The sequence below is a fragment of the Gorilla gorilla genome, chromosome 18, assembly GCF_029281585.2.
Source record: "Gorilla gorilla gorilla isolate KB3781 chromosome 18, NHGRI_mGorGor1-v2.1_pri, whole genome shotgun sequence".
Lineage (NCBI taxonomy): Eukaryota > Metazoa > Chordata > Mammalia > Primates > Hominidae > Gorilla > Gorilla gorilla.
Genome location: NC_073242.2, coordinates 65347074 through 65419162, shown reverse-complemented (window position 1 = coordinate 65419162; position 72089 = coordinate 65347074). Strand labels below are relative to the sequence as shown.

General features: G+C 37.2%; 1 protein-coding gene and 1 pseudogene across 1 annotated transcript; one reads left to right on the top strand and one right to left on the bottom strand.

Annotated features, from left to right (window-relative positions):
• Positions 1 to 12607: 12607 nt before the first annotated feature.
• LOC129527346 (polyadenylate-binding protein 1-A-like) lies at positions 12608 to 18593 on the top strand (annotated as a pseudogene).
• Positions 18594 to 21477: 2884 nt separating this feature from the next.
• Positions 21478 to 68793, bottom strand: LOC129527819 (sodium/hydrogen exchanger 9B1-like). The gene is given in 11 exon segments (XM_055366797.2): positions 21478 to 21712; positions 25875 to 25994; positions 25996 to 26012; positions 26902 to 27010; positions 30807 to 30956; positions 31788 to 31820; positions 31822 to 31898; positions 51652 to 51824; positions 64739 to 64866; positions 65975 to 66116; positions 68621 to 68793. Coding segments are annotated over 11 exon segments (1314 nt in total). The 5' UTR covers positions 68770 to 68793; the 3' UTR covers positions 21478 to 21496.
• Between the last annotated feature and the right edge of the window lie 3296 nt (positions 68794 to 72089).

Genomic DNA, 72089 nt, shown 5'->3' with positions numbered 1-72089 from the left:
TTATCTCATAAAAGGTAATTTTAATACCCCAAAAGTAAGATGGTTATACTCTCAGAATAAAGAGTTTTTCCCTGCCACATTTTCAGTTGTTAAAATATGCTAAGAGCTATGCCCATATCTTTTCCCACCTGTGCAAATTTTTCAGAAGCCTACAGTTTGTAGTAAGCTGTTGCTTTAATAACTCTTTTAAATAAGCATTATTAGGAGTTTCCATTACTTCTTGTAAATTTACACAATTTTATCTTGTCCATCTTTAAAAAATAGATATCTAATAACCAAATGTATTTGAATTGATACAGTATAAGTAACTTGTAGAACTTGAGGATAAGTGGTAAAGGAAAAAAAAAGTAACTTGACTCTTGAGATACGTCTTGGGTTTCTAAAGCCTTCAAAATACAGCCCTGTTGTTACTGTGTCACATTATGATTGTTCTGAGGGCTACTTCTGCTTACCTAGGAAACTACTCATGCCTTACTCAGCAAATGAGCACCAACATTACATAAACATCAGGTATCCAAAAGTGTTAGCAGGCTTGAGGTATGAATGATTCATTCATATGGGTAATTAAGCAAGTTGAATTATGGAAAGCATCTCACAATTCACACAATTCAGCTTTGAGTTCAATGCCAAATATGATGATTCATTAAGTTGCCTTTGTATTTTGTAACCTAATTTGTTAATAAGTTACAGGAAGCCAATTAAGACAGCTGCTGATCTATATAGTACTACCTTCCTCATTGTGATTCCATAGTCTTCCAATAGAAATGTGCTATCAGAATCTGTATAAAGAGTTTGTAAATTGCACTATTTAACAAGGTTCTTAAGAATTTAGGTGGATGTTTTATTTGATAACTACGAAAGAAACTTAACTGATTGTATAACACTTAACCCATTTAGAATTCAGTTGTGGCAGCATAACCAATCTGGAGAGACCAGGGGAGATGTTACTAGTGCTTGTACTTTATTCAGAAGTGATTGCCTCATTGGCTTGGTGCAGTGACTACACACCTGTAATCTCAGCACTTTGGGAGGCTGAGGTGGGTGGAGTACTTGATCTCAGGAGTTCCATACCAGCCTGGGCAACATGGTGAGATCTCATCTCTACAAAAAAATACAAAAATTAACTGGGCACCAGTGGCACACCCATAATCCCAGTTACTCGGGAGGCTGAGGCACAAGAATCTCTTGAGTTGAGGAGGCCAAGGTTGCAGTGAGCCAAGATTGTGCCACTGCACTCCAGCCTGGGCAACAGGAGTGAAACCCTATCTTAAAAAAAAAAAGTATTTTTTTCTTCATCTAATCAAATTTATTGGGGCAGAAATCAGTACAAAGTTCATAGGACAGGAGGAAACCAATATAAACATCTCAGCATTGTAGGAAATTTAACCCATGGAAAGCAGGGCTGAATTAAAGACCACTTTGAAGGCCAGGAAAAGCAGATAATTTAGATATAGTCAAAGTATGAAATTATTGATAGATCCAGAACAAGGGAATGATGTATGTGTTTACATATTAGATCTACTTTATTAACAATTTTCCCTCTGTTAAACTAATATCGACTAATAGTAGTCTAGGTAAGTCAAGTTCAAATTGAGTGGTAATTGAAAAGTCTTCCTTTTTAAAAATTTTTAATGGTAGAGGCAGCAGCTACCCAGAGTCTACTTATTCTTACTTCACATAGAATTCTAACAAGTTAGGTTATCTATTTTCTGCTTCCTAACAAATCACAAGTATCGAAAGGGTCTTGCAGAAGGGGTGAACTATAAAATGTGACAGCTGACAGCAAGGCATGGGAACAAAAATAAACTTAAGGTGAACATTAAAAGCATAGCAGCTTGAGACAATTTATAGGATTCTGCATACAACCGTCTCTGAGGACATCACTGTGATCAAATTATATAAGTGATGTGGAGTAATGAATTGGAATCAAGATAAGTAGTATGTGTTATTTAAAAAGGCAGTATATGTGTTGCATTCGGTGGCAACAATTTCCCCTTAGCTATTTAGTTAAAAGCTTAGTGCTTAGCATGTTGGAAAATGTATGTGTAAAATATATTGACTTATTCCTTGATGATTGGAGGCTTTATCACAGGAAGTTTTCCCATCCAATTGAAACATTTTTCAAGCTCAATGACTATAATTTACTACATAATTTATTTTGTTAAAGTTTGAGGAAAACTAAATAAAGAAGTAGCAATTTAAGTCATAATAAATTTTGTTAGATGACTTCTTCCACTTTAGGGGGAATTAAAAATCTTGTTTAAAAACCACATGTGCAGCAGTTCTGTGACCGCCTCAACACCTAGTTGGCCATATAGTCCCTTTGCACCACAGAGGTTGGAGTATAGAATATGCCCAAAGCTGTTTTGTTTTAACTATGCTGCATCATCTGAGGTTGTGTTAACATAGTTTGTCCTAATAGTCTTTTACTGGAAAGTTGCTATATTTGATTATGTTCAGCAAGTAAACTAATTTTATCTACTTTCATATATTTTGAGACAAAGTCTGGCCCTGTCATCCAGGCTGGAGTGCGGGGGCGTAATTGTACCTCACCACAGCCTCAGCCTCTTGTGCTGAAGTGATCCTCCCACCTCAGCCTCCCCAAGTAGCTGAGACTACAGTCATGCTTCATCATGCCCGGCTAATTTTTTACTTTCCTAAGAGTCAGAGTCTCACTATGTTACCCAGGCTGGTCTCGAAGTCCTGGACTCAAGTGATCCTCCCTGCCTCAGCACTCCCAAAGTGTTGGGATTGCAGGTGTGAGCAACCATGCCTGGTGTTTTATCTTTTGCAGAAATCCAATTTAGTTAAGTCATGTTGTAGCAAGCATCATTTTCATATAAAAAGTGTACAGTTCATATTATTAGCAAATGTATTCTGTAATTTTATATTAGTTATGGTCTTGAAGGACATTGAAAATCTGTTCAGAAAGACTGTGTTTTTCAACCAGAGATGACATCACTCTAACTTTCCTTTGGTTTAAATGCTTGATTCTTTGCTTACAAAATTTCTGTTTTGAACAATTATGGTGAGAAAGTATATTTGTGATACTGTTTTCTTAGAACACTGTTTTCAGATGGATCAGCCATAATGTTAACACATTTCTGATCTCTACTATAAGGCTGTAATTTTCCAAAATAAGATAGAAAAGGAGAAAAAGGTAGTACATTTCATAATTACTGAGATGAACCCTGTACTAGTGAGAAAATAAAAATGCCAACAATTTATTAAATTTTCAGATTTCCTGTAATTTTCCATCACTATCTCTCATACATTTCTCTGCATGATCACACTAAAGATATAAATTAATCACATCCATTCAACAAATCAAGAAACTCAAAACTCACAAGTACAATCTTCAACTCTGTAGAATTCTACCAAGAAGTAAAATAAGATGAAGGTAGAAAGATTCTCTTTGAGGGCCAGGTGCGGTGGCTCACACCTGTAATTAATTCCAGCACTTTGAGAGGCCAAGGTGGGCAGATTGCCTAAGGTCAGGAGTTCAAGACCAGCCTGGCCAACATTGTGAAAACTCGCTCTACAAAAATACAAAAATTAAGTGGGCATGATGGCAGATGTCTGTAATCCCAGCTACTCGGGAGGCTGAGGTGGAAGAATCACTTGAATCCAGGAGGCAGAGGTTGCAGTGTGCCAAGGTCATGCCATTGCATTCCAGCCTGGGCCAGAGAGCAAGACTCCATCTCAAAAAAAAAAAAAAGAAAAGAAAAAAGAAAGATTCACTTTGAAATGCTGCATGCAACTATATGGCCACACATTGGAAAATCTAGAGAAAATGGGTAATTTTCTGGAAAAATATAAATGACCAAAACTAATCCAAGAAGAAATTGAAAATGTTAGTAGACAAGTTACAAAGAAGAGAATGTAAAGTGATTTTTTAAATCCATAATTTAAAAAGTACTAGGGTTGCAAGAAGGATAATTCCAATGTTATTTAAAGTATCCCAAATTTTTTAAAAAAGAAAAACCAATTCATTTCACATAGGCAGTGCAGCATTAATATGAAAACCTGATAAACATAAGACAAAACCATAGGCCAGGTGCCATGGCTTACACCTGTAATCCCAGCACTTTGGGAAGCCAAGGCAGGTGGATCACTTAAGGTCAGGAGTTCAAGACCAGCCTGAACAATATGGTGAAACCCCGTCTCCACTAAAAATACAAAAATTAGCCCAGCATGGTGGTGCATGTCTGTAATCCCAGCATGAACCCAGGAGGCAGAGGTTGCAGTGAGCCAAGATCACGCCACTGCACTCCAGCCTGGGTGACAGAGCAAGTCTCCATCTCAAAACAAAAAAAACAAACAAAAAAACAAAACTATAGACCAATCTGACTTATACATGTGAATGAATATTCTAAATAAAAACCCAGCACTGTTATCAATAATTGCAACAACAAAAAAGAGTAATGCAGTATGCAAAGAGCATTGTATTTCAGGAATTCATGGGTATTTCAATATCAGTTAAGTATATTAACACAATTACATAATTGACATCAAAGAAGAGGAAAATGTGATTATATCAATAGATGCTGAGAGGGCTATTGTTAAGATTAAACATCCACTCCTAATGAAGATTCTTGAGTAAAATAGAAATTGAAAGAAAGTGTCTAAACATAGCCCTTATTTATGAAATGCCTACAAAACAAGTATTTTAAATCCTAAAGGAACATTTCAATTAAAACAAGGAACCAGTAGGAATAGCTGCTGTCATTATTTGTTATTAAAGATTATCTTGGAGGATCCATGAATGTAACAAGATTTTTAAATGAAATAATCAGTATAAATATATAGAAAACTTTTTGTGGATATGATTATATGCCTAGCAAATCATAGAGATTAGGAAAAACAGAACTTTCAAATATTTTAAAGAGGAATATTGGTAAGGTATTTGGAAATAAGATCGTAATACAAAATACATTAGCAATAAGCACCTTGAAATGCTAATGGTAAAAATATTCACAATAACAAAAATAATAAAGGTAAAATAAATTTACCAAGAAAGAAGATCTATAAGAAAAAAACTATAAAAATGTTAACAAAAGCTATTAAATAAGAAACACATGGGGCTAGGTGCAGTGGCTCATACCTGTAATCCCAGCACTTTGGGAGGCTGAGGCAGAAGGACTGCTTGAGCCCAGGAGTTCAAGACCAGCTTCGGCAAATTGTGAAATGCTATATCTAAACAAAACAAAACAAAACAAAAAAACTAGTTGGGCTTGGCACATGCTTATAGAACCAGGTACTTGGGAGGCTGAGGTGGGAGGTTGGGGCTTCAGTGAGCTGAGATACCACAACTGCACTCCTGCCTGGGTGACAAAGTGAGACCCTGTCTCAAAACAACAAACAAAACTCTTGTAAAAAACATAAATCTCCTAAAATTATATATAAATTCAATTAAATTCACATTAGAATCACAAAAGCATTCTAAAATTGGATTAAATTATCTTAAAGTTCATGTAGAAGAATAGTCAGAAAATTGTACCCAAAAAAGACTATTGAGAGGAACTTTTCTCACCAGATATCAGCACCTACTATAGAACTATTGGAATTGATCAATTAAGAAAAACAATTGTATTAATTAAGAATAAGCAAGAGTAGTAAAAAATTGAGAATCTACATGTAGATGAAAAATTAATATATGAAAATAAACAATTCAAAGAAAACAAAATTGGACCCTCAATTTACACTGAAGGCTTTGACATGATACATAAAATGGTTTTTAAAATGATTTAAATACGTACATAAATGGAGAGAGGAAGGGTGGGAGAGGAGCGGGAGAGAGAGAAAATAGAAGACTAAAGACAGGAACACCTATGTGGAAAAAGATAACACTTAATGACAAAATATGTTTTATGTGAATATCAGTTATACATAATAAATGTTGGGGACATTGCATTGTGGGTTACAGTAAAGCATTAAAAAGCAGAGTAAGTGAACAGAAAAAGGAAAGAAAACTACCAAATTCCATGTATGATACCCCGTTTTGAAATTACATAAATTAAACATGTGTACACATAAGAAAATTTTAAACATTAAAATTTTGTTAACAAAATGGATTTGATAACACGAAGGCCATTGATGACCTTACCCACAGCAGCTTTGTTTAAATGGGGATTAAGGATGGAGCAAAATTTTTATTAGAACACTTTGAATAATGAATTAGCAAACTACAGTAAACTGAAATCTTACCTACCAAATAATCTCAGTAAAGGAAACAAATCTAAAAGAAATGAATAAAACAATTGTGAGCAAAAAAGGATAGAGTCACTGCATATAATGTAAATGAGACAAGGATGGCCTCTGTGTATTGGCGCCTAGGTTATTTCTTCACAGCAAGCTGAAACCCATTAGCTCAAAAACCAACTGGCACCAAACTCAAATTTTTAAACATCCAATTGTATTAAACATAGCCCAGACATGCAGATTTGTAGGCATTTAGAGCCTGCCTGATTTACATGCCCTGGGAAACTACATCCAAAATCTGCTTGCCACAGATAAACTCTAGGCTGTAAAGACCCCAAGCTGCTTCTGCTGTTTGGAACTCTGTGAACTACAGACTCCATGCCATGCTGCTGAGTGATATCACTGAGACATGAAAGCCTCCTCTCTGATACTTTCCTCCCTCAGGAGTTCCTTTGCCCTCCTCCCCTTCTGAGTGGTGGCCCCCTTGTCTCAATCCTCTGGTCCATCTCTTGCTGTGAAGGCCTTCCCCAGGATACAAACCTGACAAGAGATCATCCAGATAAAGCCCATGTGTGCTTCTGTCACATCATTTTCTATATTTTTCTAATTTTTTTCTAAACTTTTCTATTTTTTTCTTAATTTTTATAAAATTGTGGATACCTAATAATGCAGTCTCAAAATAAATAAAGCCAAAATTAGAATTGGAAAGAGCAATAAAAAAAGCTACACAGTGAGAGATTTTAACATTTCATTTTTAGTAATTGAATAAATAAACGTAAAATTAGTAAGGCTAATCAACAGTTAAAGAATTTCTATTCTTTTCAAGCACACTTGGAGTATTTACAAAAATTGACCAGATATTAGGCCTAAAGGTAGTATCAAATGTTTACATTGGTATCACAAATGTGTAATAGCACTATTAGAAATCAATAACAAAAACTTATCCAAAAGTAATCCATGAATTTTAGAAACTACAAACAGCTTCCAAATGATTCATGGAAGCAAGAAGAAATTATAATAAAAATTAGAACATGCTTAAAATTGAATTAAAATGAAAAGATTACCAATCATTATATATGTAAAATAACTGAAGCAGTACTTAGAGTGAAATTTACCAGAAGTAATTCACATTCATGGGAAGGACAACAGCATGCATTTAGAGACTTGTCCAAGATGTATATTAGTTCTTTGACTCTCTGTCCTAATGTAGTCCAGAGACGTGAGCTGTCTGGACATTCTGTAGCATGTTACATTTGTCCATTTTATTTACCAGTTAAAATAGACTGGGTAAGAAATAGCATGTTGGATGGCCTAGTGAGACACATGCATCCCTGAGAGAGAAAATCATCTGAAGATTTAAGGACCTGTGACATCAGTTGCAGAAGATTTTAGGGGGCCCATTGGTCCCCCTATACTAAGGAATACTGTTCTGACACATTTGCTGAGTGACACAGAAGGCTTCCACCTTTGACAAAAGCTTAGGGCAGAAAAGGCCTCTGCAGCAGGTCCAGGATACAGGGCAAGCAGCCCTACTGTTTGAGCCATACAATCTAGTAGGCTCTATGGTATTAGAAGTATATGCAGTTGGAAAAAGCACCATGTAGAGTTTATAGCAAACCCTAATAGACAATTCACACATAGTCTTGTGGGGTTCACTAGCATGGTCATGCTATCTGCAAGTAATTGTATATTGTATAAATATATAGCATAATTGTGTACTTTAATAGCTCCTAGCATGCTACTGCACCTAGGTAGAGATGGATTATCTGACAACAAATATTAAGTGACCATGTGAGTTCCCACCATGAGTTTGGTTTTGTTAGATCTACCAGATCATAAGGACAGGCTGGCCCAGCAACAAATCATAATAAAATAGAAGTAGCACATTGAATTAGTCCATTTTCACATTGCTATAAAGAACTACCCAAGACTGGGTAATTAATAAACAAAAGAGGTTTATTGACTCACAGTTCCATATGGCTGGAGAGGTCTCAGGAAATTTACACTTATGACTAAAGGCAAAGGTGAAGCAGGCACCTTCTTCAGAAGGCAGCAGGAGAGACAGAGAGCAAGAGGGGATGTGCCAAACACTTTTAAACTATCCACTCTCATGAGAACTCACTCAATATCATGAGAACAGCATGAGGGAAACTGTCCCCATGATCCAGTCACCTCCCACCAGGTCCCTCTCTCTACATGTGGGGATTATAATTTGAGATGAGATTTTGTAGGGACACAGAGCCAAACCATATCACATCAAGGATTGGGCATGAGAAAGACTAGAGGACACAAGTAAGCAGTATGATCAGGTGATCCAGGTCCCCACATTATCCAAATTGTGACAATAGATTCTCTCCCTCAGCTGGCAACTCTGCCTATGTGGGAGTTCCAATATTGCTAAAGGAGGAAAAAAGCTAAGCTTGTTCATTGGAAGATCAACTCAGGATGTGGATGTAAGTAAAAAATGATAGCAACCTACTTCAGCTATGGAAAGATAGCAGTAGATTAAATCCTCCCAAGGACGGTTCAACATATACAAATCAATAAATGTGATATGCACATTAACAGAATGAAGGACAAAAACTATATGAATATCTCCATGGATGCAGAGAAAGCATTTGACAAAATTCAACATCTTTCTGTAATAAAAACTTTCAACAAATTAGGTATCAATGTCCACATAACACAATAAAGGCATATATGATAGGCCCACAGCTGACATCATATTCAATGGTAAAAAGTTGAAAGCTTTTTCTCTAAGATCAGAAACAAGATGGATGCCCATTTTCACCACTTCTATTCAAGTTCTAGCAATTAGTCAAGAAGAAGAAATAAAGGCATTAAAGTCAGAAAGGAAGAAGTGAAATTGTCTCTGCAGACAACATGATCTTAAATGTAGAACACCCTAAAGAGTCCACCAAAAAAAAACTGTTGGAACTAGTAAATTAATTCAGCAAAGTTGCAGGATGCAAAATCAACATAAAAAAACGAGTAGCATCTGTATACACTAACAATGAACTATCTGAAAAAGAAATCAAGAAAGCAATTTCATTTATAATGGCTACACAAATACTTAGGAATTAATTTAACGAAGGAGGTGAAAGACCTGTACACTGAAAACTATAAAACGTTGGTGAAAGAAATTGAAGAAGACACAAATAAATGGAAATATATCCCATCTTCATGGATTAGAAGAATTCATGCTGTTAAAATGTTCTTAGTACCCAAAGTGATCTACAGATTCAATGTAATCTCTATCAAAATTCCAATGATATTTTTTATGTAAACAGAAAAAAGTCCCCAAATTCATGTGAAACCACAAAAAACTCCAAATAGCAAATTGTGAGCAAAAAGAACAAAGTAGGAGGCATCACATTATCCAGTTTCAAAATATACTATGATTCTATAGTAATCAAAAATATAACATGATACTGGCATACAAACAGACTGGTAGACCAATGGAATAGAATAGAGAGCCTCAAAATACATCCATGTTTAAGGCCAATTGATTTTCAGTAAATATGCCAAGAATACACAATGGAGAAAGGACAATCTTTTCAATAAATGGTGTTGGGAGAACTCCACATGCAGAGAAATGAAATTAGACCCTTATCTCATACCATATACAAAAAAAAACACAAATGGACTAAAGACTTAAATATAAAACCTGAAACCATAAATCTACTAGAAGAAAACATTCAGGAAAAGCTCCATGAGACTGGTCTGGGCAATGATTTTCTGGATATGACCCCCAAAGCACAGACAACAAAAGCAAAAATAGACAAGCGGGATTATATCAAACTAAAAAGCTGTGCAAGCAAAGGGAGCAATCAATAGAGTAAAGAGATAGCCTACAAAAAGGGAGAAAATATTTGCAAGCCATACATCTGATAAAGGATTAATATCCAGAATATATAAAGTATTCATACAACTCAATAGCATGAAAACATATAACCTGATTAATGAAAGGGAGGCAAAGTACCTGAATAAACATTTTTCCAAAGAAGACATACAAACGGCCAACAGGAATATGAAAAAATAACCAACATCACCAGTCATCAGAGAAACGCAAATCAAAACCACAATGAGACATCCCTTTTAGAATGGCTACTATGAAAAAGACAAAAGATAACATGTGTTGGCAAGGATGTGGAGAAAAGGAAGCCTTTGTATACTGTTGGCAGGAATGTAAATTAGTACAGCCATTATGAAAAATAATATAGAGGTTTCTCAGAAAGTTAAAAATAAAACTACCATATGATACAGCAATCCTAGTACTATTTATATACCCAAAGAAAATGATTCAATATGTCAAAGAAAAATCTGTACCTCATGTTCATTGCAACATTATTCACAATAGACAAGATATGAAATCAACCTAAGTATCCTTTAACAGATGAATGATTAAAGAAAATGTGGTGTATATATACATAATGAAATATTGTTCAGCCTTAAAGAAGGAAATCCTGTCTTTTGTAATAACATGGATGAAACTGGAGGACATTATTTTAAGTGAAATAAGCCAGGCACAGAGAGATAAATGCCATGTAATCTCGCTTACATGTGGAATCTAAAAAAGTCAAACACCTAGAAGCAGAAAATAGAATAATGGTTATTAGGGGAGGGGAAGGAGGGTAGAACTGGGGAGATGTTGGTCAAAGGATACAAAAATTAAGATAAGCAGGAAGAACAAGTTCAAGAGACCTATTGTACAACATGGTGACTACAGTTAATAACAATGTATTGCATACTTGAAGATTGCTAGGACAGTAGATTTTAAGAGTTTTCACCACAAAAGAAATGATAAGTATGTGAGGTAACACATGTATTAATTAGCTTGAGTTAGCCATTTCACAGTGTATCCATATTTCAAAACATCAGGTTGTACGCTACAAATATATACAATTTTTGTTTGTATATTTAAAATTTTTTAATATTTAAAAATTCAACTGAAAAATAAATTCTTGGCCAGGCACAGTGGCTCACACCTGTAATCTCAGCACTTTGGGAGGCCAAGGTGGTGGATCATGAGGTCAGGAGATCGAGACCATTCTGGCTAACATGGTGAAAACCCATCTCTACTAAAAAAGTACAAAAAAATTTAGCTGGGCATGGTGGCGGGCGCCTGTAGTCCCAGCTACTTGGGAGGCTGAGGCAGGAGAATGGCGTGAACCCAGGAGGCAGAGCTTATAGTGAGCTGAGATCACACCACTGTACTCCAGCCTGGTGACAGTGCAAGACTCTGTCTCAAAAAATAAAAAAATTAAAAAAAATTCAGTAGGCAGAACTTTGCACTACTCACCTTGTCATTCACTTTGCATGGAAAGAGAAGAGACTCAAAGTAAGAATGTACTGACTCATGGTCAAATGGCTTGGCTACAGGTCAGGGGGATGGAAGGAGAAAATTTGGAAGACTGGAGAAAAAGACATCTGAGAAAAGGACATATGGGTGGACTTATGGGGATGTACAAAAAGTATGAAGATCTTTGTTTCACATGTTAACACCTACAAGAGGTATCTATCAACAACCAAGGAGAAAAGTGACTCAGCCAGATGATGTTAGCCAACCTCTTCCATTGGCCAGCTCAGTACTGGCACAATTGGTGAATAAATATAGTGACAAGGATGGAGGCTATGCAGAGGCCCAAAGAGCAGAAGTCTCCACTGACTAAGTCTTATCTAGCTACTGCTGCTTCTGAATGTCAAAGTTGTCATCAAGACAGAGCAACACCGAGGCCTCAAGATAGCATCATCCCTCAAGGACACCAAGTAGCCACATGGTGGCAAGCTGAATGCACTGGATTCTTTCCATCACAGGAAGGGTAATGATTCATCTTGGCTGGAACTGATACTTATTCTGAGTATGGATTTATCTTTCCTACTTACATGGCCTCAACCAGCACCACTATCCAAGGGTTGACAGAATGTTTAATCCTCCAATATGGAATCCTACACATCCTTGCATTGTACTTTATAGCACTGTATAAAGGGAATGTACTTTGTAGCACTGCAGTTGCAGTGGTGGACACATGAAAATGCATTTCAGTGATCCTAATACAAATCACGAAATCACAACAACTAGAAGCTGTCAAACTGATGGAGTGATGGAACAGCCTCCAGTAGCCCTTTGAAGCTGCAGGGATGGGATACAAGCATATATCCTAGATCAGTAACCATTATATGGTCCCATGTCACTAATAGAAAGAGGACCATGGATTGAAGAAAGAGTAGCACTATTTACCGTCACCCCCAGGGATTCACTTGGGAAATTTCTGCTTCTTATCTCTGCAATTCAATGCTGTTACACAACGGAAGTAGACAGGAATGTGTTTGGCAGCCAAGGGATGTTTAAGTAGTCCCTTACTAAATTTTGATTGCTCAATTTAAAAGGACAAGTCTAGTAGCCATGGCTACTACACCCCCTTCTCCTATCACCAGGTAAGTGACCTAGACCAGTGGAGGTGCTAGCTGAGGGTAAGAATGTAAACCTGATAGTACCTGTATAGTAGGAAAGGCAGATGATCAGTTTAGGGTGAAAGACCAGTTGAAGAGCCAAGGAGCTATTTTTCCCTCCATGAATGTTACTTCCACATTTCCCCAGCAAAAGAAACCAACCAAAATCCTGGAGGAGCTATTCCTAGATGGAGAGAAGTTATATGAAGTCATGGATCCAAATGACGCGAGGGATGGACAGAGTAGTGTCTTCTGTGGTGTGTAGTCCAGGCCTCCCTGCAGAATGGAGACCCTCATTCCCCAGCTTCCTTAGAGTGCTGTCTGTTGAGGGCACATGACTAAGTTCATGCCCTAGGAATTGCCCTCAGGCCAAAAGAAACTGGGTAGTAGAAGTCACATCCTTGGGGCAAGAACTTAATTTGAATTCATATTGATTGTTGTCAACAGAATTTTAAGTACTGTATGGTATGTGTGTGAAAGGAAAAGAACATTTGAAATGAGCTAATGTAGAGTGGATCTATTGGGGAACTATTGGTGAATAATGATGATGTGGTCAGTGAGGTTCACTGAAGTTCACAGGGTTATTTGAACAGAAAACAACTGGGAGAGGTGGATCTGACACTCAGATTGGGGGACTGTACAAATAATAAGGTATCTGGGCTTCAGTTTTCTCATCTAGAACATGAGGGACTAAATGACTGCCAAGTATCTTCCAGCTTCTATATTCTGTAATGCTTAGGTACTCTGCAGAATATTAAAATGAACAGCACTGGGAGATAGCCCATGGGCTTGAAAAGTGAGGAAAAACAGAAACTGCCAGAGAGAGTTTGTTAAAACCTTAAAAACCTGCACATGGCTGTTTATAACAGTTGTATTCATAACTGCCAAAACTTGGAAGCAACCAAGATATCCTTCAGTAGGTTAATGGCTACACAAACTGTGGTACATCCAGACAAGGGAATATTATACAGCACTAAAAATAAATCAGATATTAAGCTAAGAAAAGACATGGAGAAGACTTAAATATATATTGCTAAGTGAAAGAAGCCAGCATGAGAAGGCTATATATTGTATGGTTCTAAGTGTATGACTATCTGGAAAAGGCAATACTATAATGTAGAAACATCAGTGGTTTTCAGCAATTTGAGGAAAGTAAGAGAGGGATACATAGGTGGAACACAGAGGATTTTTATGGTGATGAAACTATTCTGTATGATACTGGTGGATATCTGTCATTATACAGTTGTCAAAATTCACAGAATTTTACAACACAAAGAGTGAACTCTAATGTAAACTATGGACTTCAGTTATAATAATGTATCAATATGTATCAATTGTAACCAATATACCACATTAATACATGATGTTAATAATAGGGTAAATTGTGTACAGAGGTAGGGATTGGGTGGAGAGCGGGATAGGAAGGTAGTGTTACACGGGAACTCTGTGTACTTTCTGCTCATTGGTTTCTGTAAACCTAAAATTGCTCTAAAAAACAAAGTCTACTAATTTTGAGAAATTTGATGAAAAATGAATATTCATGTAGTACCAAGGTATAAACTCAGAGATCACTGGCTAATTACAGAGGAAAATATACCATTACAATATAGACATCTGGCAATCACCACCTTAATTTAGGAATGAAAATTAGCATCACTGGCAGTGGGACAACCAGACATAAACTTCATAATGTGCCACTATTGGAAGTATACGACATCACCTTTGAATGATTCTGGCCAAAAAATTTAACCTGAATGTAACCAAGTCTTTAAATTTAACTTCAAACTTCAGAAAATTGAGGGGATAGACAAACAAACTAAATGAAACCATGAACAGTCCCACAAATCCAGAATGTGAGATATTCTACGTGACAACTAGCATGGTTCCTTTAAAATGTCAATACCGGCTGGGCACGGTGGCTCGCACCTGTAATCCCAGCACTTTGGGAGGCTGAGGAGGGTGCATCATGAGGTCAGGAGATCGAGACCATCCTGGCTAACATGGTGAAACCCTGTCTCTAGTAAAAATACAAAAAATTATCCAGCCGTGGTGGCAGGCACCTGTAATCCCAGCTACTCAGGAGGGTGAGGCAAGAGTATCTCTTGAACCCAGGAGGCAGAGGTTGCAGTGAGCCAAGATCACGCCACTGCACTCCAGCCTGGTGACAAAGCAAGACGCCGTCTCAAAAAAAAAAAAAAAGTCTATGCCATTTAGCAAGGGATTAAGTATGGAGAAATCTACTGGATTACAAAATAAGAGACAAAAACAAAATGTAGTGTCCAGTTCTCGATTGGATCCTGGCTTTTAAAAATTGCTATAATTGGGAAACAATTAAGAAAATGTGAATCATAGGGTGTAATTATGCAAACCTAGATGCTGTATATATGTATATTTTTGAGACAGAGTCTCACTGTGCCACCCAGGCTGGAGTGCTGGTGCGATCTCAGCTCACTGCAACCCCAGCCTCCCAGGTTCAAGCAATTCTCGTGCCTCAGCCTCCTGAGTAGCTGGGATTACAGGCACCTGCCACTGCACCAGGCTAATTATATTTTCAGTAGAGACGGGGTTTCACCATGTTGGCCAGGCTGGTCTCAAACTCCTGACCTCAGATGATCTGCCCACCTTGGCCTCCCAAAGCGCTGGGATTACAGGCATGAACCACTACATCCGGCCCTATATATTTTCACTTATTTATTTTTTATAAGGAAAATCAAATGTTCCAGCACCACTACTGAGCATCAGTCATTTCCTCTACTTGAGCTGCAATGCCAATATCAAGGGCCATATACTGTTTATCAAGTTTCTATACATGTTCCAGTTTAATCTTATGAGACCACCACAGTGTAGATGGTCGACTAGTTGACTGAAATGTGTTACATGGGGCATGACTGTTTATATTTGAAAATATTTGGGAGTTGAATAATTTTAAGGAATTACTGATAACTTGGTGTGAAAGGATAAGGGAATTGTGGTTATGCAAGAAAATGGCTTTAGTTTTTGAATATGCAGGCTTAAGTATACAGAGGCAAATTAGCATGATGCCTATAATTTACTTTTAATTCAAATTGAAAAATTACATAAAGAAAACTTGACAAAATATTAACAATTAATGGGATTTAGGTGGTGGTTATGTGGGTGCCCATTTTTTCTACCTTTCTGTAGGCTCCAATGTTTCATAATTAAAAGGGAAAAAATGGGGCCACAAGAGAAGGTACAATTAAACATTAATGGGTCCCTTCTCCCAAGCGGTTAGTGCTGAGAGTGTGGAGTGTGTTCTCCAGGATCAGCACATATTTATTATCTTGAAAAATCCATTCCCCCGAAAAAAATACCATGAAAAAAACTTAAAAAAAAAAAAAAGGTTTCTGTTTTAACACCGGTCACCCCTGCAAAACACTTTACAAAAAAATCCTTGTCTTCACTGCCACAGACATTTTCCTTTTCTTCTTGTATAAGATTACCCGGTGAGGCAGCCGAGAGCGACCCACCCGCCCCCTTGCAGCTCCGAAGCAGCTTCAAGAAGGAACAGGATCCCGAGGCCTGGACGCTGGACCCTACACCGCCACCCTCGTCCCAGCCCTCTGCAGGTCGCAGTTCCTCGGCCGTGGAGTAGTTTTGGATTCCAGGTGATTTTGTCTTTGTGCGCTGGCCCAGACTTCTGCCCCAGCCCTTACTCTCCTTTCACGGAAAGCTCGCAGCCTGTGGCCCTACCGGCAGACAGGTGCAGAGGTGAGCCCAGCGTCCCAGCCATCCCCTGTCCTCGCACCGCACATGACCAGGCCTGCTGGCCGGTCCTCTCTATCCTGGGCTACAGGAACCAGATCACCGGCGCTCCTTGGGAAATGCAGGATGTGGAATGTGGTTAAGACCCCATGAATTTTGATGTTATAAAGGACTAGCCAATACACACTAAGTGGTCTCGGTGTGATCCATCACTCCGCAAAAATGGAGTGGGCAACATGTTCATTAAAAAATTGGACAAATCTATTGACTATAAAGCATTGCATGATACATCTGCTTTTGGTAACATCTTTTTGTTGCAGAAAAAACCAGGTTCTTGTCATACCACCAGGAAAAGGCACGCAAACACTTGAAGGGTGAGGGGGAACGGAGTTTATTGGGTGGAAAGGAAAAAGCAAAAATAACTCTCAGCAAAGAGAGAAAGAATCCCGCTAGCAGGTTTCCCACCTCATAGATTAAATCCTAGGTCACTACATGGGAACAGGCCAGACTCCTCTCCACTGCACACCACACAAACTTCCCAAGGCTCCACCCCGTAATCCCAGTGCACAGGTGGGCATTATTCAGAATCAGTGAGGAAAGAGCGGCTTCAACCAGGACCTGCAGTCCAGTTTATCAGTCTTCAGGCTGTTTTAGTCTTGAAGGTGGTGTTTTACCAGAGGACCCTTGGCTGCCTCCTGTCTCTATCACTTTCACATTAGGTGCTTTGTGGTGAAAATGGTTTCAAGGGTGATGGCATTGTACATTTTGAGACACAGAAGCAGCTGAAAGATCTATTCAAAAATAAAATGGATGCTTCTAAATGATAGCAAAGTCTTTGTTGGATTAAGTCTTGTAAACAACGAGAAGCAGAACTCAGAGTTAAAAAGTTCACCAATGTTTACAGGAAGATTTTTGGAGAAGACATGGATGGTAGGTGCCTTAAAGATCTCTTTGGCAAGCTGGGATCTATCTTAAGTGTGATAGTAGTGGTTAATGAAAGTGGAAAACCCAAAGGTTTTGGATTTGTCAGCTTTGAAAGGCATAAAGATGCGCAGATGAGATGAACAGAAAGAAGCTCAATGGAAAACAAATTGATGTTGGTCAAGCTCAGAAAAAAGTAGAATGGCAGATGGAACTTGTGTGCAAGTTTGAAAAGATCAAGCAGCATAGGATCACCAGAAAACAAAGTGTTAACATTTATGCAAAAAATCTTGATGGTATTGATGAATGTCTCTAGAAAGAACTTTCTCCACTTGGTACAATCACCAATGCAAAGGTTATGAAGGATGGTTGTCACAACAAAGGGTTTGATTTGTGTATGTTTCTCCTCTCCAGAGGAAGCAACTAAAGGACTTTCAGAAATGAATGGTAGAATTGAGGGCACTGAGCCATTGTATATAGTGTTAACTCCATGGGAAGAAAAGCAATGAAGAGCACCAGGCTCAGTTCATTAACCAGTGCAGTATGTGCAAAGAATGGCAAGTGTAAAAACTATGCTCAACCTGGGAATCAGTCCCTATCAGCCAGCACCTTCTTCAGTTGACTTCATGGCAGTTATCCTACAGACTGAGAGCCATGCTGCAAAGTATTCTCCTAGCCAAACTGCTCAACTAAGTTCAAATCCTCCCTAAATTGCTCAGGGTGCCAGACCTCATCCATTGAAAAATATGCCTAAGCCACTCCTAGCTCACTACATTTAGTAGTAAGAGACCAGCTTCTTCACAGCTTCCACGAGTCATGTCAACACAGCTGTTGTAACACATCGAAACAGACAATAGGAGCACATCCTGCAGTTGCCACTACTGCTACTACAGATACTCCTGCTTTTTGTACCATTTCACAGTATAAATATGCTGTGGAAGCTCACAATCCTCAATGGCATTTTCATGCACAGCCCCAGGTTACCTTGAAGCAGCCTGCTGTTCATGTAGAAGGTCAAGAACCTTTGACTTCCATGATGGCATCTGCTCCTCCTCAAAAGCAAAAGGAAACGAGTGAATGGTTGTTTCCTCTTCTTCAAGCCATGCCCTAGTCATGCTGGTAAAATCATTGGTATGTTGTTGGAGATTGGTAATTTGGAACTCCTTTATATGCTTGAATCTCCAGAGCCTCTCTATACTAAGGTTGACAAAGGTATAGCTGTACTACAAGACCACCAAGCTAAAGAGGCTGCCCAGAAAGCAGTTAATGGTGCCACTGGTGTTCCAATTGTTTAAAACTGATCAGGGACCACAGAAAGAAACTTGAGCATCACTGAAGAAAAATATCTCAATATCAAAAACCTTAAATACTATGGAAAAAATTTGTAAAGTATAAAATAAATTTAAAAAGGAAACTTTGAACTTTACATACCAAGCAGATGTCAGATCTAACAAATGCAATGATAGTCCTAGATTACTTATTGATTTGAAAAGAAAAAATCCTCCCAAAATAATAAAATATAGAAACACTGTAATGCTTTTTAGACTCTGTGATAAGTAATTTTCAGCAAAGTATAAAAATTTAAAGCATTCCTTTAATTTTGTAATTCATTAGTGTGGAATAGCTAAGAATGTCACTTCTGTTTTAAGTAACAGAATTGATAACTGAGCAAGGAAAGGTAATTTGGATTATAAAATTTTGCTTTAATAAAAATTCCTTAAACAGTGAAAAAAATAGGCAAAGATACAAAAAAAGTTTATAAGAAACAACAATCTTGTATTTATTTGTTATTTTATTTTATTTTATTTTATTTTATTTTATTTTATTTTTTTGAGATGGAGTCTCGCTCTGTCACCCAGGCTGGAGTGCAGTGGTGTGATCTTGGCTCACTGCAACCTCTGCCTCCCAGGTTCAAGTGATTCTTCTGCCTCAGCCTCCCGAGTAGCCGGGACTACAGACACCTGCCACCATGCCTGGCTAGTTTTTTGTATTTTTAGTAGAGACAGAGTTTCACCATGTTAGCCAGGATGATCTCCTTCTCCTGACCTCCTGATCCACTCGCCTTGGCCTCCCAAAGTGCTGGGATGGTGTGAGCCACTGTGCCCAGCCTTATTTGTTTAAATACTATAAACACTAATATCATACACATGGTTAACTGGTTGTAATTTTAAAATTATATTAATAAATTTTTATAAAAACTTTTTATAAATAAAAAACTTAAAATTTCAAATAAATAACAACATCTGCCACACTACCTTAAAACGGCGACTATTTCAGTATTATGAACATATATCACAGACACTTAGAGAAAGTTCAATAAATAAAGAATAAAAAGAATAGGTACAACAATTTTCCTCCTAATCAAAAACACAATTCCTCATTTTGAAAATTATTTCTTATCTCTCTTTTATTAAAATAAACTTTCTACTTTGAAATCTAATCCTCTTGTGAATGTAAAATACTATCTTGTAAATATGTATATATACACATATATTTTATTATTATGTTTTTTGAGACAGAGTCTTGCTCTGTCTCCCAGGCTGGAGTGCAGTGGTGTGATCTCAGCTCACTGCAACCTCTGCCTCCTGGGTTCAAGCAATTCTCCTGCCTCAGCCTCTCCAGTAGCTGGGACTACAGGCACGCAGCACCACACCCGGCTAATTTTTTGTATTTTTAGGAGAGATGGGGTGTCACCATGTTGGCCAGGATTGTCTCGATCTCTTGACCTCATCGTCTGCCCACATTGGCCTCCCAAAGTGCTGGGATTACAGGCATGAGCCACAACACCCTGCCTATATTTTTATTTTTTTATAAGTGACAATAAGATGTCCTCATGATTTAAATAGTAGTCAAAACACTGGCACAGTTTAAATTTTTAGAATTTGAGTACTAGAATTACAATATTTGAAAATGGAGTCTGTACTTTGTTGTAAAACTATAAAGAGAAAATGTCACTAAAACAGTAGCTATTTTATCTTTTCCCAGAGTTATTCTCCCAGAGTGTATTTTCTAAGAGTTATTTCCCAGACGGTTTTAGAACTTTTGGCAGTTTCGGTGATATATTCTGTAAAAGCCCTTAGTCTTAATAAGAATAACACATAGTTTTGATTCCTTAAATTTTAATTGCTTCACTTGGCAAATTTATGTGTAAATTTCATATTCTGTGGTATTTTAATATCTTGCTTGTGAGAAGAGGAAAAAGAGGAATGAAAGTAATATTCAGTCCTTGCATTGAGCTTTTGCCAAAGAAGTCTAAAGAATTTCTAAAATGCCATTCAATAAGGCCATTTTAGAAGTGTTTATATGACTCTTATAACTTTAAAATAAAGAGTCTTGAAGTTAACTAAAACTCACTTTGCTTGTGATGGGTTCTACATTAACATGGCAGATTTAATCAGCCAGAATTAAAAGGTAATTCTATATTACTAAGGAGAAGAAACTGCCACATGACAGTAGTCTCCAAATCTTTCATTTTTGGAGGCTGCCTTTTATGTCTAGATTTTAAAATACTAATTGAAAAAATTATAGTTTACTTCCATTTGTGATTTAATTTTATTTCTATAAATAAAAATATAGATAATGTTTCATCTAAAAACCGCTAAACCAGACTTTCATTTTAAGGGCATGGCAGAAATAAGGAAAGACTAACTTGGTTCTATTACTTAACATATTATTTATTCAGGTAGTCACCAAAACCAGAATTTAAAATCTATTCGGTTAACCCATTTAAACTTGATGTGTTTTACTCCCTTTTTTTTCTTTTTGTAGTGATCTTTTTAATTGAATTACTGGACATCATAGGGAGTTCTACTCCTCCTATTTGGAAACTTAGGCTATCTTACCAAGTTCAATATTCAAAGTTTTTCTTTCTGCCGTTAAGTTTGTTTAATTTTATATTAAGCTCAGTTTGTATTATGATATCAAATTCAGCCTGAGGGATTACTTTAAACTTTCTTAGGGTATTTACAGATTTAATTTGTTCTTACAGTATGTAAATACCAAGACAGCATTCCATTTAATATTATTTTTATTAAATTAACTTTGGAGTAAAAAGTCCAAGAAAAGCCCTGTACTGAAATCACATGTTTACTAAATCCTGGATTTTCTGTACAGTCCCTACATATTTCTACTTTAGAATTCTTCTTTCATGTGAAATAATTTATTAAAAGAAGCAGGCAGATGATGACAGGTAAACTTTTTAATGATGTTCTAATGTTGGCAATTGCAGTTTTATTTTGCTTGGATCATAATGGCGTGTAAGCATTTTAGGCCCCAGAATGCCCATAAGTAGAGCTCCATTTGGAGCTGTGATCAAGATGGCTAAAAATGCTACTGTCATCACATCCTTTGCATATGGTTCCAAGTGGGGTGCGGAGACTGTTGCTGTTTCTAGAGCCAGAGGACCTAACACAGCCTACATTTAGGGGTAAAAATGGGGCATAAAGAAAAATATTAAACTGAGTTAATATATAATGTAAATGGCTCTGTTAAAATAAACAAAATCTAGTACTAGACTATTAGAAAAAAAAGTACTCAGTAATTTTCATAAGTTACTCATCAGTTCCATGTTCTTCCTAGCAAATATATGTGGAGGAAGAGTACAATAGTGACAAATCAGCATGCAAACATTTTTTGGCTGATTTTGCACTCTTGTCCTCTCAGTGTTCCTCTATTCAAATATCTCTTTTGAGTGTTGCCCTCATAACACCAGGAGTTCTAACGAAACCGGTTTTGCTTAGTTGCCTTTATCGTGTTCCAGTGGTTTTTGACTACAAGAAGACAAAATAAAATATTAAGTTTTCTTATGGTTCTCTAGGATTTGTTGCCCTTCTTCTCATTGTTCTCCTTATTCAGGGGGCACTGGGTTATAGCAGAACTGACAGCAGGCTTGGAATCTAGCAAACTGGGTTTGAATTCTATTTTTGCTGCAACCAGGCTAGTGACCTTGTACAAATGACTCACACTCTCTAACCTTTTACTTACTTACGTGTAAAACGAAGAACAAAATACTTATCTTACTGGATGGTTGTGAAAATTAAATATTAGGATGTGAAGAATACCTGGCACAGAGTAGGTATTCAGATAGTAGTAAGTTTCTTTCTCCTTCACTCCTCATCCCCTGCCAGGTCAGAGATTGAGTTCTTTTGAAGTTTTTGTTTTAGAATGACTCTACCGGGTCACAGGTTTTTTTCCCTAGTTACTTTCTACCACATTATTTTTAATAACATAAAGCAAATTTCTTGCTAACTCTCTTTCCTTGTGTTTAACAACTAGGCATGAAATTGCCTTAAAATTTGGGGGAATTAAATACCAATATATAACATATTTTCTATGGAGTTGCAAAGTAACAACATAATAGTAGAAACATTACCTCTGATATGGAACATTATGGCAAAAGAACCCCTCAATTTAAGATCAATTTCTATATCCTAAATCAATAATTTAAAATGGTATTATTTTTATATCATAACTTTTAATGTACTGAACATGATCCAGTATGCTGGAGGATGCTAGGGAGAAAAAAATAATCATGCAGAAAACCACCTTGAAAGAATCTTACAGTTTAGAAGAGGATTTGAACATAAAAGAACTGCCAACAGAAAAAACAAAAACAAAAACCAAACCCATTGACTTTTAAGAGATGATGACGATAATGGTGAAACTAGAAATAATATTTTTATAGTTATATGGCATTCATCATATGTCAGGTATCATTCTTAAAGCTTTCCATTTATCAATTCATTTAATTCTTATGACAACCTTATTATGTGAGGACTTTTATTAGATGATAAATGATTTCCTCCTAGTGACTGAGATTTAATATTATTCTTTAAAAAATCCAATTGCCAAGCTGATCTTACATTTGTAAATTAAATTATTTATTTACTCTCCTAATAGCTTCTATTTTTCCAGTCTAATTTTTATCAGTAACTCAAAACTAAGGAACAAGAGAAAGTTGATCCTTAGCCAATTTTATTTTAGCAGCAGAGAACGGCGGAAGAGGATAAAGGTGAAAATAATTTAAAATTGAAATTTAAATATTTGTTGATCGTATTTACTTGTGACATTATTGTTATCTATTATTGCTGTTGTGACTCTACTTGTATAAATAATTAATTTTTTATGTCTTGCCAGTTCCTGGAACCAGCTTGATATTCTTTTTGTAGAAGCTAGCCTGGAGCCAGCAGACAGGAATAGGCAGAAGCAGAATAATACTGCAGGACTCGAGTGAGTGGTCTCTTTCCTCATACTTGCTTTTCTTTTTTCCCTGCTTTATGAAAATTATGAAATAATGAAACAAAATTGCAAGAGTATTGTTGGAAGGAGAGAGAACAGATACTCCTTTTGCAGATTTATTATTCCCTAGAGTAGACATTAAAAATAAAAAGTTATTATTTATATTTCTTGAAGGTAAGATAAAATAACAGCATTGTTTTTTTAACTGAGCACCACCATATGCCAGAGAGAGTGCTAAGCACTTTACATGGATTATCTCATTGAATCCTGACAACACTGCTAAGAAACAGATATAGTCATAGACTTCATTGTAAGATGAGAACACTGAAGGACTGAGAGACTAGAAAATAATTTTCCTGAGGTTATAGGCAAGTAACATGGTATTCAAAACAGGTAGTCTGGCCCTATGAACCTGCTTTTCTAACATGATAATAGAGGATTTTTTGCATGAAAATTTAGGAACTTCTGTTTTGGAATAACAACTAAGAAAAGAGTCACAGGAAATTAAGGTATATTATGCTGCCAAGTTAAACAGTCTAACAAGAAGTAGCAATATATTTTAGTAGGAGGAGAATATCCTTGAATAACAGGGCAAAATTACAAGGTTTTCCTTTCCATTCATTCATCCTTGCAGGCATGCAATACCTATTTGCCTCCTGCATGTCAGTCACTGTGTTAAGTGCCAGGGAGAAATAATGAAAAACAACGGCAACAACCAGACACTGTCCCTGTCCTTACGTAGTCTATCAAGGGGGCGGGGGCAGGGATTTAGCCATTAACCAAATAGTATACAAATAAATGTGTAATTAAAAAAATATATGTGCATTTGTGTGATGGAGTGAGTGGCAAGGTAGGAAAAGTATTTTTTAAAAAATCAATGTGTCTCTATTTTACTTTACTTTTTTTTGCGACAGGGTCTCACTTTGTCACCCAAGCTGGAGTGAAGTGGCGTGACCTCAGCTCACTGCAGCCTCAACCTCCTGAGTTCAAGCAATCCTCCTTCCTCAGCCCCCAAATAGCTGTGACTACAGGTGCGTGCCACCACACCTGACTAATTTTTTTGTATTTTTTGTAGAGACGGGGGTTTTACCATGTTGCCCAGGCTGGTCTTGAACTCCTGAGCTCAAGTGATCTGCCTGCCCCAGCCTCCCGAAGTGCTAGGATTACAGGCATGAGCCACCATGCCTGGCCTGTGTCTCTACTTTTTAAAATCATAACATTTAGCTTTGTTATATTCAGCAAAATATAAAAACTCCAATTTTCAGATATATTCTTATTATATATTTTAGGAAAATAAAAAACATATTTTCATAAACTTAGGAAGTACTTATTGAAAGAATACTTTTTGATTTCAAAATAATTGCTTTTAAAACTGAGATTTCAAAAGGTTACATTGGCTGGGCCCAGTGGGTTATGCTTGTAATCCCAGAACTTTAGGAGGCTGAGGCAGGAAGATCACTTGAACCTAGGAGTTCAAGATCAGCCTGGGCAACATAGCAAGACCTCCTCTTTACAAAAAAATCAGAAAGAAAAGGCCAGGTGCAGTGGCTCATGCCTGTAATCCCAGCACTTTGGGAGGCTGAGGTGGGCGGATCACTTGAGGTCAGGAGTTTGAGACTAGCCTGGCCAACATGGTGAGACCCCATATCTACTAAAAATACAAAAATTAGCTGGGTGTGGTGGTGTGCACCTGTAATCCCAGCTACTGAGGAGGCTGAGGCAGGAGAATCGCTTGAACCTGGGAGGTGGAGGTTGCATTGAGCTGAGATCATGCCACTGCACTCCAGCCTGGGCAACAGAGTAAGACTGTCTCAAAAAAAAAAAAACTGAAAAAAAGCAGTTGGGTGTGGTGGCAGGTGACTGTGATCCTAGCTACTCAGGAGGCTGATGTGAGAGGATTGTTTGAGCCCAGGAGGTTGAGGCTGCAGTGAGCCGTGATCATGCCACTGCACTCCAGTTTGGGTGACAGAGTGAGACCTGGTCTCAAAATGAAAATAAAAGTAAAAATAGAAAAAGGTTACATTGAGTTTCTTTGTTTGTTTTTGTTTATTTATTTATTTTTTTGAGATTGAATCTTGCTCTGTCACCCAGACTGGAGTACAGTGGTGCCATCTCAGCTTACTGCAACCTCCGCCTCCTGGGTTCAAGTGATTCTCCCATCTCAGCCTCCTGAGTAGCTGGGACCGGTTACGTTAATTTTAATGAATAGTTATGATCAATCAAACATTTAAAAAGTAAGGATAATAGCTCATATTTTGTGATTGGAGTAGCATTTTTCATTTTAAATTTTAAAAGCATCAAAACAAAAGCATTAAGCAATAGGCTTAATATGTTCTTACCTGTACTGTAGCTTTGGGCATCCATGCTACAGCAATAAATATTTTCTCCTTAAAACTAAAACCAGCAAAGCACATCAATAGATATGTGGTTAAAATTTGAACACATAATGCCAAACTCAAGAGTGGCAACAGATATGCCTACAACAGATGAAAACAAACATAAATAACAAAATATTTGTGAAGAAGTGTTCTTTATGCCCAGGAATATGATTTCTAAAACTTTTGAAAGCATTTTAAGGCTATTGTCTCTTCATGTGTTTAATTTTTACATAAAACAATGATAATAAAAAATGAATATGATGGAGGATTCTCTGTAAAGTGCAAGGGAGTATCTGATGGTGGGGGTTCCATGAAAAATAAGACAGATGACATTTATACAATTCTGAACTAATAGACTTTTTTTGAATACTTTTATTATTATTAATAATAATTTACTTTTTGAGAAGGATTCTTGCTCTGTCGCCCAGGCTGGAGTGCAGTGGTACAATCTCAGCTCACTGCAACTTCCGACTCCCAGGTTCACGTGATTCTCCTGCCTCAGCCTGCTGAGTAGCTGGGATTATAGGCGCGCACTACCACACCTGGCTAATTTTTGTATTTCTGGGAGAGATGGGGTTCCCCATGTTAGCCAGGCAGGTCTTGAACTCCTAACTTCAAGAAGTGTGCCCGCTTCAGCCTCCCAAAGTGCTAAGTTTACAGGCATGAGCCACAATACCCAGCCAATAGTTTTAAATGAAAGTACTCAAAAAGTGCTGATCGTATCAAATATGTTCCCTCAGGAAAGAAATCTTATATTTATTTCCTTAGATAACTCAGGGAAGATATTCAGGGCTGTCCTTGGTTTAAAAAAGAAAGAGCACACAGTGTAAAGGAAGAGCAATATGAAAATATGACACTGTATCAACATGTGTTTCTGAAGAAGGTCCTTGTAGCCATTCAAAGATATATTGTAAATAAAAATAAATGCATTTATAATTTTCTTAAATATTTTTGAATTTCATATTTTTTGTGCTCTATTTATTCTTACCAACAATATTTGATTCAAGCAATGAAACAGATACTTCTGCTCCAACTAAACCAAAAAGAAGTGGTTGAAAAATATCCCATACATTTGTAATAATCTTTTGGACTTTCATCTATAGAAAAGAGAAATATATTTATAATTATTTTGGCACATAAATATATTTCAGAAAGTTAAGTTTTCCCTCACCTTTTTTTTCACTTTTTAAGTATTTTAGAGATGGGGTCTTGCTCTGTTGCCCAGGCTGGAGTGTAGTGGCATAATCTTAGCTCACTGTAGCCTTGAACTCCTGGGCTCAAGTGATCCTCTCGCAGTCTCCCAAGTAGAACTACAGGTGTGTACCATCATGCTGGGCTAATTTTTAAACTGTTTATAGAGACGGGGTCTCACTATATTGCCCAGGATGGTCTAGAACTCCTGTCTTCAAGTGGTCTCTGGCTGTGGCCTCCCAAAGCACTGGCATTATAGGCATGAGCCACCATGCCTGGCCTAAAGTCACTTAACATTTAATAAATTTAAGACTCTTTATTTTAATAAAAATGTTAAACTTAATTAATAAAAACTGAGCACTTCAATAGTTTTACTTAAACACTTAGGTAGAATTTGATTAAAAGAAACTCACAAAGCAATAAAATAATACTATTTGGCCATTTTGTCACAGAATAAGTGATGTCCTTAGGGTTCTAGCCATGTTTCATATGAGTTCCAGATTTTGTCTCTAAGTTAACTGAACAGAGATAGAACTACATCATGCCTGATGAGAACATACCCAGTTCATGCAAACATTTGGGATCTCAGAAGGAGGTTGGGAAGCCTTCCACTAACAACCATCCTGGAACTCAATCCCATTAAAGTGAATCCTGATATATATAGCATATACTACTAGGAAAAACAATTTGGAAGTCTACTAGGCCTGCTTCCAAAGAACCCATGTTGAATACTTTTAAAGTTACTTTTTCCTTAAAACAAAACAAAACATACATTAGATTCTCATTTAGCTGCCTATCCAGCTTCCCTTTCTGGAAACGAATGCCTCCCAGTACTACTTCCCCAATTAAAAGGTTACAGGAAAGGCCCCCTATTGGCCTACATTACTCTGGCTCTTCTCCAGGAATTTGGATGAAGAGATTTCAGTCTCAGTCTGGGTTTAATTTTTTTTTAAACAGAAGATACATAAGAACTTTGATGTCTCTTCCTTGAGGCATAAACTATCTTCATAACTATTTCCCTTATGACTGTGTTTTCTGATCCCCACTTATTATAGTTTAAAAAAAGAAAAACAAAGAAAAACGATGTTACTACTCTTTACAGCATAATTATCCTGTTTGTTACTTTTAACCTTTGTTTCAGTTCTGTGTCTTTTACCATTTAAAAAAATTCTAGCAGTTTTAATTTTATTTATTGATTTGCATTTCATTCATTTCATTTCTTTTATAATTATGATTATATAAGAATACTAAGCAAAATGCCACTATGATTTTTGATTAGGGAACTTCTCAAGCTGATTCTAAAATTTATCTAAGAAAGAATATGTGTAGGAACAGCCAAAAAATACTTCAAAAAGAAGTATAATCTATATTAGATTTTGACACATAAAAGTGCAGTGATTTAAAACAGTGGTGTTGGCATAGAAATAGAGAAGTAGGATTAAATAGACTTCAGAATTAATATATATGGGAGAATTTAGTTCATGTTAAAAAAGTGAATTATTAATGAATTGGTCAATAAATAAACAATTTGGCAAAAAATGACTGTCTAGTTTATGTGCATATATATGTATGTACATATTCATCACATGCAAGTATATATGTGTGTCTGAATATGTATGTATATTTATGTGTGTGTATATATATATATATACACACACACACACACACATCAGGCATGATGTAGTTCTATCTCTGTTCAGTTAACTTACAAACTGTATGTGTGTGTGTATATATATATAGTTTGTAAGATACACATACATATATATGTATAACCTTACCTCACAGCATTCACAAAGATAAATTCCAGATAGATTAAAAGACTAAATGAAAAAACAAATTAAACAAACAAAAACTACCAAAATATTAAATGATAATACACAAAATAGTATATCTTTGTAATGTTTATATGTTATAATCTTCAGTGAGAAAGTCCTTCTTAAATGAGATGCAGAATCCAAAATCAAAAAATAGACCAATATGACCAATAGATTTGGTCATAGGAAATTTTACTTTCATACACCAGACACCATAAACAAAGTTGAAAATAAGCAAAAATTATATGCAATATATACATAACAAAAGATCAGTAGCCCTAACACTAAGAGAAACTATAAATTAGAAACAAAAAAATAAATAACCCAATAAAAATGGTCAAAGAAGATCATAGGTATTTTAAAAAGAATATATGAAGAGAAGCTTACTATACTACTAATCAGAGAAATGTAAATAAAGAATAACAACATCACATAATTGTAAGAAACTATAAGAATTGGATGGTGAGGTCATTTAATAGTAAAAAGAATAGAACTAGTGATAATATCAAGTGCTGTTGATGAGTTAAGGTATTAGATATTGTTGTGCACTGTTGGCAGAGTATAAATAACCAAAATTTTTGAAGGGATAATTTAGCAGTGTCCATCAAAATAAAACACAGATCATTTCCAGCCAGGTGTGGTAGCTCATGCTTGTAATCCTAGCACTTTGCAATGTCAAGTTGGGAGGATCCCTTGAGCTCAGGATAGAGACTGTCTCAAAAAAAAAAAAAATCATTTCTAGGACTCTATTCCTACAGATGTACCTATAATCCCAACACTTTGGGAGGCCGAGGCAGGAGTATCACCTGAGGTCAGGAGTTCAAGACCTGCCTGGCCAACATGGTGAAATCCCGTCTCTACTAAAAACACAAAAATTTGCTGGGCGTGGTGGTGTGCACCTGTAATCCCAGCTACTAGGGAGGCTGAAATAGAAGAATCACTTGAATCCAGGAGGTGGAGGTTGCAGTGAGCCAAGGTTATGCTACTGCACTCCAGCCTGGGTGACAAGAGTGAAACTGTGTCTCAAAAAAAAAAAAAAGACATGAACAACACTGTTTATGACAGCACTGTTTGTAAATAACAAAAAGTGGAAACGATCTTAATGTCTATAAATAGAATACTGGTTACTTAAAAAAATGTAAAGGGGTTCGATATTTGACAGTGGTGGGGAATAAAGAAATCTTTTACATTTTTTTCTATATGTTTTATTCTTTTACAAGCATTTCTATTTTTATTATTTATTTGTTTGTTTATTATTATTTTGTGTGTGTGTGATGGAGTTTTGCACTTGTTGCCCAGGCTGGAGTGCAATGGCATGATCTCAGCTCACTGCAGCCTCCGCCTCCTGGGTTCAAGCAATGCTCCTGCCTCAGCCTCCTGAGTAGCTGGAATTACAGGTGCCCACCACCATGCCACCATGCCCAGCTAATTTTTGTATTTTTAGTAGAGATGGGGTTTCACCATGTTTTGGCCATGCTGGTCTCAAACTCCTGACCCCAGGTGATCTGTCCACCTCGACCTCCCAAAGTTCTGGGATTACAGGCATGAGCCACCGTGCCTGGCCTTTTACAAACATTCTTCATGGATTAATTGTATAATTAAAATTTCAATGAATAAAATAATTAGATTGATATAAGTAATATAATAATATTATATAAAACTTGGGAAAAAGAGAAGCCTGATGTGATTAACTCAACTTCTGATTCCATATTAGTATATATCCAGCTGCTTTTCCTAAATATTTTATTTCCTCGATTGATTGATACACTTTCTTGAGGATAGCAAATCTTTTGGAATATTTTCCAACAAGAATGAGGGGATTTCCTAAATATATGTAAAAAATTCAGTTGTCTTAGCTTTTAAAATATAGCATATTAAAAATATTCACCTTTTCTTGGGACCATTTTGTCCCTGCAATGAAACTCAACACTAGTGTGCATAATCCTCCAGATCCACGTAAACCAATATGTTGGCTGCCTAAGACAGCAGAAACACACGTAGTCAAAACAAGGAATCCTCTCTTCAATGTAAGTTTTTTCTAGAATTAGATAGATATTTAGAAATTAGTTTATATTAAATATATAATACAAGATTTGACATTATCTATTATATATGTTTGACCCTTTGATATTATGTCTTTAAATGTTATATTAAATGTCTAAAATTTTGATTTTCTTTCTCACCGTACATTTTAGTGGACTTACTACCAAGTAACAAAATTTCGAATTAGTAACGTTTCATCTTCTGCCACATCTCTGATACTAGTATCAGTAAAATGGTTTAAGTATTACTTTAAGTTAAGAAGAAAAGAGACCCATAAAATCTCCAGTTTCATATAACATATCCAATGAATTCTTAAAAAATATTTGAATTACCCTTTGGTCAATATGTTACAGCTAAATTTGGATGGAAATTACAGAAATACAAAAGTAATGGCATGTTTTCCTTTAAGGCAGGAAATGGCTAAGTTTGAGTGTTGCCTTTGTCAAAGGATAGCAGGAGTGAATTTCAGTCAGAAAATATGCAGAAATAAATGGGAACCTATCTCCCCCTAAAATGTTTAAGGGGAAATTATCAAACATCAATAGGCAATTTAGTAGAGAAAGGGAAAGTATAATTCAGAGGGATACTCTGCATTAAGTATATTTTTTGACATTCCTTATTTGCCAAATCAGAAAGCAGAGACTTTAATCAAAGCCATTGACCTGTATCAATCACTGCTGTGCTCAGTTTTAAATACAGAGTAGGCATTGGAGGCTAGTTTTAGAAAAATAGAGTTAAGTATTAAATTTCATGGATCTTACCAAAGTTTAATATTTTGAAAAAAATGTCTAATACTATACGTCTATAAAATAGATTTTGTATTTACCTGGTCTTCATTTGGAAAATATTGAACAAAAAAATCCCAAAACAATTCCTGCCAGCAGACTAATACATACGTTCCTTATAGAGGCTATGGCGTTATTAAGCATACCACCCGTAGGGGCACACAATAAAAAAAAAATTCACCAAGAAATATTTTCACATACACTACACATCAGAAAAGCAAATCTAGGTGGTTCATGAAGAAAAGTAAGCATTTTATAGAACAAATATATGCAAATGGTCTTTTTATAGTGACATGTATGAAAACACGTAGATCTATTTAGTACATTAACTATATACTCTCAAATAATTTAATATATACACACAACTCAGAAATGTCCATTATATAAATAGGCCAGAAAACAAAGACTTAAAAAGCACAAGATGCTCCCCTTACATAGCCAATTTAAAAGACAGATTGAGGTATTCCAGGCGCAGTGGTTCATGTCTGTAATCCCAGCGCTTTGGGAGGCTGAGGAGGGTGGATTACATGAGGTCAGGAGTTCAAGACCAGCCTGGCCAACATAATGAAACCCCATCTCTATTAAAAATACAAAAATTAGGTCGGCATGGTGGCACACAACTGTGGTCCCAGGTACTCAGGAGGCTGAGGGAGGAGAATCACTTGAACCCGGGAGGCAGAGGTTGCAGTGAGCTGAGATCGTGCCACCACACTCCAGCCTGGGTGAAAGACGGAGGCTACACCTCCAAAAGAAAAAAAAAAGACTAAGTGAGGTACAAGAATGGAGAGAGATCAAAACACTTGTGGCACTTAGCATGTGGCTGCTAAGGGCTATATTAACAATTCTTCTTTGATGTACTATATGAAAAAAAAACAAATGATTTTAACATGAAAAGAACAATGTAATAACAACATAAAAAATTTTGTTCCAGGGTCAGTCCTAGAAACATTCAAGGGTCATTTAAGATTTCAGCATATTTAAGTTTCTGCTTTTGGTGAAGAAAAAATAAAAAAAATAAAAAAGATTCCAGTATATTTTATATTAATTAATATTAATATATCCATACTTGTAGTTCATTGTAATAAGTAAAAAGCAAAAAATAAAAACACAGAATGAGTCACACAAATAGTTCAGTTAAGCTCTGGGTAGTGGATTCAATATAGTACATAAGTATATTTTTAGATATATTTTCTACTAAATATAACAGGCAGTACATGGTGGGCTCACACCTTTAATCCTAGCACTTTGGGAGGCCAAGGCAGAAGGATTGCTTGAGCCCAAGAGTTGAGACCAACTTGGGCAACAGAGTGAAACCCCATCTTCACAAGAAAATAAGAAATTAGCCTGGTATGTGGTGTGTGCCTATAGTCCAAGTACTCAGTAGCCTGAGGGAGGAGGTCCCTTGAGCTCAGGAGTTCGAGGCTGCACTCTAGCCTGGCTGACAGAGCAAGATCCTGTCTCAAGAAAATAAAATATAATAAAAATAAAAAATAATATAAACAGAGTGATGTCAGCCAGATGGCGGAATGGGAAGCTCCAAACCTTGATTCTCCATAAAGATACCAACTGAAAAACAATATATGGTCTAAAAGCCTTTATGGAGTTCCATAAACCATTAAGAAGTTGTAGTAGTACAGACAAGTGCAAAGCCAAGAAGAGTGGCATTGAACAAATAAGAAAAGCTGTTGCATTATACTCATGATACCCCTTCCCCAAGCTCGAACAGGTTGGTTTGGCTGGGAAGCACTCAACTTGCAGCTTCTCCGTTAGCAGGGAAAGAGAAGACTGAAACGGAATAGTTTTATGAGGTTACCTGAAGCTCTCTCTCTCTCTCTAACTTGACGCCCAACTGGTATACTTTGGATGCATGGGAGCCACTGGGAATAAAGGAGAGGTCAGAGATGATGTAGCACCAGGGAACCTGCAGTACCACAGACAGATACCAGAAGGAGCAACAGCTCCAGAAAAAGAAAGTGGCAAACCTCTACTTGGGATGTTGCAACATATAAACCCAAAGAAGATGCATTCCCAGAAAAAGTTTGAGAGGCTGCTGGAACCTATAGCCATGCTGATTCAGGTATGAAGGTCTTCCGTATGAAGCCAGCTGATAAAAACTGGGAGAAGTGACAGTTTTTTCAAACGCCCAAATATTGGCAAAAATCAATAAAAAATAAAAAATAACAAGACATAAGAAGAAACAGAGAAACCTGATGACTAAATTAAAGGAGCAAAATAAATCTCCAGAAACCAACCCTAAAGAAATAGGTAAGTGAGTTACCCGACAAAGAATCCAAATTAACTCTCTTAATGAAGCCCAGTGACAACAGAAATAGACAACTAAGTGAAAGCAGGAAACAATTCATGAACAAAATGAAAATATTAACAGAGATAGAAAGTAAAAAAAAAAAAAAAAAAAAAGGAACCATACAGAAACTCTGGAGCTAAGGAATACAATAGTTCAATTGAAAAATTCACTATCGGAAATCACCAATAGACTGTGTAACTGCCCAATGGGTTCACCTCGTGCCCTGCTTAGACAGAGCTGATTTATCAAGACAGGGGAATTGCAATGGAGAAAGAGTAATTCAGGCAGAGCTGGCTGTGCGGGAGATCAGAGTTTTATTATTACTCAAATCAGTCTCCCTGAGCATTCGGGGATCAGAACTTTTAAAGATAATTTGGCAGGTAGGGGCTTGGGAAGTGGGAACTGCTTATTCATCAGGTTGGAGATGAAATCATACGGGGTTGAAGTGATGATGTTTTCTTGCTGTCTTCTGTTTGTGGGTGGGGTGGCAGAACTAGTTGAGCCATATTACCAGTCTGGGTGGTGTCAGCTGATTCATCCAGTGCAGGGTCTGCAAAATATCTCAAGCACTGATTTTAGGTTTTACAATAGTGATGTTATCCCCAGGAGCAATTTGGAGAGGTTCAGACTCTAGGAGCCAGAGGCTGCATAACCCCTCAACTGTAATTTCTAATGTTATAGCTAATTTGTTTATTCTGAAAAGGCAGACTGGTTCCAGGCAAGAAGGGGATCTTTTTGGGAAATGGCTATTATCAACTTGGTTTCAGAGTCAAACCATGAACTGAATACCTTCCCAAAATTAGTTCATCCTACTGCCAGGAATGAACAAGGACAGTTTAAATGCTAGAAGCAAGATGGAGTTGATTAAGTCTGATATCTTTTGCTGTCATAATTTCTTCAGTTATAATTTTTGCAAAGGCAGTTTCAATAACATCAAGCAGAAGAAAGAATCAGTGAAACGGAAGACTAGTCATTTGAAATTATGGAGTCACAAGAGCAAAAGGGAAAAGGAGTGAAGAGTGAAGACAGCCTAAGAGACTTATAGGATGCCATCAAGCAGACCAATGTATGCATTATGAAAGTGCCAGAAGGAGAAGAGAAAAATAAAGGGGCAGAGAGCCAGTTAAAAAAATAATGACCAAAAACTTCTCAAACTTAAAGAAGGAAATGGACATACAAATCCAAGAGGCTCAAAGAACTCCAAGTTGGATAATTTGCAAAAGACCTACAATGAGACACATTACAATCAAACTGTCAAAAGTCAAAGACAAAGAGAGAATTTTGAAATGAACAGGATCAAAGCAACTTGTCACATACAAGGGAGATGCCATATGGTTATCAATGAAATTCTCAGCAAAAACTCTACAGGCCAGAAGAGAATGCGATGATATATTAAAAGGGCTGAAAGAAAAAAAAAACTGTCAACCAAGAACTGTATAGCCAGCAAAACTGTACTTCAAAAATGAAGGACAAACAAAGAGTTCCCCAGAGAAGTAAAAGGTGAGGGAGTTGATCACCACTAGACCTACCTTACAAAAAATGTTAAAGGGAGTCCTCCAAGTGGAAATGAAAAGGCATTGGATAGAAATACAAAAGCATACAAAATATAAATTTCTTTGGTAAAGGTAAATATATGAGTGAACATAGAATCCTTTAATACTCTAATGGTGGTAAGCAAAACACTTTTCTTCCTTTACTTTTTTTCTTTTTTTTTTTTTGAGACAAAGTCTTGCTCTGTTGCCCAGGCTGGAGTGCAGTGGTTTGATCATGGCTCACTGCAGCCTTGCAGTCCTAGGCTAAAGCAATCCTCCCACCTCAGCCTCCCTAGTGGCTGGGACTACAGACATGCACCACCACACTCAGATAATATTTTTAAATTTTTAGCAGAGATAACGCCTTGCTGGTCTCAAACTCCTAGGCTCAAGCGATCCTCACATTTTGGCCTCTCAAATTGCTGGGACTACAGATGTGAGACACCACACCCAGCCTGTAATTCACTTTTAATTGAAGCATAGAATTTAAAAGGTAAAAGCATAATATTACTGTATTAAATTATGTGAATAAACAATATAAAATATGTATTGTGTGACATTGATAACAAAGTGAGAAGGAGGTGTAAAGAAGTAGAGTTTTTGTATGTGATTAAAGTTAAGTTGTTGTCAATTTAAAATAGATTATTATAACTATAAGATGTTTTCATGTAATTCTACAGTAACCACAAAGAAAAGACCTACAGAAGATACACAAATAAAAATGAGAAAGGAACCAAAGCACGTCCCTACCAAAAAAAGAAATCAGTGAAACATAAAGGGAGGCAGAAAGAGAGGAAAAGTGGAAAAAAATACCTGCAAGACATGTATAAAACAGTGAACAAAATGACAATAGTAAGCCCCTCCCTATCAGTAACTACTTTAAATGCAAATAGGCTAATTTTCCAATCAAAAGACAAAGAATTGGCCGAATGGATTAAAAAAATCTAAATATATACTATATGCAAGAGACTTATGTTAGACCTAAACACACACAAAGGTTGAAAGTGAAAGGATGGAAAAAGATATTCAATGCATTTGGTAACCAAAAGAGAACAAGGATGGCCATACTTAGACAAAATAGAGTTTAAGTCAAATAATAGCACAAGAGACAAGGATATTACATAATAATAAAAGGGCCAATTGACCAAGAAGATATAGCAATTATAAATGTATATGCAACTAACAGTACAGCATCTAAATATATGAAGCTAACATAGACAGAATTGAGGGGTAACATAGATAACAACATCATAATAACAGAAAACTTCAATATTCCACTTTCAATTATGGATACAATAACCAGACAGAAGATCAACCAGAAAACACAGAACTTGAACAACATTGTAGACCAATTGGACCTGTCTGACATATACACAACACTTCACCCAATAATAGTAAAATATGCTTTCTTCTCAAGTACATACCAAGACTTTTCCAGGATAGATGGCATGCTAGTCCACAAACAAGTTTTCAAAAATTTAAGAAAACTGAACTCATACCAAATATCTTTTCTGACCACATTAAACGAAATTACAAATTCATAGCAGAAGGAAAAAGGAAAAGTAATAAATATGTGGAAATTACAAAAATATACTCTCAACCAGTTGGCCTGTGTGGTTAATATGAATTGTCAATTTGATTGAGGGATGTTCAGATGCCTGATGAAGCACTGTGTGTGGGTATATCTGTGAGGGTGCTGCCACAGGAGAATGATGGATGAGTTAGTGGACTGAGAGAGAAAAACCCATCCTCACTGTGGGTAGGCATCATGCAATTGGTTGCAAGTGTGACTAGAACAAAAAGGCAGAAGAATGGGAACATTCAGCTTGCTTGGATTTCTTTTTCATGCACTTTCTCTCTCTTCCAGAGCAGTATGCCCTTTTCTCCTCTTGCCCTTGCACATCAAACTCTAGGTTCTTTGGCCTTTGGACCCTGGGACTTGCATCAGCAGCCTTTTGGGAGCTCTCAGGCCTTGGGCCTCAGACTAGTGGCTGCACTGTCAGCTTCCCTGGTTTTGAGACTTTCAGATTTGGACTGAGCCATGTCACTGGCTTCTTTGGGAGCCATGCTGTAAGCTTCTCTCATTTTCCAGCTTATAGATGGCCTACTGTGAGACTTTGCCTTTGTAATTATGTGAGCCAATTCTCCTTAATAAATTATATTTCATATATATGTAAATATATTCTCTTTTAGATGCATGTATATGTATCTATATCTATTATCTATTATCTATATCTATATCTATTTCCTATTGGATCTGACCCTCTGGAGAACTCTGATTAATACATAGTCAAAGAATAAGTCACAAGGAAAATTAGAAAATGTCTTGAGACAAATAAAAATGGAAACACAACATTCCAAAGCTTGTGGGATGCAGCAAAATGAATATGAAGAGGACAGTTTATATATCTAACTACCTACCTTAAAAAAGAAGAAAGATCTAAAATCAGCAACTTAACTTTACACCTCAAGAAACTGGAAAAAGAAGAACTCAACCCAATGTTAGCAAAAGGAAGGAAATAATAAAGTCTAGAGCAGAAGGCCGGGTGCAGTGGCTCACGACTCTAATCCCAGCACTTTGGGAAGCTGAGGCAGGAGGATCACCTGAGGTCGGGAGTTCGAGACCAGCCTCAGCAACATGGAGAAACCTGTTTCTACTAAAAAATACAAAATTAGCCAGGTATGGTGGTGCATGCCTGTAATCCCAGCTACTCTGGAGGCTGAGGCAGGAGAGTCACTTGAACTGGGAGGCGGAGGTTGCAGCGAGCAGAGATCACGCCATTGCACTACAGCCTGGGCAATAAGAGTGAAACTCCATCTCAAAAAAAAAAAAAGGCTAGAGAATAGAAAAAACCCAATGAAACTAGTAGTCATTTCAAAGTTCAACAAAGTTGACAAATCATTAGCTAGAATATTTAAGAAAAAAAATAATGAAGACTCAACTTCTTTTAGGAACAAAAGAGAAGACACTGCAACAGATATTTACAGAAATAAAAAGGATTCTAAGAGTCTACTATGAATGATTATATACTGACAAGTTGGATAACCTAGGAGAAATGAACAGATTCCTAGTAACATGCAAGTTACCAAGACTAAGTCACAAAATAAAAAATTTTAATAAACCTATAACTAGTAACTGAATCAGGAATCAAAAACCTCCCAGCAAACCAAATACCTGATAAGGGGTTAATATCTAAAATATATACAGAACAACTCAATAACAAAACAACCTAAATGAGAAATGGTCAGTTGACTTTGCTATGGTACAAATGTTCTCCCAATATTCATATGCTGGAGCCTAATATTCAATGTGATAATGTTAAGAGGTGGGGCATTTTGGAGATGATTAGTTCATGAAGTCATAGCCCTCAGAAATGGGACTAGGGCCTTTATAAAAGAGGCTTAAGGGAGTTTGTTTTCCCTTTTGAACATGTGAGGACACAGAGAAGGTGCTATGTATAGTGAATATAGTGACCTCACCAGTCACTGAGTCTGTTGTAGCCTAAATCTTGGACTTTTCACACTCCAGAACGCAAGAAATAAATTTCTGTTGTTTATAAATTACCAGCCTAAGGTATTTTTTATAGCAGCAGGAATGGACTAAGATAGACTTGAATAGACATTTTTTCCAAAAAATATACAAATGGCCAACTAGCATATCAACCCAACACTACGTGGAAGCTGCCAAGCCTTGGGGATTGAACTCTGAAGCAATAGCCTGAGCTGTACGTTGGCTCCTTTTAGCCATGGCTGGGACACAGGGCACCAAGTCCCAAGACTACACAGAGCAGCAAAGTTCTGGGCCTGGCCCACAAAACCATTTTTTCCCTCCTAGGCCTCCAACCCTGTGACAGGAGGGGCTGTCGTGAAGAACTCTGACATGCCCTGGAGAAAATTTCCCCATTGTCTTGTCAATTAACATTTGGCTCCTTGTTACTTCTGCAAATTTCTGCAGTAAGCTTGAATTTCTCCCCAGAAAATGGGTTTTCTTTTCTATCACATCATCAGGCTGCAAATCTTCCAAACTTTTATGCTCTGCTCCCTTTTATACATAAGTTCTAATTCCAAACCATATTTTTGTGAATGCATAAAACTGAACACTTTTAAGAGCACTCAGGTCATAAATTGAACACTTTGCTGCTTACAAATTTCTTCTACCAGATGTCCTGGATGGGTTCCAAGATGGCCAAATAGGAAGAGTTCCGGTCTGCAGCTCCCAGCATGATCAACACAGAAGACGGGTGATTTCTGCACTTCCAACTGAGGTACCTGATTCATCTCATTGGGACTGGTTGGAGAGTGGGTGCAGGCCCACAGAGGGTGAGCTGAAGCAGGGTGGGGCGTTGCCTCACCCGGGAAGCACAAGGGGTTGGGGGATTTCCCTTTCCCAGCCAAGGGAAGCTGTGACAGAGTACCTGGAAAAACAGGGCACTCCTGCCCAAATACTGCACTTTTCCCAAGGTCTTAGCAACTAGCAGACAAGGTGATTCTCTCCTGTGCCTAGCTCAGTAGGTTCTACACCCATGGAGCCTTGCTCACTGCTAGCGAAACAGTCTGAAATCCATCTACGAGGTGGCAGCCTGGCTGGGGGAGGGGCGTCCACCATTGCTGAGGCTTAAGTAGGTAAACAAAGCGGCCAGGGAAGCTTGAACTGGTTGGAGCCCACCGCAGCTCAACAAGGCCCATTGCCTCTAGACTCCACGTCTGTGGGCAGGGATAGCTGAACAAAAGGCAGCAACTTCTGCAGACTTAAACGGCCCTGTCTGACAGCTCTGAAGAGAGCAGTGGTTTTCCCAGCATGGCGTTTGAGTTCTGAGAATGGACAGACTGCCTCCTCAAGTGGGTCCCTGACCCCTGTGTAGCCTAACTGGGACACACCTCCCAGTAGAGGCTGACAGACACCTCATATAGGCAGCTGCCCCTCTTGGACGAAGCCTCCAGAGGAAGGATCAGGCAGCAATATTTGCTGTTCTGCAATATTTGCAGTTCTGCAGCCTCCACTGGTGATACCCAGGCAAACAGTGTCTGGAGTGGAACTCCAGCAAACTCCAACAGATCTGCAGCTGAGGGTCCTGACTGTTAGAAGGAAAACTAAAAAACAGAAAGGAATAGTGTCAACATTAACAAAAGATCATCTACACCAAAACCCCATCTGTAGGTCAACAATATCAAAGACCAAAGGTAGATAAAACCAAAAGGATGGGGATAAACCAGAGCAGAAAAGCTGAAAATTCTAAAAATCAGAGCACCTCTTCTCCTCCAAAGGATCACCACTCCTTGTCAGCAATGGAACAAAGCTGGACAGAGAATGACTTTGACGAGTTGACAGAAGTAGGCTTCAGAAGGTTGGTAATAACAAACTTCTCCGAGCTAAAGGAGGATGTTGGAACCCATTGCAAGGAAGTTAAAAACCTTGAAAAAAGATTAGACGAATGGCTTACAAGAATAAACAGTGTAGAGAAGACCTTAAGTGACCCAATGGAGCTGAAAACCATGGCAAGAGAACTTTATGACTCACGCACAAGCTTCAATAGCCTATTCAATCAAGTGGAAGAAAGGGTATCAGTGATTGAAGATCAAATAAATGAAATAAAGTGAGAAGACAAGGTTAGAGAGACAAGAGTAAAAAGAAATGAACAAAGCCTCCAAGAAATATGGGACTATGTGAAAAGACCAAATCTATATTTGATTGGTGTACCGGAAAGTGATGAGGAGAATGGAACCAAGTTGGAAAACACTCTTCAGGATATTATCCAGGAGAACTTCCCCAACCTAGCAAGGCAGGCCAACATTCAACTTCAGGAAATACAGAGAACAACACAAAGATACTCTTTGAGAAGAGCGATTCCAAGACACATAATTGTCAGATTCACCAAGGTTGAAGTGTAGGAAAAAGTGTTAAGGGCAGCCAGAGAGAAAGGTCAGGTTAGCCACAAAGGGAAGCCCATCAGACTAACAGCTGATCTCTTGGCAGAAACCCTACAATCCAGAAGAGAGTGGGGGCCAATATTCAACATTCTTAAAGAAAATAATTTTCAATCCAGAGTTTCATATCCAGCCAAACTAAGCTTCATAAGTGAAGGAGAAAATAAAATTCTTTACTGACAAGCAAATGCTGAGAGATTTTGTCACCACCAGGCCTGCCTTACAAGAGCTCCTGAAGGAAGCACTAAACATGGAAAGAAACACCCAGTACCAGCCAGTGCAAAAACATGCCGAGTTGTAAAGACCATCAATGCTAGGAAGAAACTGCATAAATTAATGGGCAAATAACCAGCGAATATCATAATGACAGGATCAAATTCACACATAACAATATTAACTGTAAACCTGAATGGGCTAAATGCCCCAATTAAAGGACACAGACTGGCAAATTGCATAAAGGGTCAAGACCCATCAGTGTGCTGTATTCAGGAGACCCATCTCATGCACAAATTCACACATAGGCTCAAAATAAAGGGATGGAGGAAGATCTACCAAGAAAATGGAAAACAAAAAAAGTCAGGGGTTGCAATCCTTGTCTCTGATAAAACAGACTTTAAACCAACAAAGATCAAAAGAGACAAAGAAGGCCATTACATAATGGTAAAGGGATCAATGCAACAAGAAGAGCTAACTATCCTAAATATATATGCACCCAATACAAGAGCACCCAGACTCATAAAGCAAGTCCTTAGAGACCTACAAAGAGACTTAGACCGCCACACAATAATAATGGGAGACTTTAACACCCAACAGTCAATATTAGAAAGATCAACAAGACAGAAGGTTAACAAAGATATCCAGGACCTGAACTCAGCTCTGCAACAAACAGACCCAATAGACATCCACAGAACTCTCCACCCCAAATCAACAGAGTATACATTCTTCTCAGCACCACATCTCACTTATTCTAAATTTGACCACATAATTGGAAGTAAAGCACTCCTCACCAAATGTAAAAGAACAGAAATCACAACAAACTGTCTCTCAGACCACAGTGCAATGAAATTCGAACTTAGGATTAAGAAGCTCACTCAAAACTGAACAATTGCATGGAAACTGAACAATTTGCTCCTGAATGACTACTGGGTAAATAACAAAATGAAGGCAGAAATAAAGACGTTCTTTGAAACCAATGAGAACAAAGACACAATGTACCAGAATCTCTGGGACACATTTAAAGCAGTGTGTAGGGGGAAATTTATAGCACTAAATGCCCAGAAGAGAAAGCAGGAAAGATCTAAAATTGACCCCCTAACATCAAAATTAAAAGAACTAGAGAAGCAAGAGCAAACACATTCAAAAGCTAGCAGAAGGCAAAAAATAAGATCAGAGCAGAGCTGAAAGAGACAGAGACACAAAAAACCCTTCAAAAAAGCAACGAATCCAGGAGCTGGTTTTTTGAAAAGATCAACAAAATTGATAGACTGCTAGCAAGACTAATAAAGAAGAAAAGAGAGAGGAATCAAATAGATGCAATAAAAATGACAAACGGGATATCACCACTGAGCCCAGGGAAATAAAAACTACCATCAGAGAATACTATAAACACCTCTACACAAATAAACTTGAACATCTAGAAGAAATGGATAAATTCTTGGACACATACACCCTTTCAAGACTAAACCAGGAAGAAGTTGAATCTCTGAATAGACCAATAACAGGCTCTGAAATTGAGGCAATAATTAATAGCCCACCAACCAAAAAAAAGTCCAGGACCAGATGGATTCACAGCTGAGTTCTACCAGAGGTACAAAGAGGAGCTGGTACCATTCTTTCTGAAACTTTTCCAATCAATAGGAAAAGACAGAATCCTCCCTAATTCATTTTATGAGGCCAACATCATCCTGATACCAAAGCATGACAGAGACACAACAACAAAAAAAGAGAATTTTAGACCTATATCCCTGATGAACATTGATGCAAATATCCTCAATAAGATAGTAACAAACTGAATCCAGCAACACATCAAAAAACTTATCCACCATGATCAAGTTGGCATCCCTAGGATGCAAGACTGGTTCAACATATGCAAATCAATAAACGTAATCCATCATATAAACAGAACCAAAGACAAAAACCACATGATTATCTTAATAGATGCAGAAAAGGCCTCTGACAAAATTCAACAGCCTTTCATGCTAAGAACTCTCAATAAACTAGGTATTGATGGGACGTATCTCAAAATAATAAGAGCTATTTATGACAAACCCACAGCCAATATCATACTGAATGGACAATAACTGGAAGCATTCCCTTTGAAATCTGGCACAAGACAAGGATTCCCTCTCTCAACACTCCTATTCAACATAGTCTTGGAAGTTCTGGCCAGGGCAATCAGGCAAGAGAATGAAATAAACTGTATTCAATTAGGAATAGAGGAAGTCAAATTGTCCCTGTCTGCAGATGACATGATTGTATATTTACAAAACCCCATCATCTCAGCCCAAAATCTCCTTAAGCTGATAAGCAACTTCAGCAAAGTCTCAGGATACAAAATGGATACAAAATCAATGTGCAAAATCACAAGCATTCTTATACACCAATAACAGACAAACAGAGAGCCAAATCATGAGTGAACTCCCATCCACAATTGCTTCAAAGAGAATAAAATACCTAGGAATCCAACTTACAGGGGACGTGAAGGGCCTCTTCAAGGAGAACTACAAACCACTGCTCAACAAAATAAGAGGACACAAACAAATGGAAGAACATTCCATGCTCATGGATAGGAAGAATCAATATCGTGAAAATGGCTATACAGCCAAAGGTAATTTATAGATTCAATGCCGTCGCCATCAAGCTACCAATAACTTTCTTCACAGAATTGGAAAAAAACAACTTTAAAGTTCATATGGAATCAAAAAAGAACCTGCATTGCCAAGTCAATCCTAAGCAAAAAGAACAAAGCTGGAGGCATCACATTACCTGACTTCAAACTACACTACAAGGCTACAGTAACCAAAACAGCATGGTACTGGTGCCAAAACAGAGATACAGACCAATGGAACAGAATAGAGCCCTCGGAAATACCACACATCTACAACCATCTGATCTTTGACAAACCTGACATAAACAAGAAATTGGGAAAGGATTGCCTATTTAATAAATGATGCTGGGAAAACTGGCTAGCCATATGTAGAAAGCTGAAACTGGATCCCTTCCTTACACCTTATATAAAAATTAATTCAAGATGGATTAAAGACTTAAATGTTAGACCTAAAACCATAAAAACCCTAGAAGAATACCTAGGCAATACCATTCAGGACATAGGCATGGGCAAGGAATTCATGACTAAAACACCAATAGCAATGGCAACAAAAGCCAAAATTGACAAATGAGATCTAATTAAATTCAAGAGCTTCTGCACAGCAAAGGAAACTACCATCAGAGTGAACAGACAACCTACAGAATGGGAGAAAATTTTTACAATCTACCCATCTGACAAAGGGCTAATATCCAGAATCTACAAAGAACTTAAACAAATTTATATGAAAAAATCAAACTACCCCATCAAAAATTGGGCAAAGGATATGAACAGACACTTCTCAAAAGAAGACATCTATGCAGCCAACAGACACATGAAAAAATGTTCATCATCACTGGCCATCAGAGAAATGCAAATCAAAACCACAGTGAGATACCATCTCACACCAATTAGAATGGCGATCATTAAAAAGTCAGGAAACAACAGGTGCTGGAGAGGATATGGAGAAATAGGAACGCTTTTACACTGTTGGTGGGAGTGTAAACCAGTTCAATCATTGTAGAAGACAGTGTGGCAATTCCTCAAGGATCTAGAACAAGAAATACCATTTCAACCAGCCATCCCATTACTGGGCATATACCCAAAGGATTGTGAATCATGCTGCTATAAAGACACATGCACACATATGTTTATTGCTGCACTATTCACAATAGCAAAGACTTGGAACCAACCTAAATGTCCATCAATGATAGACTGGATTAAGAAAATGTGGCACATATACACCAAGGAATACTATGCAGCCATAAAAAGGATGAGTTCATGTCCTTTGTAAGGACATGGATGAAGCTAGAAACCATCATTCTGAGAAAACTATCGCAAAGACAGAAAACTAAACACCACGTGTTCTTACTCATAGGTGGGAATTGAACAATGAGAACACTTGGACACAGGATGGGGAACATCACACACTGGGGCCAGTCATGGAGTGGGGGGGTGATAGCATTAGGAGATCTATCTAATGTAAATGACGAGTTATTGGGTGCAGCACACCAACATGACACATGTATACATACATAACAAACCGGCACATTGTGCATATGTACCCTAGAACTTAAAGTATAATAATAGAAAAACTATGACACTCTCCTACATACCATCTGTACAAAAATTATAAATTTTAGATAACCATCCAGAGATATTTCTCTAATTCTTGGAAAAAATATCAACATTGAAAACATCAAAAAAATTAAACAGTTCTTTTTTCGTCCAAAAAAAAAAAAAAAAAGAACGATAGTGAATCCTCCCTAACTCATTTTATGAGGCCAGCATCATCCTGGTACCAAAGCCCGGCAGAGACACAACCAAAAAAGAGAATTTTAGACCAATATCCCTGATGAACATCGATGCGAAAATCCTCAATAAAATACTGGCAAACCGAATCCAGCAGCACATCAAAAAGCTTATCCACCACGATCAAGTGGGCTTCATCCCTGGGATGCAAGGCTGGTTCAACATATGCAAATCAATAGATGTAATCCATTACATAAACAGAACCAAAGACAAAAACCACATGATTATCTCAATAGATGCAGAAAAGGCCTTTGACAAAATTCAACACTCCTTCATGCTAAAAACTCTGAATAAACTAGGTATTGATGGGATGTATCTCAAAATAATAAGAGCTATTTATGACAAACCCACAGCCAATATCATACTCAATGAGCGAAAACTGGAAGCATTCCTTTTGAAAACCGGCACAAGACAAGGATGCCCTCTCTCACCACTCCTATTCAACATGGTGTTGGAAGTTCTGAAAAGTGGAATCAGGCAGGAGAAAGAAATAAATGGTATTCAGTTAGGAAAAGATGAAGTCAAATTGTCCCTGTTTGCAGATGACATGATTGTATATTTAGAAAACCTTATCATCTCAGCCCAAAATCTCCTTAAGCTGATAAGCAACTTCAGCAAAGTCTCAGGATACAAAATCAACGTGCAAAAATCACAAGCATTCCTATACACCATTAATAGAGAAACAGAGAGCCAAATCATGAGTGAACTCCCATTCACAATTGCTACAAAGAGAATAAAATACCTAGGAAGCCAACTCACAAGGGTTGTGAAGGACCTCTTCAAGGAGAACTACAAACCACTGCTCAATGAATTAAAAGAGGACACAAACAAATGGAAGAATATTCCACGCTCATGGGGAGGAAGAATCAATATCATGAAAAAGGCCATACTGCACAAAGTAATTTATAGATTCAATACCATCCCCATCAAGCTACTAATGACTTTCTTCACAGAATTGGAAAAAAAAACTACTTTAAAGTTCATATGGAACCAAAAAAGAGCCTGCATTGCCAAGACAATCCTAAGCAAAAAGAACAAAGCTGGAGGCATCACACTACCTGACTTCAAACTATACTACAAGGCTACAGTAACCAAAACAGCATGGTACTGGTGCCAAAACAGATATATAGACCAATGGAACAGAACAGAGGCCTCAGAAATAAGACCACACATCTACAGCCATCTGATCTTTGACAAACCTGACAAAAACAAGAAATGGGGAAAGGATTGCCTATTTAATAAATGATGCTGGGAAAACTGGCTAGCCATATGTAGAAAGCTGAAACTGGATCCTTCCTTACATCTTATACAAAAATTAATTCAAGATGGATAAAAGACTTAAATGTTAGACCTAAAACCATAGAAACCCTAGAAGAAAACCTAGGCAATACCATTCAGGCCATAGGCATGAGCAAGGACTTCATGACTAAAACACCAAAAGCAATGGCAACAAAAGCCAAAATTGACAAATGGGATCTAATTAAACTAAAGAGCTTCTGTACTGCAAAAGAAACTGCCATCAGAGTGAACCAGGCAACATACAGAATGGGAGATAAATTGCAATCTACCCATTTGACAAAGAAAGAATTCAAACAAATTTACAAGAAAAAAACAACCCCATCAAAAAGTGGGCAAACATATGAATAGATGCTTCTCGAAAGAAGACATCTATGCAGCTAACAGACACAAGAAAAAAAGCTCATCATCACTGGTCATCAAAGAAATGCAAATCAAAACCACAATGAGATACCATCCCACCCCAGTTAGAATGTCAATCATTAAAAAGTCAGGAAACAACAGATGCTGGAGAGGATATGGAGAAATAGGAATGCTTTTACACTGTTGGTGGGAGTGTAAACTAGTTCAACCATTGTGAAAGACACTGTGGCAATTCCTCGAGGATCTAGAAGTAGAATTACCATTTGACCCAGCAATCCCATTACTGGGTATATATCCAAAGGATTATAAATCATGCTACTATAAAGACACATGCACATGTATGTTTATTGTGGCACTATTAACAATAGCAAAGACTTGGAACCAACCCAAATGTCCATTAATGATGGACTGGATTAAGACATGTGACACATATACACCATGGAATATATGCAGCCATAAAAAAGGATGAGTTCATGTCCTTTTCAGGGAGATAGATGAAGCTGGAAACCATCATTCTCAGCAAAACTATCACAAGGACAGAAAACCAAACACCGCATGTTCTCACTCATAGATGGGAATTGAACAATGAGGTCACTTAGACACAGGGCTGGGAACATCACACATTGGGGCCTGTTGGGGGGTGGAGGGCTGGGGGAGGGAGAGCATTAGGAGAAATACTTAATGTAAATGATGAGTTGATGGGTGCAGCAAACCAACATGGCACTTGTGTACCTATGTATCAAACCTGCACGTTGTGCACATGTACCCTAGAACTTAAGGTATAACAACAACAACAACAAACGTTTCTTCTACCAGATGTCCTCAGTCATCTCTCTCAGTTTCAAAGTTCCATAAATCTGTAGGGCAGGGGCAAAATGCCACCAGTCTCTTTGCTAAAGCATAGCAGGAGTGACCTTTACTTCAGTTCCCAACAAGTTGCTCATCTCAATCTCGGACCTCCTCAGCCTGGACTTCACTGTCCAAGTCACTATCAGCAGTTTGGTCAAAGCCATTCAACAAGTCTCTAGGCAGTTCCAAACTTTCCCACATCTTCTGGTCTTCTTCTGAGTCCTCCCAACTGTTCCAAACTCTGCACATTACACAGTTCCAAAGTCACTTCCACATTCTCAGGTATCTTATAGCAATACTCCATTACCTCAGTATCAAAATCTGTATTAGTCATGGTTCTCTAGAGGGATAGAACTAATAGGAGATATATATATATATATATATATATATATATATATATATATATATATATATATATGAATGAAAGGGAGTTTATTAAGGAGAATTGAATCACACCATCACAAAGTGAAGTCCTACAACAGGCCGTCTGCAAGTTGAGGAGCAAGGAATCTAGTATTGGCTCAGTCCGAGTCCCAACACCTCAAAAGTAGGGAAACCGACAGGCCAGCTTTGAGTCTCTGGATGAAGGCCTAAGAGCCCCTGGAAAACAACTGGAGTAAGTCCAAGAGTCCAAAAGCCAAAGAACCTGGAGTCTGATATTTGAGTGCAGGAAGCATCCAGCATGGGAGAAAGATGAGGGCCAGAAGGCTCAGCAAGTCAGCTTCTCCTAACCTTCTTCTGCCTGCTTTACTCGAGCCATGCTGGCAGCTGATTTTATGGTGCCCACCCACATTGAGGGTGGATCTGCCTTTCCCAGTCCACTAAATAAATGTTAATCTCCTTTGGCAACACCCTCACAGACACAACCGGGAACAATACTTTGGATCCTTCAATCCAATCAAGTTGACACTTACTTAATATTAACCTTCACAATGTAATATTCATCCCATTTGTAATTTTTCTTTAATATACAAGCTCCTTGAGAACATGCACCATTTGATCTTGTCTCTCTGTTGTGTTGGGAGGCAGTGGAGAAGAGAAGAGTTAAATGTGTGGGTGTGGAGTGAGACTGTCAGATTTGCATCTTGGCTCCCCTACTTATTGGATCTCTGTCATTGAGTAAATTACTTAACATCTTTCTCAGTTTCCTTACCTGTAAATGAGTGGTGACATATATGGAACTTAGAACAAGAGCCAAGCAAGTATTCAATAAAAGCTAATGTTGTTGCCTACTGTTTATTCTCAGTGTTTGGCATAGTAGCCAGCAAAAGGAAGAGGAATTTTTTTTTCTTTTTTTCAGACAGTCTCCCTCTGTCACCCAGGCTGGAGTGCCATGGTGTGATCTTGGCTCACTGCAACCTCTGCCCCTTGGGTTCAAGTGATTCTTGTGCCTCAGCCTCCTGAGTAGCTGGGATTACAGGCCTGTGCCACCACACCCAGCTAACTTTCTGTATTTTTAGTGGAGATGGGGTTTCCCCATATTGGTTGGCCAGGCTGGTCTTGAACTCCTGACCTCAAGTGATCCACCCTTCTTGGCCTCCCAAAATGCTGGGATTATAGGTGTGAGCCACCATGCCCGGCCAATTTTTTAATTTAAAAAAATATTTTTATAGCAGCACAACTAAGCATTATTTTAATAGCAAATATTGGAGTTAACTTTAATTTTGAACAGGATGAGTAATCATGATGCAGCACATTGAATACCCTTTCATTAAGCTAAACAACTATTTAAAATGATATACAAACACATTTACTGAAAAGAAACATGTTTGTGATATACAGTTAAGTGTAAAACAATTCAGGTTATAAGAACATATTAGGCCGGGTGGGATGGCTCACGCCTGTAATCCCAGCACTTTGGGAGGCCAAGGCAGGTGGATCACGAGGTCAGGAGATCAAGACCATCCTGGCTAACACGGTGAAGCCCTGGATCTACTAAAAACACACAAAAAATTAGCCGGGCGTGGTGGCGGGCGCCTGTAGTCCCAACTACTTGGGAGGTTGAGGCAGGAGAACGGCATGAACCCGGGAGGCAGAGCATGCAGTGAGCTGAGATTGTGCCACTGCACTCCAACCTGGGTGACAGAGCAAGACTCCGCCTCAAAAAAAAAAAAAATAAAAGAACATACTGGTCAATATTCACTGATTTTTATAAGAATATTTGACAGAGAGAGAGGGGTAAGGGAAGGGAAGGGGGAGGAGAGGGGAAGGGAAGGGAAGGGAAGAAGGGAAGAAGGGAAGGGAAGGGAATATGGGTGGGTTTATATCAAAAGGTTCAGAAGGAAATGATTCTTTTCTTCTGGATGTGACTATTGTAGATTTTATTTTTAACTTTTCCTCTTTTTCTTATTTATTTATATTTTCTTATTTTAAGAGAAACTATAAAACTATATATATTACTTTTCAACTTAAAAATAGTTTAGTGCTTCAATAATACAGAAGACTCAAACATTGCAGATAATTAAATCATTACTTAATGTGGAAATATTTAGTTTCACAATTTCTGTAGTGATATTCAAGAGCAGATATCACCTTGGGAATCAGAACTGGTGCAGGAGCTTGTCCTAACACTACCAAAAAGGCATATGGCTGTCCCAGCTCTGTATGTTTATGTCGTCTTATAATAGAGCAACCATCTGTTTATTAGGATGGCCAAAAAGGCACATTTCAAAAGTGCCTATTAAAATATTAGTAATACAAATAATACTGCTGCTTAATTTTTTCTAATGAGAACTGATAAAATTCAAAAGCAACATAAGCAGATAAATAGTAATAATATGGTTTATCAAATTAATTGTCACATGATTATTAAAGTGAGATCATGTGTGTTAAGTAGTGGTATCTTAAGCCACTGAAATATCTTCCTTGGTCTGGAATGAGCTTTCTATGGAGATTAAAAAGATGTTAAATTGAACAGTCTTGGTTAATAAATGAAGAAGCAAAGCCGGAAACCCTGTTTAAAGAACTAACAAAAAAGGTCATGAATGATCTGGTGCTTGTCATATTTTCTTGTTTACCCGAGGAGAAGACTATGCTCAAGCATGTATTGAATCCAGTGATAGCCAGAATGTCATCCATACTGCTAGCAGCCATTAGTAAGGTTGGAATGTCTTCCTCAACACCATATCCATTTTCTTGCAACAGCATCGTGTAAAGGACAACAACAGCAAGAGAGACAGCACCTAGAACAGAACTGAAAGAAAGAATGAAAATTAATTTAAAAGCATCTTTTTAATCAAGTAGTGTTTTATAAGTACAAGTAGTTTATAATAAATGTATAACAAACATTGTTTAGAAGAATTTCAAATTTGAGTGAATGCAATTTAATGGTGATAAAACTTTTCATGCATTGTTTAGTGCTGGCTAAAATTTTATACAGACGTGGTTTAAAATGTTGGGCTGAGCACAGGTTGCAGCCTCTCCCTCTATTCCTAAATCCTTTGAAGTGAAGATGTAAAGGTCATAGAAAAATTCATAACCTAACTAGAAAGCAAAAGGTGAATCATCAATGGACAAGAAACTAAGTATATGCCAGAAAGATAAGAGACAGACAATTTAGCATTGAAAAAAGGAAACCATAAACCAAAATGTGTGTAAATAAGATTGCCTCAAAAGATACATGTGCTTCTAAAAGTGGTCCAAGCCCTGAAATGACAGATGCTGAGAGCAGGAGAGACCTCTGGGGAAACCAAATAGTTGATTATTTGGAGTAGCACTGTAAGAATGGTCAGACAAATCTACCTTCCACACATTTCCTACCTCTTGAGTAAATAAGTAAGGAAGGAAGGAAGGAACAGAGTTGTCTGCCCAAAAAAACAAGTGTGGCCACCTAAGTTACAAAGGCAAATGAGAACATTTCTGGAGTGGTTGATGACACCCATGAGGAATGGGGAGGCTCCTGCTCAGAATACCTTCTATTGGCATATCTTATCCAGAATTTCACCTCATCTCTTCTACATTTGCTTTATAAAGTGTGAAGTATGTCCTGTGTAAAAATGCTTTTGGTGCTCCTGCCAGAATCCATTTACCAGGTCAATGAACACATCTCCCAGTGCTTCTTGTTGGCTGCTAATATCTGCAGGTTTCTAGAACCCTTGTCCTGCTGACAAGCACCTACCTGGGAATACTAGAGAGGTTGTGCACCCCTCTACTTTCCCTCCAGACAGCATCTGCCAATGACGGACTGATGTGAGATTTGCTTCCGGCTGTACAACTCTATGGCACAGTTTATGCTACAGATTTCCCTGTGGGCTCAAGAAGAGACTAGACTTCACTAAGACCACATACTGGTCTAGTTCAGTGGTTCCTGAACTCTGCTGCACATTGTAATCACCTGTTGTATTATTTTTCTCATTTTGCTTAACAAGTCATCCCCAAACATAGCAGCTTAAAACAACAAATATTTATTGTCTTATGCTTCTGTGGGTCAGGAATCTGGGCATGGCTTAGCTGTATGCCTTGACTTAAGATTTCCCATGAGGTAGGGTGGGGTGGAGAAGATCTGCTTCCAAGTTTACTCATGTAGCCATTGCAGGCTTCAGTTTTTTCCAATGAGGTTTTCTCCACAGGGCTGCCTCAGGACATGGCAGCTGGCTTCCCCAGGAATAAGTGATCAAAGAGAATTTAATCCACAACATCAATTAAAAACACAAAGTATCTAAGAACAAAACTGTGAAGACAGTCTATACTTTTATAAAAATTGTGAATATAATAATATAATAATTAAGATAATACCTGAATACTTAGAGAGACATTTCACAAGTGTGAACTAAAAAGCCCCAATTTGACCATTGCTCAACACCATGCCTGGCTAGTTTTTGTGTTTTTAGTAGATACAGTGTTTCTCACCATTTTGGCCAGGCTGGTCTTGAACTCCTGACCTCAAGTGATATGCCTGCCTTGGCCTCCCAAAGTGCTGGGATTATAGGTGTGAGCCACCATGCCCAGCCAAAGCCTCAATAATATAAAGAGGTAATCTCTCCCCCAAATGAATTAATCAGAGATACACCAATCAAAATCTTTGCAGGGACTTTTACTGAGCTTGACAAGCTGATTATAAAATTCATTTGGAAGAATAAGATCTTAGAATGAAAGATCAAGTAAACTTAAGAAAACCAGACACTGTTTTTGTAAAGGTGAAATAGTTAAAACTGGATAATAGTGACATATAAATAGACAAAATAAATTGGAAGAAAAGAGAATACAAAGTGTGGAAACAAATCTATGGGATTTGTTACATCATAAATTGGTATTTTAAATCAGTGGGAGAAAGAAAGAAATCTTTCACAAATGGTGCTGAGATAACTATTTATGTGGAAAGGAATATAGATAGATCCTTACACATAATAAATGTTAAAAGCTCAAAAGGAAAAGTAGTAATAAGAAAATGTAGTGGGCTAGGCGTGATAGCTCACACCTGTAATCCCAGCACTTTGGGAGGCTGAGGCGGACAGATCAGGAATCTGAGACCAGCCTGGCCAACATGGCAAAACCAATAGCTGGGTGCAGTGGTGCATGCGTGTAGTCCCAGCTACTTGGGAGGTTGAGGCAGGAGAATCACTTGAACCTGGGAGGTGGAGGTTGCAGTGAGCTGAGATCATGTCACTGCACTACAGCCTGGGTGACAGCAAGACTCTGAACAACAACAACAAAAAGATGTAGAATAATATATTTGTGATCATGAGGTAAAAAGGAACTTTTGAATGATACATACAAAGGCATTAGACATAAAAAGAGATTTTGATACATACAAAGGCATTAGACATAAAAAGAGATTTTGATACATTCAATTATTTTAAAGTAGTACTTCAAAAGCAACTTCAAAAGTACTATAATAAAGTACTACTTCAAAAGCAATTCTGCTCTTTCTCCCCCTTTTTCTCTTTTTCATTTTCAAAGTCAAGTGAACGGTGTTGTGTATTGGCAATTCTGTCTGTTGAAAATAACAAAATACACTTCTTAGAGTGAAAAAAATCATCACAAACAAAATTAAATATCTACTGATATTTGCAGTACATATAATTTACAAATGCATATAACAGATATAATTAATAAAGAAGACCAACTCAACAAAAAAATGGACAAAGATATGAACAGGCTAGTTACAGATAAGGAAAAGCTGAAGGACAACACATATATAAAAGATATTCAAGCTTGTGAATAATCACATAAATGCAAATTAAAATAACAAAAATATGCCATTTTTTCAATTATCAGACTGGAAAACATTATAAAATTTAATAACATCAAGGATTTGCAAGGATTTTCAAGAACAACAGGTATGCTCATAAGCTACTGGTATTAGGGCAAATTAAAGTGGCCATACCAAAAGGATTTTGGCTGTATATATCAAACTAAAAATGCATGTAACCCAGGTAACTATTCTAGACAAACTTATATTTATGTAAAATGAGACAAATAAAATGCTATTTTTGTTATAACATTGTAAATAAAATCTGCTGTTGACATACAATGTAATCTTATACAATTAAAAGGAATAAACTACATGTGTATCCATCTTGAGATGGATAAACCTCGAGACTATTGTTGAGTGAAAAGAACAAATTGTAAAGTAAAATTTTCTTGGGTATGATTACATAAAAATGCACAAAATAATACTCTTTTTTTCTCTGGGTTCACAAATACATTTGTTAGAAGTCCAGAACATTATTTTTAAAGCTCTAGAATGATAACATAAAACTCATGAAGATGCTGCCACTCTGTCTCCAGCGGCACATGAGTGCACCCCACAGCACCATTGCCCCGGCTGGCACGTGCAAGTATGCAGAACACCCCCATCCCACTCCTGCCGGCACTGCACCCCGCCAACACATGCATAACTGCTGTGTGCTGCTGCTGCTGGCACATATGTGTGAGTGAGGACCTTGCTACAATCACTACAGTGAAGCACTTTGGCTGGCACACCCCATCAGAGTGTTGTTGCCAGTGGACTGGGAACACCTTAGTGCTTAACATTGAAGGGCCAGACAACAAATCTGTGGGTATGGTACCAGCCTTGCAAAGTTAGAGCATGCAGTTCAGGAGTGCTGAGCTGAGCCTTTGCCCCCTGAAATCTTCCAGAAATGAAGCCATTTAACTGAAACTACCTTGTGCCACAGTCAAACCCTCAAGGGCATTAAAGAATATAAAAAAGGAAAAAACTCCATCCAAAGGACAGTGAGTCAAAACATTAAAGGAACCTTAGCCCACACAGATGTGAAAGAACCAGTGCAAGAACTCTGGCAATGTAAAAAGCCAGAATGTCTTCCTGTCTTCAAGCAATCATACTAACTCTCCAACAATGGTTGTTAACCAGGACTAAACGACAGACATAGATTTCAGAATCTGGATAGAAACAAAGATCATTGAGATTCAGAAGAAAGTCAAAATCCAATCCAAATAATCTAAGGAATCCAATAAGATGACATAAAAGCTGAAAGATGAAATAGGCATTTTAAGAAAGAACCAAACTAAACTGATAGAGCTGAAAAATGCACCTCAAGAATTTCATAATGCAATAACAAGTACTAACAGTAGAACGGACCAAGCTGAGGAAAGAATCCCAGATCTCAAAGACCACTTCTTTGAATCAACTCAGTCATATGAAAATAAACAACAAAAAAGAATGGACAAAACCTCTGAGAAATCTGAGATTATGTAAAGAGACCAAACATATGACTCAAGGCATCACTCAAAGAAAGGGAGAAAGAACAAGCAAGTTGGAAAACATATTTGAGGATACTGCCCACAAAAACTTCCCAAATCTTGCTAGAGAAGTCACCATTTAAATCCAGGAAATGCAGAGAATCCTGTGAGATACTATACAAGATGACCATCCCCAAGACAGAGAGTCATCAGATTCCCCAAGGTCAACATGAAATAAAAAAATATGAAAGGCAGCTAAAGTGAAGAGGCAGGTCACATACAAAGGGAATCCCATCAGGCTAACAGTGGAACTATAAGAACTATAAGATACTCTACAATCCAAAAGAAATTGGGGGCCTATATTCATCATTCTTTTTTTTTTTTTCGAGACGGAGTCTCACTCTGTTGCCCAGGCTGGAGTGCACTGGTGCTATCTCGGCTCACTGCAACCTCCACTTCCCGGGTTCAAGCAATTCTTCTCCCTCAGCCTCCCAAGTAGCTGGGACTACAGGTGCACACCACAACACCTGGCAATTTTTTGTAATTTTAGTAGAGACAGGATTTCACCATATTGGCCAAGGTGGTCTCAAATTCCTGACCTCGTGATCTGCCCACCTCGGCCTCTCAAAGTGCTGGGATTACAGGTGTGAGCCACCACGCCCGGCCTTCAGCATTCTTAAAAAAATAATAATAATACTTGGCCGGGTATGGTGGCTCATGCCTGTAATCCTAGCACTTTGGGAGGCTGAGGGGGGCAGAACACAAGGTCAAGAGATCAAGACCATCCTGGCCAACATGGTGAAACCTCATCTCTAATAAAAATACAAAAATTAGCTGGGCATGGTGGTGTGTGTCTGTAGTCCCAGCTACTCAGGAGGCTGAGGCAAGAGAATCACTTAACCCAGGAGGTGGAGGTTGCAGTGAGCCAAGATAGCACCACTGCACTCCAGCCTGGGGACAGAGCAAGACTCTGTTGCAAAAAAAAAAAAAAAAAAAAAAAAAAAAAAAAAATTCAACCAAGAACTTAATATCCAGCCAAACTAAACTTCATATGTGAAGGAGAAGTAAGATCCTTTTCAGACAAACAAATGCTAATGGAATCTGCTACCACCAGACATGCCTTACAAGAGGTCCTTAAGGGAGTGCTACATGTGGAAGTGAAAGACTGTTAATGGCCACCACAAAAATACATTTAAGTACATAGACCATTGACGTTGTAAAGTAACTACACAATCAAGTCTGCATAATAACCAGATAACAACATAATGGCAGGACCAAAGCTATAAATACCAATATTAACTGTGAATGTAAACAGTATAAATGCCCTGCTTAAAACTCACAGAATGGCAAGTTGGATAAAGAAGCAAAGCCCAACTGTATCTGTTGTCAAGAGACCCAGCTCATATGCAACAATACCCATTGGCTTGAAGTAAAAGGATGGAAAAAAATCTACCAAGCAAATGCAAAACAAAAAAGGGTAAGCATTGTTATTCTAATTCAGACAAAATGGACTTTAAACCAACAACAATCAAAAAGACAAAGAAGGGCACTACGTAACGATAAAGTGTTCAATTCAACAAGAAGACTTAACTGTCTGAAAGATAAATGTGCTCAAAACTGGAGCATTCACATTTGTAAAACAAGTTCATAGAGACCTATAGAGAGACTTAGATAACCACAGAATAATAGTGGGAGACTTCAACATCTCACTGATGGTACTAGACAGATCATAGAGACAGAAAATGCACAAAGATATTCAGGACTTGAAGTCAACATTTGGCTAAATGGACCTAACAGCCATCTACAGAACACTCCACCCAACAACAACAGAATATATCTTCCTCTCATCTGTACATGGCATATATTGTAAAATTGATCACACTATCAGTCTAAAATTATTTTCAATAAATTAAAAGAAGCCCCTGAAATCATGCCAACCACACTCTTGGACCGCTCAGTGTAGCAAAAATAGAAGTCAACACTAAGAAGAACTCTCAAAACCATACAATTACATGGAAATTAAACAACCTGTGCCTGAATGACTTTTGGGTAAACAATGAAATTAAGGCAGAAACCAATATATTTTTTGAAACTAATTAAAACAAAGATACAATATTCTAGGCTCTCTAAGACACAGGCAAAGCAGTGTTAAGGGAAAAGTTTATCGTGCTAAATGCCCATATTGAAAAGTTAGAAGGATCTTAAATTAACAACCTAATATCGTACCTAAAGGAAACAGAAAAACAAGAGGAAAGCAACCCAAAGCTAGCAGAAGAAAATAAATAACCAAAATCAGAGCAGAACGGAATGAAATTGAGTCATGAAAAGCCATACAAAAGATAAATGAAACTAAAAGCTGGTTCTTCGAAAGAATAAATAAATTTGATAGGTCACTAGCTAGACCAATAAGGAAAAAAAAAGAGAAGATACAAAAAACACAATCAGAAATGGTAAAGTGGACATTACCACCAACCACACAGAAATACAAAAAACTCTCAGAGACTAAGATGAACATGTTTATGAAAACAAAGTAGAACACCTACAAGAAATGGGTAAATTTCTGGAAACATCCAATCTCCCAAGATTGAACTAGGAAGAAATTGAAATCCTAAACAAACCAAAAATGAGTTCTGAAACTGAATGAGTAATAAAAAGTCTTTGAGCCAAAAAAAAAAAAAAAAAAAGCAAGCCCAGGACCCAAGAGATTCACAGACAAGTTCTACCAGAAGTGTAAAGAAGAGCTGGTACCAATGCTACTGAAATTATTCTGAAAAAAGGAGGAGGAAGGATCCCTCCCTAATTCATTTTATGAGGTCAGCATCATTCAGATATGAAAACCTGGCAGAGACACAACAAAAAAGAAAACTTCAGGACAGTTATCACTGATGATCATAGATGCAAAAATCCTCAACAAAATACAAGCCAACTGAATCCAGCAGCATATCAAAAAGCTAGTCCACTATGATCAAGTAAGCTTTACTGCTGGGATGCAAGTTTGGTTCAAGATATACAAACCAATAAATGTGATTCATCATAAAATAGAACTAAAAATAAAAACATCCCTTCTTGATATAAACCCTCAACAAATGAGTTACTGAAGGAGCATACCTCAAAATAATTGAAGCCATTTATGACAAACCCACAGCCAACTTCATACTGAATGGGAAAAAGCTGGAATATTCCCTCTGAGAACTGGAACAAGACAAGGATGCCCACTCTCACTACTCCTATTCAACATAGTGCTGGATGTCCTAGCCAGTGCAATTAGGCAAGAGAAAGAAACACAGACATCTAAATAGGAAGAATGGAAGTCAAACTACGCCTCTTCATAGGTGAAACACTTTTATACCAAGAAAACCCCATAGTAGCCTCTCGAGAGCTCCCAGATCTGACAAATGACTTCAGCAAAGTTTCAGGATACAAAAATCAATGTACAAAAATCTGTAGCATTTCTATACACCAACAATATCCAAGCTGACAGCCAAATCAAGAATGCAATCCCATTCACAGTAGCCACAAAAATATTACAAAATACCTTGGAATACAGCTAAGCGGGGAGATGAAACTCTCTAAAATGAAAATTACAAACGAGTGCTCAAAGAATCAGAGACAACAGAAACAAAAGGAAAACATTCCATGATCACAGATAGGAAGAAGCAATATTGTTAAAATGGCCATACTGTCTAAGGCTATTTACAGAGTCAATGCTATTCCTATCATATCACCAATGACATTTTTCACAGGATTAAAAAAAAGCATTCTAAAATTCATTTGGAGCCAAAAAAAAAAAAAAAAAAAGCACAAATAACCAAAGCAATCCTAAGCAAAAAGAACAAAGTCAAAAGCGTCACACTACCTGACTTCGAACTGTACTACAATGCTACAGTAAGCAAAACAGCATGGTTATGCTCAGCAAAATAAATAATCAGCACAGTAAAAAGACAACCTATACAGTGGGAGGAAATCTTTACAAACTATGCATCCAGCAAAGTACTAATATCCAGAATCTATAAGGAACTCAAAAACAGACATAGACCAGTGGAACAGGTTACAGAACGCAGAAATAAAGCCACACACCTATAGCCATCTACTCTTCAACAAACTTGACAAAAACAAGCAATGGGGAAGGGAATCCCTACTTGGAAATTGTGCTGGGATAACTGGCTAGCCGTATGCAGAAAATTGAAACTGGACTCCATACGTTTCACCGTTTACAAAAATCAACTCAAGGTAGATTAAAGACTTAAGTGTAAAACCCAAAACTATAAAAACCCTGGAAGACAGCCTAAGAAATACCATTCTGGATACAGGCCATTCTGGACATATCCTAGGAAATTTCATTTCTGGAAAACACTTTATGACAAAGATGCCAAAAGCAATTGCAACAAAAACAAAAATTGACAAATGGGACCTAATTAAACTAAAGGGCTTCTGCACAGCAAAAGAAATCATCAACAAACAACCTATGGAATGGGAGAAAATATTTGCAAACCATGCATTTGACAAAAGTCTAATATCCAGAATCCAAAAAGAACTTAGAAAAATCATCAAGCAAAAATCTAACAACCCCATTAAATGCGCAAAGGACAGGACAAGACACTTCTCAAAAGAAGACAAACACGTAGTCAACAAGTATACGAAAAAATATTCAACATCACTAATCATTGGAGAAATGCAAAACAAAAGTGCAGTGAGACACAACCTCACAGAAGGCAGAATGCCTGTTATTAAAAAGTCAAAAAGTAATAGATGCTGGCGAGTTTGGGGAGCTACTCCCAGGTCTTTGGAAGGCTGAGGCATGAGAATTGCTTGAACCTGGGAGGCAGAGGTTGTAGTGAGCTGAGATTGGGCCATTGCACTCTAGCCTGGGCAACAGAGCAAGACTCCATCTCAAAAAAAAATACAGAAAGAGAAAGAAAGAAAAACCCACAGCCAACATTATACTGAATGGGGAAAAGTTGAAAGCATTCCCCTGAGAACTGGAACAAGACAAGGATGCCCACTTTCACCACTTCTATTCAACATAGTACTGGAAGTCCTAGCCAGAGCAATCAGACAAGACAAAGAAATAAAGGGCATCTAAATCAGTAAAGAGGAAGTCAAAGTGTTGCTGTTCCTGATGATATGATCATATAATGAGAAAACCCTAAAGACTCATCCAAAAAGCTCCTAGATCTGATAAATGAGTTCAGTAACGTTTCAGGATACAACATCAATGTACACAAATCAGTAGCACTGGTATACACCGACGGTGACTGAGCTGAGAATTAAATCAAGATCTCAACCCCTTTTAAAACAGCTACAAAAAAACCAAAACAAACAAACAAAACCAAAGAAAAAAACCCCAAGCAAACCAACTTAGGAATATACCTAACCAAGGAGGTGAAAGACCTCTACAGTGAAAACTACAAAGCACTGCAGAAAGAAATCATAGATGACACAACAAATAAAAACACATCACATGCTCATGGATAGGTAGAATCAATATTGTGAAAATGACCATACTGCCAAAAGCAATCTACATCATCATTCTTCCCCGAGCTAGAAAAAGCAATCCTAAAATTCATGTGGAAGCCAAAAATAGTCTGCATAATGAAAACAAGACTAAGAAAAAAGAACAAATGTGGATGCATCACATTGCTTGACTTCAAGCTATATTATAAGGCTATAGTCACCAAAGCAGCATAATACTGGTGTAAAAATAGGCATGTAGACTAATGGAACTGAATAGAGAACAGAGAAATAAAGCCAAATACTTAAGCCAACTGATCTTTAACAAAGGAAACAAAAACATAAAGTTGGGAAAGGACACCATATTCAACAAATGGTGCTGGGATAATTGGCAAGCCATATGTAGAAGAATGAAACTGAACCCTCATCTCTCACCTTATACAAAAATCAACTCAAGATGGATCAAAGACTTAAATCTAACACCTAAAAGTATAAAAATTCTAGAAGGTAACATTGGAAATACCCTTCTAGACATTTGCTTAGGCAAAGACTTCATGACCAAGAACCCAAAAGCAAAGGCAACAAAAACAAAGATAAATAGATGGGACTTAATTAAACTAAGAAGCTTCTACACAGCAAAAGAAATAATCAGCAGAGTAAAAAGACAACCTATAGAGTGGGAGAAAATCTTTACAAACTATGCATCCAACAAAGTACTAATATCAAAAATCTATAAGGAACTCAAATCAGCAAGAAAAAACCAAATTATCCTATCAAAAAGTGTGCTAAGGACATGAATAGACACTTCCCAAAAGAAGATATAAATGGCCAAGAAACATGAAAAAATCCTCAATATCACTAATTATCAGGGAAATGCAAACAAAACCAAAATGCGATACCATCTCACTCCTCCAAGAAGAGCCATAATAAAAAAATTAAAAAAAAATTGATGTTGCCATGGGTGTGGTAAAAAGGGAACACTTTTACACTGCTGGGGGGAATGTAAACTAGTACAACCACTATGGAAAAGAGTATGAAGATTTCTTAAATAATTAAAAGTAGATCTACCATTTGATCTAGCAATCCCACTACTGGGTATCTACCCAGAGGAAAAGAAGTCATTATATGAAAAAAACACTTGCACACACGTTTTTTGCAGCACAATTTGCAATTGTGAAAGATATGGAACTAGCTCAAATGCCCATCAATCAATGAATGCATAGAGAAAATGTGGTGTATATATATGTGTATATACACACATATATGTGTATATACACACATATATGTGTATATACACACATATATGTGTATATGTGTATATATGTGTATATACACATATATATGTGTGTATATATGTGTATATACACATATATATGTGTGTATATATGTGTATGTGTGTATATATATACACACACAGACCATGGACGGAATACTACTCAGCTATAAAAAGGAATGAAATAATGGCATTCACAGCAGCCTGGAAGGAGTCAGACACCATTATTCTAAGTGAAGTAATTCAGGAATGAAAAATCCAGACATTGTATGTTCTGACTTATAAGTGGGAGTTATGCTATGAGGATGCAAAAGCATAAGAATGATACAATGGACTTTGGGGACTTAGGGGGAAGAGTAGGAGGAGGGTGAGGGATAAAAGACTACACCTTGGGTGCAGTGTACACTGCTCTGGTGATGGGTGCACCAAAATCTCAGAAATTACCTCTAAAAATATTTTCCATGTAAACAAACACCACCTGTTCCTTAAAAACTAATGAAAAAAATAAAAAAGACATGAGATCAACCTAAATGCCCATCAATGGTGAACTAGATAAAGAAAATGTGGCACATATACACCATAGAATAATACACAGCCATAAGAAAGAACGAGATCATGTCCTTTGGAGCAACATGGATGGAGTTGAGGCCATTATGCAAAGTGAATTAACACAGGAACAGGAAACCAAATATCCCATATTCTCACTTTTAAGTGGGAGCTAAACACTGAGTACACATGGACAGAAAGAAGGGAACAATCGTCACTAGGTGAATTTGAGGGTGGAAGGTGGAAGGAGGGGGAGAATAGAAAAACTACCTATTAGGTATTATACTTACAACCTGGGTGACAAAATAATCTGCATACCAAACCCCTGTGACATGCAATTTATCCATATAACAAGCCTGCTCATGTACCCCTTGAGCCAAAATAAAAATTGGAGAAGAAAAAAACTCCTAAGAGTTGTCACTTTGGGTAGAGTTATGGGCATTATGATTTGAAGGCATAGTTTAAGGTCATTCCTCCTTTATTTATAAAGTTCTAATTTTTAAAATAAAAGTGCATTTGAGTATTTAATCATAAACATTAATTTAAAAATTCACTGGATTTTGTAGTAACTATGTAATGGATGAACTTTGCTATGAGTGTCATTGGAATGGATAAGCAGAGACAAAAGTTGATGAATTAAGAAATGAAAAGGAGTTAGGATCTAGAGATAGTAGTTATAGACTTATTTTGAGGAATTCAAACATAAGATAAATGGATGGTAGATAAAGATGGATGGGGCATTGGATATACGGCAAGAGTTTTTGTTTGCTTGCTTTCTTTAAAATGGGAGAGTTTATATTTATACACCTATGTCTATATAAAATGTTTCTCAAATATATATATACACACACATACATATATATGAAATGTGCAACTGTATTTACATATAGCTATGAGGAAGAGGCCATTAGATAGACTAAAACATACAGATATGTTATAATACAGATGAAAAGGAATAAATTGATCACGTGAATTTTCTTTATGATAAACATTTAGGGGCTATGAATGTTTGTTAAAAAAATTTCATGCAATTTGGGACATTCCTGCTTTTAATCAACTGCTTTCCAAGGATTTTAACACTGTGAAATGAATTTTAATAGAGATTTTCTATACAATATTCTGAATGTTTTAACAGTTTTAAACAAGCATCCTTAATTGAATATTTTCATAAGAAAAAATGAGAAAGAAATTACCCTAATAGAATTGCCCATTGCCAGGGAAATTTCATAATGAAGTGGGAAAAAACAGCAGCTGCACTTGCCTCCATGAGGCATGGACCTACAGCCAATCTGAAACAAACCACCTTCAAATGTCTCAAAGCCTGAAGCACAAAACAGTCACATTTGATGCATTTACAATGGCCAACAAGAAAATTATTTTAACAAATGTTGGACTATAAAGTCTTTTCTCATAAGAAGCTTTCACTAAATAAAATCTCATTTCAACAGATTGTCCCACTGGACTTTGAACTCTATTATATTTTATATGTCATCATAGGTTGGATTATAAACAATTTCATCTTTTATAAAATATTATTGTATTTTAATTATTAAAATATCAATTTTACTGTGATTAAATAGCTAATGCTACCTTCCTGAACTTTCCTAATACATAGTATAATAATAGTGTCCTAGTAGTGTTTTCCCATTAACTTTTTGATATGAACTCTTTGATTAACTTAATAAGTATAAATACAATACTAACATGCCAAAGAAAATAACTTAAAAACTGCATAATTCATTTTAAAAGGGAGAACTTTTCAATTTTCTCCTTGGTTCATAGTTTCTGCTGGAGAATATAATCTCATTGGCTATAATTATTTATGCTCTTGAGCTATTTCTATTAAACCACATTTGCCACATTTATTTGAGTGGCTGTCATATTCATGAATAGTCATCTTCTTATAGATGGGATTTATGATCCCTAGAATGTAATATTTTAAGAAATGCTTTAAAAGATTAGATTTTACAATAATGCAAAGATAATCAGGAACATAATCCTGTAGAGAAAACGTCATAAAAAATTACTGAAATCCTTAATCTCCCTAAAAAACAAAAAGAATTGTATAAGGTTTTTCTTATAAAACGTTTGTTTGTTTTGTTTTGTTTTTTGAGACGGAGTCTCGCTCTGTCCCCAGGCTGGATTGCAGTGGCACTATCTCAGCTCACTGCAACCTCTGTCACTCAGGTTCAAGCGATTCTCTTGCCTCAGCCTCCGGAGTAGCTGGGATTACCAGGTAAATGCCACCATGCACGGCTAATTTTTGTAGATTACAGGCATGAGCCATCATGCCCGGCCTTTTTTTCTTTATCTTAGGTTTGTTTACAGACTCCACTTGGAACAGGTAAATAAAATTTTTGCTTCTTTTTCTTTCTCACCATCCTCTAATATTTGAAATAACCTTACTCGATTTGTAATTGTAAATCTACCTGTGGATCGAGTCCAAGCCCAGCTTGTATTAGAATAATGTTAAGGGCAATGCTTCTTAAAATTGAAGACCATGCGTTAGGAACATGGACATGTTCACTGATGAATGGAACATTCCTAATTGTAAATCCAGCCAGTAACATCCTTAAAAAGAAAGAAAATAAACATACATGACAGTTCATTTTTCTGAGAAAGAAAACAGAAATGTTTACTTTATTTTCTAATGCACTATGTCTCTCATTATTTTGGTAAAGGGCAGGTTACAAGCAAGTAGAGAAGGCAGCATGAATAAAGGAATGGCGATAAGAAACAATACACCTAAATGGGGTTCAACAAATAATTTAGTGTTGCTGGAACATACAGGGCAAGGAAAGGAGGGAGGAGAATGAGCTTGGTGGACCAGATCATAGAAAGGTCTCCCCCCACTTTGGCAAAGTAAGGCACCATGGGAAGGTTTTAGGCAGGAAGTAATATAATGAGTCTTGCGATTTTTATATGAGGGTCTTGGTGAATTAGTTAGGGATAAAACTGGAGACAGAGACCAAATTGAAGGCTCTGTCACAGTCCACGCAAAAGTTGGAAACAAATAGCCTAAGCTAGAGCAAAAGAGAAAGTTTGGAGAGGAGGAAAATGAATCAATAAATACTTAGAAGGTGCTGTAAGAAAACTGTGGATACAGAAGGGACAGCAGAGATAAGATGTAGAGATTATCTCTACTGACAGTGTACTGAATATATATTTATTTTTGGGGACAGGGTCTCATTCTGTTGCCCAAGGTGAGTGCAGTGATGCAAACATGGCTCACTGTAGGCTTAACCTCCTGAGCTCAAGTGATCCTCTTGCCTTAGCCTCCTGAGTAGCTGAGACCCAGAAAAATTTTTAATATTTTGTAAAGACAAGGTCTGCTATGTTGCCCAGGCTGGTTTTGAACTCCTGGGCTCAGGTGATCCTCCTGCCTTGGCCTCCCAAAGTGCTGGGATTATGGGCATGAGCCACCATGCCTGGCCCACTGTACTGAATATTTAGATATATTTGAATACAGTAAGTTCTCACTTAACATCGTCGATAGGTGATTGGAAATGGCAACTTTGAGTAAAATGGTATATAATAAAACCAATTTTAGCATAGGCTAAATGATATAAACAAGAGTCAATTTCCTACAGCATATTTCTGGTCACAAAACATCATCAAACTTCTCAATAAAGATCCAAAACACTTCTAGTATTAAACAATGAAATAAATGTGAGCTCTACATACATTTTACAAAGTTTTATAAAATAAATAAGATAATTCTTTACTTAATTTTTGATGAATTCACGACTGATGGTGGTTATAGCAGTGATGGTTAAAATCAAAGAATAAATGTTTACAAAGTGAAAATTGTAAGGAGCACCTCCTCCCACTATACAGTTCAAAAACAAACACAAATATGGTAGGCTGGCTGAGAGTTTTCACATCACATTGTTTATTGTCTTGCATTTGTATGGTTATCATATACTTAACAAAATTTTATTTTGCAATAATTTATATTCATTCATTTATTCATTATACAATCCACTAGTTCAGGGTCATTGTACAATCCGCTAGAATACTAGTTCAGGGTCAAAGGTGACTGAAACTTAATCCAAAAAAATCAAGGAGGGACTCCCTCCCTAACACATTCTATGAATCTAGTATCACAATTATACCCAAATCAGGCAAAGACATACACACACACACACACACACACACACACACACACACACACACTACTGGTCAATATCCCTGATGAACATAGATGCAAAAATTCTCAACTAGCAAAATGAATTCAATAGTACATCAAAAAGATAATATAGTTAAGTGGGTTTTACTCCAGAAATACAAGGATGGTTCAACATGTGAATCATTCTTCCATAAAGACATATACACACATATGTTCATTGTGGCACTATTCACAATAAAAAGACATGGAATCAACTTAAATGACTAAATAAAGAAAATGTGTTACATATACACCATGGAATACTATGCAGTCATAAAAAAGAATGGCATCATGTCCTTTGTAGCAACACGGATAGAGCTGAACACCATTATCCTAAATGAAATAACTCAGAAACAGAAAACTCAAATACCACATGTTCTCACTTATATGTGGTAGCTAAACAATGGGTACATATGGACATAAAGATGGAAATAATAGACACTGGGGAGTCCAAAAGGAGAGAGGGTTGGAGGGTTAAGGTTGAAAAATTTCCTATAGGGTATAGTATTCACTGTTTGGTGATGGGTTCACTAGAGCCCAAATCTCACCATTACGCAATATATCCATGTCCCAAACCTGCACATGTACTCTGTGAATCTAAAATTTTTAAAGATTCTATTAAACAATAAAGCAACAGGAATAATATACTAAGGATATTAAATTTATTTTAAAAATAAATTTTGGATAAAACTTGTGTGTGTATATATGTAGACAGAGAGAGAAATAAATGCCCCTATAAAAGAGCTATACACACACACACACACACACACATACAGCAAATACACACATGAAGAAACTATATAAAACATACTACATTGAAATATTTCTGAATTATGACTAATTCGACAAGAAAATGTTCAAAATTTGCATATAGTCAATAACAAAGAAAAGAGAGCTAATTATATACTTACCAAGAAGAGGTGGAAGTGGAGGCACTAAAGGTATTCTAATGAGTTGTAAAATTTTTCCCCCAATAATGGCACTATAAAAAATAATTAACAATCCAAATAAATTTCCACCAGGGAGAGCTTCAGAGCCTAAGATTGACCAGGTCATACACCATATCACAAACAGTGTAACTCCTGAAATACAAAAAAGTGTACAGCTATATATCTACATACACATAGATGTATACAAACAAAGGATCAATTCTCTTTTATCATATATACTAATAGCCAGTTCTATAAAATGATACATGGTATAGATCAACATTGCTTACTAGTTTGGTGAAAGAGATATCTGCTTAACATATATTCCAAATAACCTGTCAATTTATGAAGTAGATTTTAAACAAAGTGTTTTCACTTTAAAAATATTTTAAAACTATATGTGGGCCAGGTGCAGTGGCTCACGCCTTAATCCCAGCACTTTGGGAGGCTGAGGTGGGCTGGATCACATGAGGTCAGGAGTTTGAGACCAGCCTGGCCAACACAGTGAAATCCCGTCTCTACTAAAAACGCAAAAATTAGCCACGCGTGGTGGTGCGTGCCTGTAATCCCAGCTACATGGGAGGCTGAGTCAGGAGAATTGCTTAACCCAGGAGGTGGAGGTTGCAGTGAGCCAAGATTGTGCCACTGCACTCCAGCCTGGGTGACAGAGTGAGACTCAGTCTCAATAAAAAAATTAAAAAAATAAAAAAAACCTATATGTGAACTCTTGAAAATGCTAACTTATAATATATGATAGTTAAAAACATCATGGCAATATGATGAGATTTACTTCATTTTATATTTTAAAATAGCTTTTTCATCAGGATGGAAAATAAGAGGATGATTGGCTGTGATAAGAATTCACAACCTTATTGAAGATCACAGTGTCAAGGTGCCAAATCTTTTAACAGGAATCTGCTAAATCTTTTTATTGAAAGGATAATTCAACTGATATTTGGCATAAATGTATTATAGGAAGAAATGGCTGGAAGAAATTAACCTAGATTTTGTGGGAATAAATATAAAGTATCTTACATTATGTGTAGGAGGTAGAGGTAAATTAAGATGAGTAGATATAAGTTACTAGACATCTTGTTTCTGACAACTAGGTGCTACTCACTGAGGAATCCACAGGTTTCTGTAAAGGACAGACAATAACATGGTAAATTTCCATTTGCTAATTAAATGGCTACCTTTATTTGCTATGAATCATAATTGCTAATGCTTTTAATATTCTTAAAACAGCTTACATGAATTTTTTAGCTATGACCCCTTTCTGGCTGTATAGAATTTGCCAGGGTAGAAGAGGAGGATTTTGACTCCAGGCAGAAAGTTAGAACAAAGTTTTTTTCCTCCTCCCCTCTGATTATTGTCATCCTGCAAAACTGGAAGCCTTGGAGGGCTAAACTCTTACTAAAATAATGGACCAGGCTGGGCATGGTGGCTCGCGCCTGTAATCCCGGGACTTTGGGAGGCCGAGGTGGGTGGATCACCTGAGGTCAGGAATTCAAGATGAGCCTGACCAACACGGTGAAACGCCGTCTCTATTAAAAATACAGACAATTAGCCTGGCCTGTTGGTGCATGCCTGTAATCCCAGCTACTTGGGAGGCTGAGGTGGGAGAATTGCTTGAACCCAGGAGGCGGACATTGCAGTGAGCTGAGATGGTGCCACTTCACTCCAGCCTGGGTAACAAGAGCAAAACTCCATCTCAAGAAAACAAAACAAAACAAAAAACAAAAATAAAAAACACGGACCAGAAAATGTCATCCTACTGACAAATTGAGAAGACAAGGCAGTTTGTCTTAGCTGGTCTCTGGGTGGCAAAGTCTTTTTTGAGAATTCATATGTAAAACTGGCCTCATCCAACTTATGCGTAGGGCTCGAATTACATTATGTGCACAGGTTAGGGATCCCAAAGTTCTAAACCTACCATAAAAGTGTCCCTGCACTGAAGTATCCCTAGAACACTTAGTAGATGCTAATTCAAAAAATCTCTAATAGACACTCCTGATCCCAGACTGCATAAAGTCTCAAAGGTAAAGCCAAGTGAATCTGAACTTAAAATAAGAAGAAATATCCCATGAGCAAAAGTTAACAGATACAATAAAGAATGGGATTAGATGTCTAAAAACCTCAGCTAATAGAACCACTAGATAGACACTATAAAATATGTATTTTCAAAGGGACTAGAGACAATTTTTAAAAATTGGAGACATGAGAAGAAGAAATTACTTGAAAGTATTGTAAAATAATTAAATAGAACATCTAGAAAAAACTTTAAAATTTACTCAACTGAAAAAAACCCACTAAGTACCCAAATAGCAATCTAGACAAAGCTGAAGAGAGAGCACAGCAAAGTAATAGATATGAGGAAGTTATTTAAGAGCATAGCACACACACAAAAAAACAAGGTGGAAAATGAGAGATTTAGATTATGGAAAAGATCTAAAACACAACTAATGGTAGTTTCAGAAACATCCATTGAAAGAATGAAGAAGATATAATATTTGAGAAGAAAACTGGCTTCAAATTTTACAGAATTGATTAGGGTTTTTATTGATTTGGACACAGGAAGTCAAATGAGTTCTAACCATGATTAAGTAAAAATAGATACTTAGATAAAATGTTGAGAAACTATAGACTACCAAAGGCAAAAATAAAATCTTAAATAATCTAGACAGAGAAAGAGAGATTAATCATAATTGAATAAACAATAGAGCAGATTCTCAATTCTTATCAGCAACAATAGAAGATGGAAGATAATTAAATAAAGTCTTCAAAGTACAGAGATAAATAAAACATTCAATGTTGAATTCTGTAGCCAGTTAACTGTCACTCGAACAAAAGACAAATGAAAGATACTGTCAAACCAATACATTTAAGAACATATGCCATTTTTTACCAGGGAAAAATCTACTGAAAGATATGCTTTAGAAATATGACATAGAACCAAAAAAGACAGAACAATGTGCAAAGAAATTGGTAAAATGTAGGTTAGTCTAAACAAGTATTTGTTGTGTAACACATTACTAATGAAAACTGTTAATCAGAGGATATAAAGATAAGTTTGGGAGGTGACATGAAAAAGTTAGCAATTTATTTCCACACCAAAACTCCCCCCAAAAATTGCAGAAATACCAAAAACAATCATTTCAGGACCCTGAAAACTCATCAAAGGCAGTTATCAAATTTAAGAAGCATTTATTCTTGAAAAAAGTGTTAGGGTTTTGGGTAGGATTGGTAAAAGTCTGAGCCCTTCCTGACTGGGGTTTCTCCCGGATATAGTTTGGCTTTGTGTCCCCATCCAAATCTCATCTTGAATTGTACTCCCATAATTCCTATGTGTTGTGGGAGGGACCTCGTGGGAGATAATTGAATCATGGGGGTGGGTCCCCCCCATACTGTTCTCGTGGTAGTGAATAAGTCTCACAAGATCTGATGGCT